Below are 72,089 nucleotides of genomic sequence, written 5' to 3' on the forward strand. Positions count from 1 at the left end.
TCTTTTCCAGGGTTCTGGAGTGCAGCAATAGCCTAATTATGCAAAAAAAGGGTGGCCACAAGGGCCCACATATGGCCCATCCAGCAGTTTTGGATGGCTCACTACGCGCGCTTGTGGCCACCCCTTTTTTTGCATTATATGGCCTTGTCTGCACCCCAGGATACCAATTTTTTTTTAGATTAAGTGAAAGCAAATCTTTATGCAACATGACAGTACAAATTCCACTTCTTTTCACTCAGATGTAATTAGAGCTCCCCCCCCTCCCCCCCCTTTCTTGGTGTTCAAAGGTCCGGAGCATTCACTATGTAAAATTTTCCTATATCACGTACGTTCACTAGAATGGATTAAAAGTACCCCTTATAGGCCTTATCTACACATGTTTCTGCAACTTTACAAGAATATAAAATCCCTTCTGTTGAACACATGTGCTATGTTACATATACTTTAGTGAACTCCCCATGTCAACGGCCTCACAAATCCTGTGCACTAAACACTAGAAATCGACCAAACAAGGAGCCAATTTTTACTTCCTTGTGTCCACCTAGTGTTCTTGTGAAACATTGCTAATGATATATATTCAACATCCCCAAATGAGGACATCTTGACAAAGTTTATGATCCACTTTAATAAGAATAACCATTAATGATTAAACTAAAATCAAAATATTGCTTGAATTTCTTCAAGGTGGAGTGATTAAGACTTGCGACTTGAATCATCGTACAGGCAAATCAAAATATCCATAAAAGTAAACAATATTTCTCAGATCTGTATGAAACTTCAGTAATCTAAATTAAATACTCTCACTCAATGCGACACCATTTAACAAAAAAACATATTTATATTGCATTTATAGAGGAATCCAGCCTCATGAAAAATAATTACAAATGGAGACAATGTTGTTGCTGTTAGGCTTATCTTACAAGTATTTGTCTTCCTTATCTAGAGATTCATATACACTTGAGTATTTGTGTGTCTATGACACTAGGGAAGATAGTAGTACTATATGGATGGCTTCTATGAGAGCTCCTAGAGAGTCCCTATTGGTTCAAGATTCTAAAAAACACCTACTATTCTTATCAAAATCTTTTAACATGGTAGTGAAAGGTTCCTCAAGGAACAAAAATAGAGTGATTTCCATCTCTGCACATGGTTGCTTGCTCATGTCCTCTTAAAACAAGTTGAATCTGTAAGTAAACAAAAGATTATGTGAGCACAAAGTTATAAAGTACAAAATGATATCATTCCACTTATCTAATGACAATTATACGAAGAATAAATTACAAGAAAAATCTTTGACGACTCTCCATAGATAACACAACTTACTTACATTGGGAGACTCAAATCACATGCTACACAACTATAGATGGCGCACCAAAGTCATCAACAAAATAGCACCACCCAGTGTTATGAGGTGTGAAGCCTAAACACTGAAATCCATAAAGAGGTTAATTCTCTCCAGTATGATAAACTTAAAGATGGAGATGATGTTAAGCTCTGAATGTAAGCTACAAGGGTAGTTTTCTTACCATTCTATCTTTATGTTGGAGATGAACCCTTGCAATGCCCACGCGATATTCACACCTCCTATTGTTGTGGTATGCAACTCATGTGAGCTCATACTTTTGCCACCTTCGGGAGTAGAGGTTTCCATGTAGTGTGAGTGAATGAAAGTAGAAGGAGTAGAATCTTGTTTCATGTTGTAATGGAGATGAGAGAAGGGAGAGGAGCTAACTTGGTGTGAAACTATGTGGTGGGTAAGGGGAAGAGATGGAGGAGGAGCTTGCTTGGTGCTACAATGGAGGTGGGAGAAAGCTAGCAGAGAGATAATGATGGACTATAGGGGGTGCATGTGGTTGTTGCAGCAATGGAGAGCTTGGAAAAAGGTTTGTAGAGAGAGAAACACTTTTTAGCTATAGAATAGGTTTGGAAAGACTTTGGAGGGTGAAAATGATGTTTTGATTTGTTTTTTTTTTTTAATCAATTTTTTGGATTTTTTAGTGCACGTTTTTAACTTTTGAAGGTCAAAAATACTTTTTTGACCATGAAATAGGTTTGGGGACCTTTTAAGGAGGGAAAACTTGAAATTTGAAATTTTTTGAAAATTTAAAATTTTTAGTGTATTTTTAAATCCGGGCCAAAAAGTGGGGGAAAAGAGGTCAAAGTGGTCCCCGCCCCCCCCCCCCCTCTTTCCCCTAGCCATCTCCCTTACCTTCTCACTAGGTAAGAGACAATTAAGAGGTGTAATGCTACCTTGTCCCCCTACTTTTTTTAGGGTATAGAGTGTGTCCACCACCCTCTTCCTATTGGCTGACCTCTAATTAACCTTAATCTCAAAGGGCCCCTAGAGGGTTCATATTTTTCCTAATGAATCTTAAGGAGGTTAAAAATTTTCTAGGTTCTTCCTCAAGCTTAAGGAGGTTAAGAATCTTCTAGGTTCTTCTTCAAGCTTAAGGAGGTGAAGAACCTTTTAAGTTTTTCCTCAAGCTTCTAGAACTTTGTAGGTACTTCTAGATTATTCTTCAAGCTTCTAGAACTTTCTGTTGGTGTATAGGCGCCCGTGCCTTGCCCGGCCGCCCAGAGTTTGGGCGCCCACTGACTTGTATACCTTATACATAGCATAAGTGTATAGGGGGCTGCTCACTCTTTGAGTCTCCCCACCCATATCTGTGTGTCGTGTGTCTCCTTCTCTCTCTCTCACTCTCCGTCTGTGGTGCTCTCTGATCCCCTTCAATTGGTATCAGAGCGACAGGTGTGAGAGCGTAGATGGACGGCTTCGCGATGAACTCGTCGGCTATGGCAGAGAGGTCACATATCTGAGCAAAGAAATAGAGGAGGCTTGTGGACAGCCATACAGAGGCTTGCAGGAGAGCTCTTAGGAGCTTCCTAGTGCTCATAGATCAATCCACATTTCCTCTACAGATCAGCCCAATGTGTACAACATTTTCCCTCTTCTCGGCAAGCTTTACAACAACTACATCGGCGATAGATTGGAGCTTGGATCTTCCATAGACATGGAAGCATTATGAGATTGATACATTCAGCTCACGCATCGAGGTGGGAAGTGAGTTTGAGCCTTTCTATGAGCTCAAAGAAGCACAAAAGAAAGTCGTTCAGTTTTTGACAGTTTGACAACAGTCTACTGTTTTGCTCATAACTTGAGCTACGAAGCTTCGATTTGGTTCAAAATGGAGCTGGCTTCAAGCTCTACGACTTTGCAGAAGGAATCATTTTCTGATTCGGAGTGCAAGTGGGTCTGAAATTAAAAACACAGAGACTGTTTTTCAGGACAATTTTGGGCTCTGTTAGTTTCTTTGCTGCAGACAGCTTACCCGTGCACATTGCAGGTAGCAGGCACATATGAGGTGTTACAAGATCGGGTTTGACTCCCAGGTACAGGTTGAGTCTAGTACTCCCACAGGTGTTGCCGGTTGCAATTGAGTGGTTCTTCTGCAGTGTTGTGGCTTACATACATGGTCTTTGAGCGGGTAATGCTCTATGTATGCTTATGTGGTGAGCAGTAGATCTTGTGAGCAAGTGCAGAGGTTGGTTGTGGATGACATGTATGGTCACCTGTGGTACTCTTTGTGAGCATTTTTTGGACACAGGTTTGCAGAAGCTATGCATGTATGTTGAGTGTAGTTTGATGCGCATTGATTGCTCATTGTATTGAGCTTGCAGGACAATGGTTATTTTGTGTTGATAGCCATTGTGCGTCGAAACTCTGGCGAAATTTTTCCAAGAGTTTTATGCACATCATTTATGCGATCTAGGTAGAGATTGCGGGTTGCACTCAGCATTTACGTGCGGTGTTCTCTGCAGGTGGGAGATTTGTGTGTGTGTATGCATCAATACCGCACAGTGTGGGCTTGGTGATTAGCTCACGGTTTGACACGCGTACAATTATCTTGGCACACTCACAGGAGTGAATATTGTGATGTATGCTTGTGTGGCTACGAGCTAGGTAGCCTGATTCGAGTCATATTGATTTGTGATTTTATGCAAGGTTTTGCACTGTTTTTATTGGTGCAATTTTGCATCAGGTTTTGAGCCATATTTGTAGACTTTTGTTGATGCGATTCGAGCCAGTTTAGGGCTGATTTGGTTGATATTTTCTACTTATTGTTGGTTGCTCTTTTGCGAGCATTATGACTGATTTTTCATTTGACTTCCAGCGTTATGGTCTGACACAGTTTGATGGTGCAATTTTTTTTGCTTGGAAGGAGCATATGCTTGTTGCATTGGCGGATTTGGGGCAGGATAAACCCTTGCGTGGTTTATCGGTGAAGCCCAAGTCTATGCGTGATGATGATTGACAGGATCTTGATGAGTTAGCCATGTCTACGATTCGTTTGCATCTGGTTGAGTCTGTTTACTGGCAGGTCTCGAGGGAGACTACAACTCATGCTTTATGGCAGAGTTTAAATGCTATGTACACGACATCCATGTCTACAGGGGAGTCTAGTCCCACTTCTATGTCCATGGGAGAGATTGGTCCCACACACAAGTCTCGACGGCATAGAGACTTGACATGTTGGCATTGTGGACATAGAGGGCACATTAGGCGTCGATGTTTCAGGCGTTTGAGACAATGGAGGCGACAAATGTGTGATGCAGATTTGGGCATGACAGATGCTAGTGAGATCAGTACGGTGGTTACTGAGTATGCTTGTGACGACGATGTCACATTTACATCTAGCTTGTCTTCAGACGATCTTATGTCTACGGATTGCATATCGGATTGCACATTGTCTTCACATTGGTTACTAGATTCAGATGCTACTTTCCATGTCACGTCGCATCGTGAGTGGTTTAGCACGTTTTCTAGTGGGAGACTTGGTTGTGTGCACATGGCTGATGGTGTTGTGTATGACATTGAGGGTGCAGGAGACGTATGTTTGTCCTTGCCCAGTGGTATGAGATTTACCCTGCGTCATGTGCGTTATGTGCTAGATCTGAGACGGGATTTGATCTCAATCAGACATTTACGGGATAGTGGATCGGGTATCGTTGTTTGAGAGATCTTTTGCGTTGCATTTGGGTTCGCTAGTGATTGTGAGAGGTGCTAGAGTTGGCACATGGTACCCATTGCACGTAGTAATGGTGCGAGATGGTCGAGTCTCAATCTTGTTACAGCCTTACAGAGAGCGAGAGACCCGGACAGTCTCTTTTGCTCATGGGTTACAGGGTGCTTTGCATGGAGTGCAGATTAGTGAGCTTGTTGTGCACACAATTGGGGCACGACTTGAGCAGTCACACAGAGAGGTGACAGAGTCAGACATGCATGCTTTGCTAGTGACTAAGCAAAGTAGAGAGTCAGTTGTGTGAGATACTTCTATGCAGGATATACAGGTAGAGTGGTCTTTCTCTAGTGAGTCATGACAGGAGGACGTTGTGCAAGAGTCTATGCATATGGAGTTAGAGCATGAGAGCTCTAGGGAGTTACAGCAGATTGAGTGGTCATGTTTGCAATGGATGATTGCAGAGGAGGCTAAGATGTTAGCGATTATACAGTCATTCCTTTCTATGCTCAACAGTGAGCATGGGGATATAGTTGTGCAGGATATGTCTTCTAGCAGACACCTAGAGCAGCTGGTTTGCTCTGAGGTTGCACGACAGGTTGATGCGTCTTTTGCGAACAGCCAGGAGATGCATGTGGCTGACACGCCTTGTCAGTCAGAGATGCCTATTTCCAGGGAGATATATGTTGATGCATGCTCCGTAGAGCTAGCAGGGCCCACTAGCATTGCATCGGCATTCGGTGGTCTCATGTATGAGATGCTGATCTTGAGACCGGATATCGCAGCTGCAGTGGGAGCATTTGCAGTTGGGGTTGTCAGTCGTTTGTTGACTGATGATGGCATAGTGCACGAGGGAGATATGCAAGTATTGCGTACATACTTGCAGTACGTGTGCGGTACGTCAAGTGGTGTATGGACTTACACGGGAGCAGGACAACGGATGCACACGATCACAGTCAGTCAGTGGGCATCGGTTGAGAGCGATTTTCTCTCGCCTTTTGTAGTCTTTAGACTGGGTTCCCTTGCTTAAAGGCACAATCACCTTTAAGTGGGAGGTTTTTGGGGTATAGGCGCCTGTGCCTTGCCCGGCCGCCCAGAGTTTGGGCACCCACTGACTTGTATACCTTATACATAGCATAAGTGTATAGGGGGCTGCTCATTCTTTGAGTCTCCCCACCCATATTTGTGTGTCGTGTGTCTCCTTCTCTCTCTCACTCTCCGTCTGTGGTGCTCTCCGATCCACTTCACTTTCTAGGACCTTCTAGATTCTTTTAGAACTCTTCTAAGAGCTCACATCCATGATAGTATCCCCTCCTCTAGCAACGAGCTCCACGAGGAGTAGTTTTCATTCTTGATGTAGGGGCACGCTTTGATGGATATTGTTGATGAATCTCACAAAATTTGGCCGGTGCACAATGGAGGTTAGATGCAGGCTCCCATGTTCGTTCGCTTGCATCATAGCCTTTCCAATGTACAAGGTACTGAAGTCTTACATGAGAGATTTTGGAGTCAAGGGTTTTAGTCCAAGGTACTAAAATCTTCCATAAGACTTCAGTACAAGGTATTGAAGTCTTCCACAAAAGATTCGGGTGTCAAGGATTTGCTTGACTTCATATTCTTCTGAACATCAATCTCTAAGGGCAGTGGTGGTTGTGAGCATCTGCCAAGAATCTAGCATTGAAACATTGAAACATGGAAAACTGGATGAATCTTCATAGAATGTGGTAACTAGAGACGGTATGTGACTAGATTTACTTGGTCAATTATCTTGAATGGGCCAAGTCTTTGATAGTCCAACTTTTGCAAAGGGCGAGATGAACGTAGGTTGTTGTAGAGAAGCCACACTCAATCCCCAATCTTGTATGGTGGATGTTACATTCGATGTTCATCTGTGATCGCTTTATACCTAGCTCTTTTGATATTCTAATATTCTTTATGAATACTTAGTAGATGTGTGGCTAAATCTGCGGCAACCGGATTCTTCACTCAATGATTCATGTGGACATCCATCCTTAGGTGCTGACCATAATTGTCAAAGAATGGGGTATATCAAGTGGAATCATGAATAATGTTGTTGTAGGCAAACGAAAGAAGGGCTAGCAATTCTACCCAATTGTCTTGATGGTAGTTGATTGTGCATTGGAGATGCTGCTCTAGAACTTGATTCGCCCTCTGTGTTTGTCCATCACTCTATGGTTGGTTGGCTGACAAGAGGTTAATCTTTACTCTTAGAAGCTTGAAAAATCCTCTTCAAAATCTTGATATGAATTGTGGCCCTTGATCCGAGACAACGTCATATGGAAGTCCATGATAGCGATATATATACTCAAGGAAGAAGCTTTGCCGTTCCTTCTCCGGTGATTGACTTGGTTGCTCGAATGAAGTGTGTCATATTTGTGAGCCTCTCAACAACCATTGGAACTGAATCATAGCCCATAGAAGGGGTAGATCTTCTGTGATGAAAGCCATGGATATAGAAGACCACGGTTTTCTAGGGATGGGCAAGGGCTGAATAAATCCATGTGGGTGATGCCATGGAGCCTTGGCTCTATTGCAATTGTCACATGCGTGCATATATTCTTTGACAAGATTCCACATTTGAGGCCACCAAAAATACCATGTGATAAGCTTAATCGTCTTGTTTACTCCAAAACGGCATGCTATTGGGGAATCATGTCTCTCTTGATGTATTTGCAATCTTAGATCTTGTGATGGAATATAAAAATTCCTCTATAGTACAACAATCCATCGGCTTCTTCAAAGTCCTCTAAAGTGCTTATTTTCCCTTGTTGAAGTTTATAATTGACGTTGTGAGCAAGCGGGTCATTGTGAATTTTTTACTTCACCTTTTCAAGGAAGTCATAGTCATTTGGGACCATGTTAGACATTGCAAAGAGCTTGATTTGAGGTGGCCTCAATAGTATTGACTCTTGTTGATTGTAGGCAGGGTCTCCCTTCTTTGGTGCAAGATAGGATCTTCGTGATAAAGCATCTAATTTTCCTTGTTTATTGTTGGGCCGATAGGTAGATGACAAAGTCAAATCTAGATAATAAGTTACTCCATCTAGCTTGATAGCGATTGAGGACTCAAGAGGTCATGAAGTACTCCACAAGTTCATATGATATGTATCTACCATGACTTTGTGGGGTGCTCCTTCAAGAAGATGTCGCCACATCCCAGAAGAGTCAACAATAGCCAAAAGCTCCTTGTCATAAATTTCATAATTAATTTCGTCTATTGATAATTTCTAGAGTGAAAAGCAACATGATTCTCTTGACCATCATTGCCAATTTGAGATAAATACAACTCCAAGTGAAAATATCTGAGGCACCTGTCTCCGAGAAAAATGGTTTTGTTGGATCTACATGTATCAAAATTGGTTGTTGAGAAGGTCTTCTTAAGTGCTTGGATTGTTTGTTTTGCTTCTAAATTCCAAACAAACTTATCTTTCCTAGTCAACTTGGTTAAAGGAGCAACAATCTTGGAGTAGACTTTGATAAAGGTCCTGTAAAATCCCAAATTTTTAGGTCTCTTTTAAAAATAAGAAAAATAGCTTTCAATATCTATTTTGTCAAATTTTGATTTAAGATGCTTGATTAATAGTATTGTAAGGTTCTAAAGTAAAAAGCAAGGCCGTTTTCATGTTCCAGTAGGTTAGACAAACATTTGGTTCAGTTTTGGAAAAATCCGCTATTCTTAGCTTTTTCATGCTTTTTATGCTTTTAAGTGCTTTTTTGCAAAAAGTAGGGTCGGATCCTTAATCTACGTATTCCGGGGAAGCTATGATTCAATTTTATAAAAATCTGCTTTTCGAGTGCTTTTCACGCTATTTTTAGTTTTTCATGATTTTTAGTGCTTTTTAGTGAAAAGCGAGTCCGCTTTCTTATTCCAATTGACAAGGGAAACCTGTGGTTCAATTTTTTTTAAAATGTTCTTTTTGATTTTTATGCTATTTTTAGCTTTTCGTGCTTTTTGGCATTTTTGAAAAGAAATGTGCTTTTTAGGATGACCTAAACATAAAAATATTAATTTTAGTCTCCGTCGTATTTAAAAATGATCACGCGGAGCAAAAACGGGATAAAATGGGATTTTTTACGAGAATTGCTTTTTAAAAAACAATACTGTAAATACGCTGGGGTAGTACGTGAAAGTCATAATTATGTGGGGACATCACAATGCGGCATAGTCTAGTCACGGTTTTATTAGTTGGTCGAATAATGTTTAATTGATCAATTTTACTGTAAAAATTGATGGTAAGTGGGAGAGTTGACCACCAAAAGCAAAGGCATGTTTTTAGCAAAGTTCACAAAAATCTGCAGCTATTCTTGGGCCAAAAACTAGGGCTAGTTTTCTGCTTGGGAGTCACTCCAACCTGACCCATTGCTTATAAATTCACGTGTAGTGCTTAGTTTTCAGTGTTGTCCGTTGCGTCTATTATCGCAAGGCTATACGTATCTATTATACAGAGTGGTGCAAGCTCTTCATCACCATCTCCATAAGCTCTTCTCTCTCATAAATGGGAAGAAGAAGAAGAAGAAGAAGAAGAAGGATGTTCTCTCTCTATTTGCTTACTATCTCCTCTCTCGTTTCACGATGTACGCGCTCTTCGGAAGCTCTCATGGTGAAAACCTCTATGTAGCTCTCATCACCGCTCTCTTATGGAAAAGAAAGAAGCATTTTGACAGCCCCTAATCAATTCTAAAGCACAGTGAGAAGCCCTAAACTCCATTGCCATCATCATCTTTCTCTCTGTCGTTCTTCTGAGTAGTCACCCTCTCGGTGGTTCTTTTTTCGTATACGAGTGCATGTATGGATTTACCGAGTACGTATGAAGTTGCCACATGATTATTTCATCATTTTGAATACATTGATTTATACACAAGATGTGTTTATGATCACGTGCGTGCATAAAAAGCACTTCTCGTTTCATGTCATAGAAGCGATAGGAACATTGTTTTAGTCATAACTCACAAACCGTTATGAATCAGCCTAAACCCTTTAATCCATAGATAAAACACGTCATTTAGAACATTTTCTCTCTTAGGTTTCATGTGAAATTCACGCATGAGCTAAGAGATATAGTCAAAAAACAGCTTGCTGTCCACTACACTTGTCAAATTTTTTGACCCCAGGCTCCTTGGAGAACCTCTTTATAGATTCACTGGATGGGCAAACCCACTTAACCAATTGAAAAAATTGATTAAACTTGACGGTAGATGTATTTAGGTCTCCGTTATCACCTTGGGTATGGGAGTTATTGATCATTCCATAACCGATGTTTACCTACGCGTATAAGGGTGCTACCTATGGGGAGTACCATATAATGTCGTGAGATAATTTAGCCGCTTATGTATGATTTATGGTTTGTTTTTGTGAGTTGATTTCAGTTATTAGATGCCCATAAACTTATGTGAGGGTATATGGTTAGTCAACCCGAGCCGCATAGGCAGATATGATTAAAGTGGCTTTCTTTTTGGTTACCGTTTGTTGTAAAAGTATCATATGGGTAAAGTGATGTGATAGAGTGCTACTCTATATTATGGAGCTGAACTTGATGCATTGTTTGAGGTCAAATACTTCCATTTGCATGTTATGCATGCTCTCGAAAATGGCAAAAAGTTATTTTTTGCATATGTGTGAAGTTATGGTTTATGGTTGACCTAAAGGTCAGAGCTGTTTTGCATCATGTTTATGGTGATGGAATGTTATCATGTTATGTACGGAACCTTATGGATTGATTTGGATGCCTCATGTGAATGGGTATGATTGCTTTCCACCTTTCTAGGTCAAAAATAGCTCTATGTGCTAGAGAGATGAAGTGTAGATGTGATGCATCAACTTTGCATGGTTGGATGTTGTCAAAATTGGATTTTTATATCATGTTTAGTTTTTGGTCGAACTTCTTTTATGCATGAAAAAATCATGTCTTAAGGGTCATGTGCGTGGACCCTAATTGACTGCAGGGGATATGTCAAACTCCAAGTGTGGGAGTTGGTTCAGTGTATGATTTGTGGCTAAGGGCTAAGATTACCTCATGGATTATGGTTGTGATTTTATGGTGGAAGTCGATGTGGCTCTTGGGGTTTTTTTCTGGATATGGTTGTGCTGCCAAAATAATGTTGAAATTTTTGCAGTCATGTTATGTTCTAAATTAGTTATGCAGGATTGGTTGTGCCTCAACCAAGTTGAGTGGAGTGCTCATCCATGTGATGTGATTGGATTATGGTTTATGATTTTTTTTGTAGATCATGAAGTGATTTGGATGGTTTATGGTAGATGTGTAAGGGTAGATACTTTGTACAGTCTAACTGCTTGGAAAAGATTATTTATGCATATGGAAAGTGTTATTGTGATTGGACTCACGTGTTATGATTCTCGTGGTAGCATAGTTAGAAGACTAGGATCACCTACATCGCTTAGCCTTAGACAAAAGGATCATTGACCTGCGGCTTTGCTGGATTGGGGGTGTTGCCTAGGTCTTCTTCTTTTTGTTAGGCTCATCTACACAGTTAGTGCGTCGGGGATTGAATGACTTACATGGCTAACGCGTCGGGGATTTTGCCTTGGCTTTGCCTAAACACATGGTGCTGGGTATCAAAGAAGAGTGGCACCTAAAATGGTATGGTTGGTGTTGATACCCTACCACCTACAAGTACTTGGGATCCTTTCAAAGCTCGCGTTCATGGAGGGAGGCGAAGCGGCCTCAGCTTATGTTTGGCTCAGGTAGATTGAAGGTGTTCTGGCTCGCTCCTGGCGAAGTGAAATTCTCTCTGTCCGTAGTAGAGTGGAAGTGGATGGGTGGACCGGTCGATCCCTACACAGGGTCCGGTGCTCTACTATTTGTGTTGTCATAAACTTTTTTATATGTTATGGTATACCCATATTTTGTCATTGCATTGATATATGGTTGCTTGTTTCATTTAGACGGGGCATTTAAAGACTCTCTGTTGTCATTCTCTCATGTCTCTGTGCACTCTATTTCATCCTCCACTATACTCTCTTACTCTCTCTCTCTCTCTCTCTCTCTCTCTCTCTCTCTCTCTCTCTCTCTCTCTCTCTCTTCCCGCAATGCGGTGTACACATATATTCACCCTCCACAATGTTATATTATTCTTGAGTACGCTTTCATTCATAACACCCATTCAAGGGTAGCACTAGTCACTAGGTACCTCTAGATGCATTCTGACTCATGGCCTAAACTCGATGCTTGGTCGGGCACTGAGAGCCCCTCTCCTATGCAAACGCTTCTGCAACTCTTATGTATATTGAAAATTGTATAAAGGTGTAAATTGTCATAATAACTAATATCTAATTCTCCTAAATGATTTTCTCATGTTAAACTGATCATGTAATATGGGAAAGTACCAGGGGAGAAAACGCTAGAATATTGGTTAAGCTGGCAGACTGGCCGCAGTAGGGATCCGAAGGACGGAAAATAGGGATCCAAAGGGCGGGCATCTGCAAAAGGGCAATGTGCAACAATGGACTTCAAAGACCCTAAGGTTCAGCCCATTAAGACTTCCAAAATTCTAAGGTTCCAAAATTCAAAGATTGTGTCCAATGGTCAAGCTTAGGGTAAGATGCTTGTGGGAAGACTCAAAAGTCTTCCCACATCCCTATCTTGATGGGGGCGAGCCCTTTTAGTAGGGGATGAACACACACACACACACACACTCTAGCAAACTCCCTTTACACAAAGGGAATAGGGGACACATGTCAGCTCCCTAGCCTAGTTGCCCCCCAAAGGTGCATTCAATTCCTATTGGATGGCCATAGAAGTGGACTAATGAGAATTAGGCTAGAGTACATTTAGTTTAATTCATTTAAAAACAATTGATAAAAGAACCAATAGGAATTAAGCTCTCTGGAAGACTATTGGATAGTCTCCCAAGGGGTCCAATGAGCATTTAGCAACCCAATGGCTTGCCTGATTCCTATTGGCCAAAAGACTAAGGGGTCCAATGAGAGTTTAATTGCATTATTTAATTACCTAAAGCTCTCACAGAAGGGTAAAGGGGGACACATGTCACAAGGCTATCACTTATTGTTCTTAATTATCATTGGCTAAGCTTTGTAGGGTCCAATGGGGTGGCAGCATGAGAGGGGTTGACCAAGAGAGAGGAGGGGCTGATTTTGGCAAGGCATTATCACACACACTCTCACACAATCTCATGTGTGAAGCAAAGAAGACTCTCTCTTCTTCTCAAGGTTTGATGGAAAGCTCATCATTGACTCCAAGCTTGTGATCCATGCTCCAATGCATGCTCATCTCCTCTACCATGCTAATTACTAAGCTATGCTGAGCTTTTATGAGTGAGTATGTGAGATATACTTCTTTCTTGTAAGACTACTTCTTCCTCTCAATCTACTCTCATACCCCGCTAGCTCTCACCATCTTCAAAGGTGTGTGAGGTCTTGGGTCTGAGACCGTGAGGGAATTGATGTTGTGTTTTATAAGTGTGTGCATGGTGCTTGAAGCTTCCATCTTCATTGCACCGGCAAGTTATTGAACGAACACAAAGTATGGTATTGTAAAAAGTCTCCCATGATTGGGGAGACCTATAATACAAAGCCTTTTGGACGGGAGACCGGCTCCATGAAAATCCGGTCCTCAATTGTTGTCAATAGATTAATTTCTCTCTCGTTTTGAAGTATTGTTCATGCCTATCTAATTAGGTGTTATGATTTTTGTTGCTCTCTCCATCCAAGCACTTTTGCTATGCTCATTAGGAATCTATTCTAATGAAATGCTCACTATGTTTATGCTATTTTCCGCTACACACAAGTTACTAGGCCTTTAAATGTTACATTGGTATCAGAGCACAAGGTTTCTCTTTTCTTGCTCAAGAAGGGAGGTCATCAAGCTAGTTATAAATGGTTGGTATTATTAATTGCAATTGAGTAAGAGAATAGGGATTTTTCAGCCTTGCAGTGCGCCTTCTTCGTGCAGATAACGGGGCATCACCATCGAGAGCTATGGTTTTAATAGTGGAGTCCTACGAGGCTTGCCCACGGCTTATTATTAACCACTATTGAGCTATTAGAATCTTGATAGGAGCCGGTATTGTTTTGGTGAAAGACCCTCTCTTCTATTCCTTGCAATTAATGATATTTGAGCCGAGGGTACAAGAGAGCTAAGTGTTAAAATTGAAAGTTATGACCAACTTACAAGAATTGGATAATCCTGTATTTTGGCCAAAACTAGCACTTTTATGATTTTTTTGGTGGCTTTCTTGATATCCAAATTCAATTTTGATTTTGTGAGTGTAATGTATAACATAAAGCTAATCTTCCTTGAGTTTTGGGGGACCTAATACGCTATATTGCATAGTATATGATGATGGTTGAGTTTTTTGATTGCTGAAGAATACGAGACATTTTAGAGTAGCAAGTATAACTTTCTCAATATTGCTAGTTTCTTAGGCCAATTGTGTGTATTTTGTAGGTAGTACCATATCTAATCATAAACTACAAACTTGTCTAGATATTGAGTAGTTTCTATGGGTTTCTAGAGGTCATAATGCTAAACCCAGTTTTTTCATGTTTGCTATATTTAGCACTTTATCATTGCCCCCAAGGTTCCACTTAGTAAGAGATCCATTATCCTTTTGACATGCTCCATGGTTCTTTTTGAATCTAAAGGTCCAAAGGGAACTAAGAAAACATGTATATAGTATCTGTATTGAGCGTGACTATAGAAACTTTGATGATAGGTCCGCAGAATGGCAAAAATGCAACTTTTTTGTACCTATGTTTTTTGCCCAAAACAAAATTAGTGAGGTAAAAGCAACCATATATTTTGATGACCAACCCATTGAAGTTAAGGGGCATTTTATCTCATGTCTTACAAAAATCCCCACTCTTATTTATATGCAATCAATCGTAAGAAATTGCTGTTTTGGGAAAAATGCACTGGTCCATCAACTTTGGAGGCTTTTAGTGACCAAGGGATGAGAGATCTTACAAGTTTCTCATTTTTTCCATATGTAGTAGTCCTTGAACTATAATCTCATGAAAGGATTTTTCAAAATGAGTGGATCTACTATGGTTTTGGAAATTTTTTCAAAACCCTGAAAGGACACTTTTATGTCCTGTTAGGTTACCAGTCTAGTGTTAATAGTGGAGTCCTATGGGGCTTGCCCATGGCTTAACCACTATTGAGCTATTAGAAGCTTGACAGGAGCCGGTACTGTTTTGGTGAAAGACCCTCTCTTCTATTCCTTGTAATTACTAATATTTGAGCCACGGGTATAGGAGCTTGAGTGCTTTTCTAAAGGGGTAAAGAGGAGTAGCAGCTAGGGCTTGAAGTGCCAAAGTACACCTAAAAATTGTTAGAATGGCTGACAATAGTAAATAGAGTGAAATTAATGTTGATAGCTATGATTTTGCTAACGAGCAGGCTACTAATGATGCCCCTATGCTTGTTAATTACCTTGTTTCTAGGCTTCAACAAGCCATGGGCAATCCATCCCTCCAAAGTGAAGTGCAACAGCAGCTACGTGCTCATGGGATTCTCCAAACTCCCCACCATGAAGAGAGAGTACCTAGGAAGCCTCCTTGTGAGACTTCCAAAAGAGGCCTCTCTCCGATTCGAGAAGAAGAAGAGGATCCGTATGAAGGGCTCAAAAATACACTACTTGACGACACATCTCCTTCCCAAAGGAGAACTCAAGAGCCCACACCGAAGAAATGAGGCAATGCTGGTCTACGGGCAAACGGTGAAGCTCCACGAACATGGAAATCTTTAAGAGCTTCCATCATGAAGCAGTTTTTGGCTACCGATGCCAAAGACAAAGTACTTACCGACGAATGGCGAAGCTTGAAGCTCTCTCCCTACGAATCTATTCATAAATATTTAGACAAGTTTTGGGACTTACATCTCAAAGCCACTGTCTTCAAAAATATGGATTTTGGAGAGCAAAAACAACAATTTTATGCCGGCTTAACTAAAAATATGGCGGAGTATGTCAACTCCCAAAGTCCACGCACCATATCTGCGGTCATACACCATACCATGGTAGCTTCACAAATCAGTTTCCAAACAGGGGTTAAGAAAAATCTTCAGCCCATGGAGAACAAGGACTGTAACAATGAGCCTAAGGGGAAGGACAATGTCCAAAAGTCTCCTAAAGGCAACGCCAACAACAACAAAGCTAAGGAGAAGGGAGTTTATAAAGGAAAGAATAAACTTTATCCTGAAGAGCTTGTGCGTTATCGTAAAGATAACCATTGTTTCAAGTGTGGGGAGCAAGGGCATGCTTATCGTGCTTGCCCCACAAGAACACACGAAATGAGCCTCCTAGAGCTACCTTGGTCGAAATCCAAGAAGAGGAAGCTCACCTCAAAGGATCTGATCCTCTATGCCACGCTTGTGGAAAGGTAAGAGAACATGATGCTTTTATTCTCTTTGACCTGGTTCTACTCACAATTTCATATCCACAGAGTTGGCCACCAAGCTACGCATCCAAGCCTATGAGATGGGAGATGTCCTATCTGCCGATGGTGCTTTCAAGGAGCAAGAAGCTTCAGTCACTCACTTAATTGGGAAATTGAGGCTCCATGTCCAAAGCTATGTGGACAAAGAGGACTTCTTTATCTCTCCTCTCAAGCACGAGGATATAATCCTAGGGGCACCATGGTTTGATCGCATGGCTGCCAATGTTAAATTCCTTATAAGGAAAATCTAATTTAGGTTCAGGGAAAAAGATATGTACATAGATACTAAGGATTTGGGTAACACCATACCCATTGTACAAAAGCAAGCTTTCAATAAGTCAATAAAGAGCTCTATTTCCGTGTACATGATTTTTGTTAAAGATCCTCAAAATGAACTTAATGCTTTAGCAAAAGAAAATATAAATAATCACAAGGAATTAGAGTTATCCAATTTTCTCAAGGAATTTCAAGATGTTTTTATTGACGATATCAGTTGTGAACTACCTCCTAAACGAGGCAATGATGACCATGCAATTGAACTTCTTCCAGGAAGTTCACCGCCTAATAAACCTCCTTATAGAGTTTCTCAAGCTCAACAAGAGGAAATTATGCGGCAAGTGCATGAGTTAGTTGAGAAGGGCATGGTTAGGGCTAGCTCATCTCAATTTTGTTCACCCGTGCTATTAGTGCAAAAGAAAGGCGGCACATATCATATGTGTGTCGACTATAGAGCACTAATTAGGATCACTATCAAAAATAGGTTTCCCCTTCCACACGTAGAAGACCTATTTGATAAGCTGCAAGGGTCGACCTACTTCAGTAGGATTGACCTAAAAAGTGGCTTCCATCAAATAAGGATAGTTGATCAAGACATTGTAAAGACCGCATTTTGCACTATGTTCACTCTTTACAAATACATTGTCATGCCTTTTGGCTTGACCAATGCACCAGCCACATTTAATCGCTTGATGGGGAAGCTATTCAGGCCTCATCGAACCTTTACTGGAGTGTTCTTTGATGATATTATCGTCTACTCTAATTCATTAGACGAACACAAGCGACACCTCCAAGTAATATTTCAAGTCTTACGAGAGAATAAACTTTATATTATAATCGAAAGAAAAGTGAGTTTTTCTTACAAGAGATTCAGTATTTAGGTCATATTATCTCTCAAGATAGCATCCAAATGGATTTATAAAACCTAGAGGTAATAAAAGGATGGCCTAATCCAAGGAATCTTCATGAACTAAGAAGCTTTATAGGTATGTGTGTATACCGTAGACGCTTCATAGAAAAGTTCTCACAAATCATGGGACCATTACATGACCTAAAAAAGAAAAACTTTAGGTATACATGGTCTTTCAAGGAGAACAATGCTTTTGAAATGCTTATTTCTCAACCTATGCTTACACTGCCGGACCTCTCAAAGGCGTTTGAGGTCCAATGTGACGCTTGTGGTGATTGTCTTGGAGTTTTTTTGCTCCAAGAAGGGCACACCATAGCCTATGAAAGTCGAAGGCTCGACCCTGTTGAGAAAGCTTTATGCATATATGAAAAGGAACTCCTCGTAGTTCTACATGCCTTAGACTCATTGAAGCACTATTTATCGAGGACTCCTTTCATTTTGTGGATGGACCACCAAAGCCTTAAGTACTTCATGACGTAGACCAAGTTATCCGACAAACAAATGAGGTGGGCAAATTTCCTTTTGCAATTTTATTTTCATATTGCTCACATTGCTGGCAAGCATAATCAAGTAGCCGATGCACTCTCAAGACGGCTGAGAGTGAATGCGGTTTCCATAGCAACTCACAATGATCTATCTTCTATGATAGATGAGTACGCTATTGATCCTGAATTTAGAGATGTGATTTCAGCCCTTGCACTAGGGAAGAAAGAGGAACCATTTACTTTACAAGATGGTTATCTTCTCTATAGCAATAGACTATGTGTTACTAACTCACTACGTGAGAAAGTAATGTATGAATCTCATGCTCCTCCTTATGCGGGACATAGAGGGATTCAATCTACCCTAAATGGGATTGAAACATATTTCTATTGGCCTGCCATGAAAGCAAACATACAAGAGTATGTTTCTAAATGTGTGGTATTCCAAAAGACGAAGTTTGATAGAGGGAATATGGGAATACATACGATAGTAGACAGGTTCAACAAACAGGCTTATTTTATACATGTCAAAAAGACTATCAAAGCCCATCAAATGGAAACCCTCTTCATATCACAAATCTTCAAGTACCATGGCTTGCCAATGCCCATAAAGTCAGATAGAGATCCTAGAATGACCAGTAATTTCTGGAAGGGTTTCTTTGAGAATTTAGGGACAAGGTTAAACTTCTCTTCGACCTATCACCCACAAACGTATGGCCAGAGTGAAATAGCTAACCTAACAATTTTTGATCTACTAAAAGTCTACGTAACAGAAGTAGATCAAAGGTCTCAATGGGAGAAGTACTTACCCTTAGTGGAGTATGCCTACAATAACACTGTACATACTTCCACGGGAAAAGAACCTTTCAAGGTAATTGAGGGAAGATCCAAAAGTCCCTTGCTACTTAAGGTACACGGGAAGATATTCACTGCGGATGAGTATACCCGAGACCTACAAGAATCTTTCCAAAAAATTAAAGATTCTATCTCTATTTCACAGCAAAGGTAAAAGGTTGCTGCTAATAAGAACAAAAGAGCCCAAGCCTTTAAAGAAAATGATTGGGTCTTGCTTAAATTTCCCAAGGCTTGATTAAGGCACACGACGGGCAAGAATCCTATGGGACACCAAAAGTACTATGCTAAGTTAGCAAAAAGGTTCTATAGTCCCTTCCAAATTCTTAGACCAATCCATGAGATGGCCTATCAACTTAAGTTTCCCAGTCATTGGCTCATACACAATGCTTTCCATGTGATCCTACTAAAGCCTTACAAAGGAGAGCCACCTCAAGAACCAACTATTGAAGACCCACCGGAGATCAAGGACCAAGAAGAGGTGCTGCAGTCTGAGTCCATTCTTCGACATGAAGACAAGGTATTCAGAGGCGGTAAGATTATCCGACGGTATCTTATTAAGTTTAAGAACTATCCTTTTGAAGAGCTAGATGGATGCAAGGCATACAATTAAAGGATAACCTAAACCTTGTCAATGCTTACAATGCTTCCCTAGAGTAAGCAAATGTACAAATGTTTAAAATGAACAAATTTTTTGTCTTATAAGACTCTCTTTTTCTTTATTGTGCACAAATGTTAAGTAGTATGGATGCATAGAATCAAGTTTGCAGAGACGACGTCTTCCAAACACCAAGTAGAGCTTGTCACTCTACTATGGAAGATTGATAGGACTAATGTGCAGACATGCTTGCGGAAGCTTAGGCTCTCAAGTGCCAAATGGATTAGTCATCCATTCTGGAATGATGTCGTAGGGTAACATAGGGATCCTCTACCCGCTAGAAAAAGGACTAATGTATAGGTTTTATCTTCTCTACCCCATAGTCGAGGACGACTATGATTTCAAGAGAGAGGTAATGTCTCCTAAATGATTTTCTCATGTTAAACTGATCATTTAACATGGGGAAGTACTAGGGGAGAAAAAGCTAGAATATTGGTTAAGCTGGTAGACCGGCCACAGTAGGGATCCAAAGGGGGGGGCATCTGCAAAAGACCAATGTGCAACAATGGGCTTCAAAGACCCTAAGGTTCAGCCCATTAAGACTTCCAAAATGCTAAGGTTCCAAAATCCAAAGGTTGTGTCCAATGGTCAAGCTTAGGGTAAATCAGATGCTTGTGGGAAGACTCAAAAGTCTTCCCACATCCCTATCTTGATGGGGGCGAGCCCTTTTAGTAGGGGATGAGAGAGAAACACACACACACACACACACACACACACACACACACACACACTCACTCTAGCAAGCTCCCTTTACACAAAGGGAATAGGGGACACATGTCAGCTCCCTAGCCCAGTTGCCCCCAAGGTGCGTTCAATTCCTATTGGATGGCCATAGAGGTGGACCAATTAGAATTAGGCTAGAGGACATTTAGTTTAATTCATTTAAACACACTTACTAAAAGAACCAATAGGAATTAAGCTCTCTGGAAGACTATTGGACAGTCTCCCAAGGGGTCCAATGATCATTTAGCAACCCAATGGCTTGCCTGATTCCTATTGGCCAGAAGACTAAGGGGTCCAATGAGAGTTTAATTGTATTATTTAATTACCTAAAGCTCTCATAGAAGGGGAAAGTGGGACACATGTCTCAAGACTATCACTTATGCTTCTTAATTATCATTAGCTAAGCTTTGCAAGGTCCAATGGGGTGCCAACATGAGTAAAATGCAAGAGGGGTCAACCAAGAGAGAGGGGGGGCTGATTTTGGCAAGGCAATATCACACACACACTCACACAATCTCATGTGTGAAGCAAAGAAGACTCTCTCCTTCTCAAGCTTTAATAAAAAGCTCATCATCTACTCCAAGCTTGTGAGAAGGGAGGCCTACACCAACAACTCTTGGCTTTGTGATGCAAATCCAACCAAGAGTCAAGCTCCAATGCATGCTCATCTCCTCTACCATGCTAATTACTAAGATATGCTAAGCTTTTATGAGTGATTATGTGAGGAGATATACTTCTTTGTCGTAAGACTACTCCTTCTTCCTCTCAATCTACTCTCATACCCCACTAGCTCTCACCATCTTCGAAGGTGTGTGAGGTCTTGGGTCTGAGACCGTGAGGGAATTGATGTTGTGTTTTATAAGTGTGTGCATGGTGCTTGAAGCTTCCATCTTCATTGCACCGACAAGTTATTGAAGGAACACAAAGTATTGTATTGTAAAATGTCACCCTTGATGGGGGAAACCTACAATACAAAGCCTTTTGGTGGTGGTGGGGGGGGGGGGGGGGGGGGGGGGGGGGCTCCATGAAAATCCGGTCCTCAACTGTTGTCAATAGCTTAATTTCTCTCTCTTTTTGAAGTATTGTTCATGCCTATCTAACTAGGTGTTATGGTTTTTGTTGTTGTCTCCATCCAAGCACTCTTGCTATGCTCATTAGGAATCTATTCAAATGAAATGCTCACTATGTTTATGCTATTTTCCGCTACACACAAGTTACTAGGCCATTAAATGTTACATAAATTGTATATTTTGTGTATAAACCCCGAGGAGGGATATCTCTCAGGTCTGTTAAAAAATTGCAAAACCCAAGAAGCACGCAACATCTCATATACATGTGGAAGTTTCCCATTGGAGAACGGTTTTAACCTTCTTTGGATCCATTGAAATTCCATTCTCAGAAATGAGATAGCCCAAAAACTCCACCTCCATTTGGCGGAAAAAACATTTTTCTAATTTTGCATACAAGCCTGCCTTTTGTAAAGATCAATACAAACATGATGCTTGTGTTCTTCTTGATTTCTTGAAAATATCAAAATATCATCTAGGTATATTACCACAAAATCATCTGGATACTATCATTCATCAAGTGTTGAAGACTTTTGGAGAATTTGTAAGTTTAAAATTGCATGACAACATACTCAAAGTGGCCATACCTGGTTCGAAAGATTGTTTTCCATTCATCTCTTTCCTTTATTCATACAAGGTTATAAGTGCCGCAAAGATGAATACCTTAGCTTTTTCAAGCCTCTCTAGGAGTTCACGAATTAATGGTAGACGATAGTGATTCTGAATTGTAATCTTCTTCAAGCCTCTACAGTCCACACACATGCATAGCGACCCATTCTTTTTCTTCAAAAATAGTATTGGTGCCTGTGTTGGTGACTTTGAATGCCGTATAAATCCCTTGGCTAGGTTTTCATCAACGTACTTCTAAAGGTCTATAAGCTCATCTTGGGATATCTTGTATATTGGTCAAAGGGTGGTTGAGTCCCTTCCTGTAGTTCAATGCCACAATCATAAGGTCGATGCTCGGAAAGCATGTCGGAATTCTTCTTTTCAAATATATCCTTGTAATGATGATACTGAGGTGGTAACACTTCCATGTTCCTTTCTGTGGAGGAGTCAACTGGTATTGCATAAATCAAGAATGACAAGTTTCTTTTGGCTACACGCATGAAGACCCTAGCTCCAACAGAGTGGTTTGACATGCTTGGTTTTGTCATGTTGTGGTCATCTTTTCTCAACCCTTTGACACCTCCAATTAACAAATACATTGTGTAACTCGATCTAGGATAGGCTAATAATGACTGGATTTGATGGGTAGTGTATGACATTGAAAGCTATCTTAGAGACCTACTCATTTATTGTCACCTCCAATGGTTGGGTTTCATACCTGATGTCTCTTGAAGGAAGTGGGTGGTCATCAATCACCTTCACATATATTGAGGTTGGTTTTTACACAAGCATTAAACCATGTTGTTTACAAATTCTTCATCAATGAAACAATCAGTAGTGCCACTATCCAATAGAGCTCTCACCTCCATTTTGTCTTTTGTTATGCAAATCCTTATTGGTATGGTGAAAGTGGATGTTGCATCAGCGGGTAGGAAGAGACCTTGTTGAGTCTTGGTGTGCACATGGTCCAATTGCACGATCTCTATTGAGGTTGGACATCCATGTTTCCCGAACTTGATAGAGTTGTAATGCTCTATATCTTAGGTTTCCTTTTGCTTGGACATATTTGAGCAATATGTCTAAGTACCCCACAATACATGCATAGCCCATTTATTCTTCTTTGTTGTTTCTCTTGTGGTGAAAGAAGTTTGAACCTTGTTGCATCAATCTACATGGGTTCAAGGTTGATTTCTCGGTTCTTTAAACCTTCTTCAGTAGATGATATTCTTGTGAAGGTAGTGGGAGGGTTACCTCTAGCCTCTTCTCTTGTCATCTTTCAAAGAGCCTATTATCGCACTCCATGTCTTGGGACATGAATTCACTTTGGGTTTGAACCTTTGGCATGGTAAGCAAGAGATATTTTACATCATCTCTTAGACCCCACCAAAATTGGCTAATGAAATAATCCTCATGCCAGGTTAAATCACATGTGAATTGCCTAAATTCAAATGCATAGACCGGTGCAAAGTGAGGGTGCTATCGTAACTTGCAAATCTTGGCTTTGGAAACTCTTGCCCTATCTACATCCCCCAAGGTTACTGAAAACTCTCTTACAAAGGCCTCAAAGTCACATAGTAGAGGTGAGTTCCTCTCAAGTAGGGGTGCAAACCAAGGGAGGGATGAGCCTAAGAGGAGCGTGCCAATGAGACCAACCTAAGAAGCACCAGCAGGGTAGCGCTCAGGTTGCATGCGTATGAACAACTTCACTTGTTGGAGGAAGCCTCTAAACTTTGATCGTGTCCCATCAATGTTTTTAGGTAGGTTGTGACCTTGAGCTCCCTTCTATTTTGGAATAGATTTATCGAAGGCATGGTTTGATTATGGCCATGGATAGCTTCACATAGCTCTTGGATCTAGCGGTGCAATTCTTGCACCATTGGCGGACTTAAGGAATGTGGTTGTTCTGCTGATAATTGTGTGTTGCTCTCATGTAGCTCTTGAATTAGTTGCTTCAATTTTTTCAAGTTGGATACTACACCTTCCAATATAGACTCCATGTCTTGGCAAGATTAAGGGATGAGAGTCTTACCAAACTGTTATGAGCATGTCTCAAGCTAGAGAGAGAGAGAGAGAGAGAGAGAGAGAGAGAGAGAGAGAGAGAGAGAGATAGAGAGAGAGAGAGAGAGAGAGAGAGAGGAGGCACTCACAACATACAAGAGCTTGAAACTTGATTGCAACACTTAATCTTGATTACAAGACTTAATACTTGATTAAGATAAATTTATCATAAAACTTGGATTACAAATCTTGACTTACAAGACAAGACTTGATTACAAGAATAAGACTTGATAACAAGGCAAGAGCTAGAAGAGGAGTTACCTCGCAGGAGCCTCACAATTGGTGTTGGCAAGACTGAGGGGCTTAAGGAAGTTAAGAATTGTTCTAGGTTCTTCCTCAAGCTTAAGGAGGTTAAGAATCTTCTAGGTTTTTCTTCAAGCTTAAGGAGGTTAAGAACCTTCTAAGTTCTTCTCAAGCTTCTAGAACTTTCTAGGAACTTTTAGATTCTTCTTCAAGCTTCTAGAACTTTCTAAAACCTTCTAGACTTTCTAGAACTATTCTAAGAGCTCGCATCTGTGACATCTTGGAATTTCTCATATGATGTTCAAAGTTCTCTTTTTCCTCTCTCTCTCTCTCTCTCTCTCTCTCTCTCTCATTCTCATTTGTGCATGTTTTCAAAAAGTGATGAATGGCATGCGACACTCAATTAACCTATTGTGAAACCATCTTGTATGCATTCTCAAATCCAAGAACCCCCCCTCTCTTGCAATTGTTCATATGCGGTTAAAAGTTTTGTTCTTCTTCCTCTTCTTCTTCTTCTCCCTCTCAGGAGATCTTAGGTCAGTCGCCTCATTAGAGAGGATATGATTGAGTTGGATGGAGTTATGTTGATCTAGAGATGGCCTAGACTTCGTGGACAACCATTTCACATGCATCATATGCACAGGAGGATACACGATAGGAAATACCTCCATAGTTTCTCACCATGATCGAGGTGGACACCATACAACTGAGACCTATGACGCAATTTATAGGATGAGCATCCCCCTCTGTGCACACGCACGCGCGTGCACACACACACACACTTTGTATTTCCCCTCCTTAAACAATCCTCTTTAGTCCTATTTTGGCATGCTAATGCATGCCTTTGAGGAGAAGGAGAAAGGCAAAAAAAAAATTGTGTTTGCCTTATTTTAAGAGTGGTATGGGTCCCTTCAATTGAGGAAACATGTGACCTTTTTTTGGCTTTCTAAAATAAGCCTTAACGAAGAAGGAAGATAGGCGTACTTCTATTAGGGCCATCCAAGTGCACAATCAAGATTATACTTTGACATTGTGCTCTACAAAAGCCTCAGGGTGGGTCACATTTGGTGTGTTGGATAGCGAATGCAGAGGGTGGTGGTGCACATCCAAAATTAATGCACTACATTCACATGGTGGCTGTCACATAGGAATGCACTATCATGGCATGTAATGGAGATCTAGGTGCCAACTCATGTGTGCTACAGACTACATGACTCGAATGCGTATCTCAGCTTGCAGTGGTGCGTATAGACTCAACAGCCTCATACCCCCTTCTATGTTTACAAATTGGACCTCTCTCCTTATTTTGTCACTATGTTAGAATGCCTTGACTCCCTTCCCACCCGAAGCTTCTGGCATCTACCTAGGCTACATTTTGTTTTGCAAGAAAACCATACCCAAGCATAAGAAACTATATCAAGCTTGCTTACCTCAACCTCTTCAGCATAAGAAGCATAAGAAACTGTATCAAGCTTGCTTTACCTCATCCTCTCCAACAATTTCCTCTAGGGCCAAGTTCCATCGGCGGCGGGAGGCTTACCCCCTCTTCAAGCCTTGGTATGGATTCAAACAATGTTGCAGGGGGCATTCCCAAGAGTTTTAACAATTGCACTAGCCTTTTCACTCTTCAAGTTTCATCTAACTAACTCTCGGGTCCCATACCCCAATTTCTCGACCAACTTCAAATTAACATCATGCTTCAAAGTTTGAGGTCCCCACCCCGCCGTCTCAAACGGCGGATCTGATGGTGAACATGGTGGCCACTAGATCTATAGCGGAAGCAAACAAAGTGGTTCAGGGTTCATATAGCGGACGATCTCTCATCACAAAGTGAGTCGAGTTCGAGCCTGCTAGCAACGAGATCTAGCTCCACCTCACAGGGGAAGCGTGATTAACCTATCTAGTGATCCTAAGACCCACCTTCCAAGAGGAGAGAAATCCCGAGTGCCTTTTTCCCCATGTTTCAGAGGCACGTACACTTGAGACTTCGCCGCTCTAGGGGCAATGAGTAATACTAGTGTCGATTTAAGCACTATGGGGACGGAGAGTTCCCAACCAATCGGGACTACCCTTCTCATAGGCTTTGGCAACCTGAGCCAAGCCCCCACTTTCCACCCCCACACTCACACTTCTTTGTGTGTCCTAATTACTACCACGAGGTTCTTGATTAAATTCCGATTCACAAGGTTCGTTAAAACAGCCCTTCAATCAGTATTGCAAAGCGGCACCAAGACAGTAACTCTAGTAAAAATTCTACTCAACTTATTCATTTAAATTCCAATGTTCTGGAGGTACAACATCCCCCCCTCCATCGAGAGTTTACTCCTCCCGTTGTCGCCTAGCTGCCCATACAACTAGGTATGTCCACCGCATAGAAAGCACGACATGGACATTCCCACTGCATAGAAAGCAAGACGTGGATTCCCACCGCTTAACCAGTAGACGTGGGTATCCACCGCTTAACCAGCAGACATGGGTTCGAGAGTCCTGAACCAGGAACTCTGCCCCCTGTGATCAGGAGGGGATTCGGACTAGTATCAACATTGGAAATAGAAATGAACAGGCCGAGCTAAATTTTCCTAGCAGACATTCTTTCCTATTTCAAACAGTATATCCATCAACCATTCTTTCCTACTTAAAATTTAATATACAATTGAATTCAAATGTCGAAGTTTCTGTTGGATTTCTCCAGCATGTTTAGGGATATGTTCTTTCCTAACTTATCGTATGCAATGTTAAATTAAACAACTTGAATAAAAATGTGACCTACCTCCTCCATTTCCTCGTCAATGGCCCGTGAGATGGCCGGTACTTGGTCGTCCGTGGGAGCTTTTCCTGTCCCATTCACGTTGCTTGTTCCCGCCTCGCGGTCGTGGGAACCACCGAAGCGAGTTCTCTTTACCGGGGGTGAATTAGTAGAGAGGTGAATTAGACATGCTCAGTCACCTTCCTAAAGTAAGTAGAGAAATGCAGAATCGTCATATGCATAGGTGAGAGGATATTTCTTAGTGGATTAATCACAGATTAATTTTTCTTAATTACATCCTAATCTATGAATAAATTGATCCAACTTAGTTACTCCAATATTGTGTGGTAATAGAATGAAATTGACCAAATCCACATCATTATCCGCTTGACAATTAATTACTATGCTGACTAGCGGGAGATTTCTTCTTACTAATCATGCATTAATCTATGACTAGGAGAGATTAATGGCTTTCATATTAACTATTGGATGATGATTATGTAATAGAATAATGATATGGAGAATTAAAGAGCAACTATTAAGAAATATAGCTATGATTAAGCATAATAGTTGAGGAATTAAGAGAATGATGGAGAGATTTGCAGCAAAACATATATTAAATCGATATTACCGTGATTAGGGGCTCAAATCTACTCGAAATTCTGATCCAATGGAGTTCTCAAGATGAGAATCGGGCAGCACTTCCCTCCTTTGCTTCTTCTCCAAAAACTATGTGTGCCGGCAGCACCTCCCCAAGTTGTGCGTGCCAGTGTGTGTGTGTGTGTGTGTGTACTGAGTGGGTGTGTGAGCATGTGTGTGTGTGTGTGTGTGTGTGTGTGTGAGAGAGAGAGAGAGAGAGAGAGAGAGCACACTCTTAAATAGGCCTCTCCATGCTGAAAATTGACCCATGCTGCTATAAGCATCTGAATGAGCACTCACTTCATGCATGGCAAGTCTAGTTACATACCTACCAAGTGTCCAGTTAGCTAGTCTAACTGACTCTCACACTCTCTCTCAAGCATGGAAAGTCTCCCACAACTCCCAAAAGAAGAGAGGGCGCTGCCTAGCTGCTAAAGCAGGCTCTGAGTGGCTTGGGACCTGTTCCCACACAGCCTCGAGCTCCGGTGCCTCCCCGCACAATCTTAGGAAATTTTGATTTTAGGCTAAAACAGGCCATACGAATCGGAATGTTATGCCGTAAATTGCTATACTAAGATCTAAGTAAGGTGTATCTGTCCGAGTACCTGCCATATTTAGCAACCCCCGGGGTCTGAAATTGCATTTTTTCAAATTTGGGGTACGGGTGCAGTTTTTCGAGACGGTCAAAACTAAACGGGTCGGGTGACCAAAAACTTGCTATTTTTGGAAAATTTTCACGAAAATTATTTTAATTCACTTTTGAAAGCTTTATAACATTCTAAACATCATGGCACCGACAGATTTTGGAAAACTACTAAAAATAGCAAATTTTTTCATTATGTTCATTCCATGGTACAAGGGTGCTCTTTTAGTTCGGGGTCAGAGACCTTACAACCTCCCCAACTGAAGAATTTGAGATGTCCTCATCTCAATAATGCATCTGGATAAACTCTATGCTAACTACTTAGGTACATATATCCTTTGTCTAAAGTAAAGACATCCTTTGATAATGGAATAGTCTTTAGCTTTATGCGTCTTATTCTGCTGAACTTTGATGAGATCCTGGTGCTTGAATTATTGCTCACTAGGATTAGCAGTTGCAGCATACAGAGCTGCTCTCTCATCAGCTTCGTCACCCACAGTTGGTTGTCTCACTGCGGCATTAGTGAAAGCTCCGCTTCCTTGTCCTATGTTTCCTCTTCCTCGGCCTCCTCTTCCGTTTGGTTGACCTCGCCCGTTGACTTTCAGAGGTACATTATTAGCACCGGTTGTTTGGGAAATCCTTTTTGGACATCGGCTTTTGTAATGTCCATACTCCTGGCACTCAAAACATCTTATATTGGGAAACTTGGTAGCTGCTGTAGTAGCTACTACAGGACGATGGTCGTATGCAAGGTTGATTGGTCTGTTACTCCAGTTGTCTGTCTTGGCCCTCTTTGACAAATAGCATTGACTATCTTGGGTAGTCCTCTGAATCTCTTTAGCTAACGGTTCGGCCCTTAGCAAGGCATCTTGCAGAGTTACTGGCCTGAGAGCTTCTAGTCGGTTGTTCAAGGGGTCGATGAGTCCTTGGCAGAACCGTGCTACTTGTTGTTCCAATGTCATCCTAGGAGCATATCTCCGAAGTGTGACAAACTTCAAGTAGTATTCTTTGACGGAAGAAGTCAGCTGTCGAAGTGAGAAAAACTCGTTCATCTTCAAGGCTTTGTGAACGGGTGGTAAGTATCGCTCCATCACAGCAGCCTTGATGTCTTTCCATGACTGGGAAGATCCCTTGATATCCAAGTCCCTGCAATGTTGTTTCCACCAGATCTTGGCATCGCCAGATAAACGGAACATCGCAAGCATGGTTTGGTTCTCGGGTTGAGTTCCCGCAGCTTCGAAATAGTCGTCCATTGCTTCCATCCATAATTCTGCATCTCTCTCCACATTAACCCCTTCGCCTTTAAAGGTTGGAGGCTGAGCTTGCTTAAGGAGAAGCTTCTTCTCCTGAACGGCGGTATATAGCGCAGTAGACGGTACCTATCCAATGGTATAAAACTCATTACTATAGCACTCTTCTCAAATGAACCTAGGCTTTTCCATACTCAAGAAGAAATTTAACTTTTTGGGCTTAACATTTAACCAGCCTACTTAATCTGTACAGCTATCACAAAGGATTTAACCCTTCAACCATTAGTTTAAATTCCATTGAATACATCCAAAATGGTCCGATAAATAATGGTAAAAACTTTACTCGAGAGCCTTGATCCATACTTATAACTTTATGTACATCAACAGGCTACCTGCCCGCAGCACAAGTCGCACCAACGACTTCTGAAAAAAACATCATGTGGAACCCACTGAATCCCAACAAGCTCAACGAGTAAAACTCTTTAACATCACTGACGAGACAATCCACTAGACAAATCCAATGTCATTATTCTGGGAAACATCATGCTCAAGCTTTGAGTACGAGCTATCCTACTATCCCTTATTTTTCAAAAATTTCAAACATCATTTTCCAGTTTGTAAACCTATCGCTCTGATACCAGGTGTGAGGTCCCCACCCTGCCGTTTCAAACGGCGGATCTGATCGTAAACCTGGTGGCCACTAGATCTATAGCAGAAGCAAACAAAGTGGTTCAGGGTTCATCTAGCGGACAATCTCTCATCACAAAGTGAGTCGAGTTCGAGCCTGTTAGCAACGAGAGCAGACGTGGATTCAAGAGCCCTTAACCAGGAACTCTGCCCCCTGTGATCATGAGGGGGTTCGGACTAGTATCAACATTGGAAATAGAAATGAACAGGCCGAGCTAAATTTTCCCTACCAGACATTCTTTCCTATTTCAAACAGTATATCCATCAACCATTCTTTCCTACTTAGAATTTAATATACAATTGAATTCAAATGCCGAGGTTTCGGTCGGATTTCTCCAACATGTTCAGGGATATGTTCTTTCCTAACTTATCGTATGCAATGTCAAATTAAACAACTTGAATGAAAATGTGACCTACCTCCTTCATTTCCTCGTCAATGGCCCGTGAGATGGCCGGTACTTGGTCGTCCATGGGAGCTTTTCCTTTCCCATTCACGTTGCTTGTTCCCGCCTCGCGGTCGTGGGTACCACCGAAGCGAGTTCTCTTTACCGGGGGCATTTTATACTCACTAATTAATTGACAAACTTGGAGAAAAAGAACTAATGTCTGATAGTACCATAACAATCAAGATGACATATTAGAATCACTAAACAATTCATTCTATACGAGATGGTTAGGTTTCCTTCAAGACATAGTATTTTATGGATAGTACCTTACATGTTCTATGGGAACTGACTCTAAAATTTAAATACTTGGCCTAGGTAATTAAGAATATCATATTTTTACTAATTAAATTACTAGAGAGGTGAATTAAACATGCTCAATCACCTTCCTAAAGTAAGTAGAGAAATGCAGAATCATCATATGCATAGGTGAGAGGATATTTCCTTCCTAGTGGATTAATGACGGATTAATTTTCTTTAATTACATCCTAATATATGAATAAATTGAATCCAACTTAGTTACTCCAATATTGTGTGGTAATAGAATGAAATTGACCAAATCCACATCATTACCGGCTTGACAATTAATTACTATGCTGACTAGCGGGAGATTTCTTCTTACTAATCATGCATTAATCTATGATTAGGAGAGATTAATGGCTTACATAATTAACTATTGGATGATGATTATGTAATAGAATAATGATATGGAGAATTAGAGAGTAGCTATTAAGAAATATAGCTATGATTAAGCATAATAGTTGAGGAATTAAGAGAATGATCGAGAGATTTGCAGCAAAACATATATTAAATTGATATTACCGTGATTAGGGGCTGAAATCTACTGGAAATTTTGATCCAATGGAGTTCTCAAGACGAGAATCGGGCAGCACTTCCCTCCTTTGCTTCTTCTCCAAAAACTATGTGTGCCGGTAGCACCTCCCCAAGGTGTGCGTGCAAGTGTGTGTGTGTGTGTGTACTGAGTGGGTGTGTGAGCATGTGTGTGTGTGTGTGTGTGTGTGTGTGTGTGTGTGTGAGAGCACACTCTTAAATAGGCCTCTCCATGCTGAAAATCGACCCATGCTGCTATAAGCATCTGAATGAGCACTCACTTTATGCATGGCAAGTCTAGTTACATGCCTACCAAGTGTCCAGTTAGCTAGTTTAACTGGCTCTCACACTCTCTCTCAAGCATGGAAAGTATTCCACAACTCCCAAAAGAAGAGAGGGCGCCCCCTAGCTGCTAAAGCAGGCTCTGAGTGGCCTGGGACCGGTTCCCACACAACCTCGAGCCCCGATGCCTCCCCGCACAATCTTAGGAAATTTTGGGTTTAGGCTAAAACGGGCCATACGAGTTGGAATTTTATGTCGTAAATTGTTATACTAAGCTCTAACTAAGGTGTATCTGTCCCAGTACCTGCCATATTTAACAGCCCTCGGGGTCCGAAATTGCATTTTTTTCAAATTCGGGGTACGGGTGCAGTTTTTCGAGACGGTCAAAACTAAACGGATCGAGTGACCAAAAACTTGCTATTTTTGGAAATTTTTCACGAAAATTATTTTAATTCACTTTTGGAAGATTTATAACATTCTAAACATCATGGCACCGACAGATTTTGAAAAACTGCTAAAAATAGTAACTTTTTCCATTATGTTCATTCCATGGTACAAGGGTGCTCTTTTAGCTCGGGGTCAGAGACCTTACACAAAGAAATAGGATCATAGATGTGATCATAGTGGCGCTATACCCAGCGTACTAGGATTTCTCTTCCTCCACTCAAACGAGCTATCTGATCTTGTACCCATCAAGCTAGGTTCTCTAGTCCAACTTTGAATATTATCATTATGAGAAAATAGGCTTCCAAGCCCTATCCCATCTTCCTTGACCAGGTACAAGAAACTTCAGGTTCTCAAATTGGAGAAAATTTAGTTCACTAGAGATGAAATCTCGTCAAAGGTAGGAAGCTTAACGTGTCTAATAGGCCTATGGCTGAATGAAAACAACCTCATTGGTGGTATCCCTCATAGATTAGCTAATTGCACTAGCCCTGTTGACATTGTGACGGCCTTGTGATGGTTTTAATGCAACTTTCTACACCCATCCTGATAGAATTCAATAATTTAACTCCCTCAACAATTGCATGGAGCTCATTCATCTCTTGAGCTATCTATCGAGCCCCTTTATTCTCTTAGAGATGATGAAGCTAGAGCATATTTAGATAATTAGCTTGTCCCTCAATTATCTCTTGGGGTTCAAGATATCTCTCTCAACTTTGGAATCACTTCAAGTATACTTTCAATTAAGCTTAGCAACCAATCAGATAGATGCCTAATTCCACCAGAGCTTGGACAATTTCAAGGTTTGCAACTCTTGCATCTTACTGGCAATCAATTCTCAGGTACAATTCCATGGGACTTTATAACCAATTACAATGCTCTGTAGTTTTTGAGCCTATCATACAATGAACTCGAGTAAGTTGGGAAGGCTCTTTGTATTGTAGCATTTATATCTTCATTTCAACTTTCTCGACAACACAATTCTAGATTTGGGAGGTTTAAGTTTTCAATTAGACATAATGTGTCTTTCAATCAACTAAATGCCTCCATGCCAAACAACCTTGCTAATGTATTGAAAAATGTATACTCTCTTAAGGCAATTTTCTACATTGGTTAGGAGACTTAGAGATGGGTTAGGAAATGGATTTGTCTCAAAATCACTTTATGGCAAGAATACCACTGACCCCTGGTAATTGTGAGGCCCTTATATCAATCTGTCTTCTGGCAACGATCTTGTTGGAGTTTTACGATGATAGCTAGACAATGCTTCATTTTTTTGCTCATTGGACCTTTTGAACAATAGTCTTACAGGGTTCTACGTTCAACTTTAAAGTACTTACAATCTCAAGGGAGCAATCCATCTTTTTAAGGGGTATAGCTTAGATGCAAGTAGATTCCAAGGAAACGCGGGATTGTGCCGCCTAATCAGACATAAGCCATGCATGTCACAACACCATCAAGGTTAGAAGAGAACCATTATGATCAATTTTGTCTCATTATGAGTATTAACAACCATGTCACTTGAAATTTTATGGTACAAGTAAGGATGTACAAGGTCCCAAGTAGCTAAGGGAGATAAAGAATGAGTAAAGAACTCCAAAGCATTGCAGTGATAGGGCAATTCTCTATTGTAGCACTCTCTAAATCAACACAAAACTACTCAGGTAGGAACTTGCTAGGGGAGGGTGCTCTTGGTGTAGGCTATTAAGGAGTCCTCCCAAATGGAAAGGTGGTTGCTATGAAATTTTTTAGGGGTTTTACATGCCCTTGGGAAGCATTACAACAAGAAATCTATATCCCAAGCAAGCTCAGGAATAGGAATCTAGAGAGAGTCTTAGGATATGTAATCAGTGTAAAAGTTCATGCATTGGTTTTAGAATTAATCTCAAATGGTCTAACTGTTAATAATGAGGAACACACAGTGAACTTGGAAACGGTAATCAAAGTAGCTCAATGTGTCAACAATGCCTTGACATACTTGCTCGGGGGGTGTACTATTTAGTACCTATATAACATGCATTCATGGGGTAATTTAAAAACCCCTTTTTCAACATGTTTGAATGAATAAAATCACCTCTTATTTTAGGAAATTTTGTCAAGATTGAATATAAAACCCCCTTATTTTAATGTATCTCTATTAAATTGCCTAAATTTTTGCATTTTAAAACCCCTCCCGTTGAACTCACGTGGTACATTAACATGATTACATAGTGCACCCCCGAGCATACTTGCATCATGAGTACAATGCCTTGACATACTTGCATCATACGTACAATGCCATGCTCATCATCCATGGGGATTTGAAACCTGGAAACATTCCCCTTAAAACCAAGGTCAAGGCACACCTTGCAAACTTTGGGCTTGCGAAGGGCGATGTGTGTACTATTTTGGTGTCTTCCAAATTCAAAGAATCCATTTGTTACATGGAATTAGGTGCGCTATTGATTTGATTATTAGCAATTGTGGTTGCTTATCATGATTAACAAGCAGGATGATTATGAGCCCATGATCAAAATGTTCTTATACTAGTCTTTCTATTAGAGTTTCTTATCACAATTTGCAAGTAAAATGATTTTGAGCCCATGATCAAAGTGTTCTAAAAAATATATTTCTATCAAAGTTTGCATATGCTGCAAAAATTACAGCCAAGGCAAATGTCTACAACCTTGGAGTGGTGGTGCTAGAGATGCTAACTAGGATGATGGGACCAACTCATAAGCTTTTCCATGGAGTGAGCATGCATGACTGCGTGAAACATAACCTTATACTCACATGATGGAGATATTGATCTAGGAGACATTGTGTATGCATAATAATTGTCAAAAGCTCTTAGCCTCTACCTAGTGAATTGAAGGAGTCAACATTGTTGTCTTTGTTGTGCATGTTGTTGCCATGTACTGCATAGAAGGCCTACCCAACAAGCACTCAATTATGTAGCATATCAAGTCACTTCTTGTATCACAACATTCTACCTACTATTGGTAGAGAGTATAAGATTTGGGAATTGTCCTTGTTTTAGAATGCAACAAGTGATGTCTTCACCTTGTTTTATAATGCCAAATTTTTGTATGCCCTTTTTAAAAAAAGTTTGTAAACGAATCCCTTCCTTTTTTTGGGACTTTCTTTGCTTTGGAATGCCGATGTGAACCTTCATGTTGTTCTTTGAGAGTCATTTTTGTTTCACCCCCTCCCTTGAGCTAGTTTGTCATGCAATAGGGTTGATCATTTACCATTATCCTTTATCATTGTTTATGTTCTTTTGAGACACATGTAACACAACCTATATGTTTGTAATTGATGGTTTCACATACCACTTTGGACTTTAATAGTACATTTCATATCATATTGTGTGTGTGCGCGCGCGCATTGCTGTGAGCACATGAGGGAAAATTGGCTGACTAGCCATGTTTACATAGGGGTGTCACTCTACATGTCATGAACCTTTTGTGGCTAGAGTTTTGCCGATTGACCGTTAGAATCCAAGCCTTCCTAGACAGTGAGAAATGGCTCTCTCTCTCTCTCTCTCTTGCGTCTCTTGCATATGCCATAATTCCATCAATTGAGGTCATTAATGTTCATGCAATAGGCAAGCGCAAAGGTTTGATCTCTCAAAATAGATCGCACATGTGGGCATGGCATGATTAGCTAGATTACCATGTAAGCAACGATGAGCAGAGTTGCTTACGCATGCCAATCTCTTCTTATGGATTAAGAAGCGGTCATTGGTTTATTATGGCCAATGTTTGCGAAGAATAATCTCCGCAACCATAGAAAATTCCCTCTTGTAAATTTTCTAGAAGCAAAATTTGAAATTTTGAGGTGATTGTTACTAATTTTATGCTATTCTTCTCACAATCTAGGTGAGGTTTTCTCTTCCTCTCAAGCGGCACTTTTGAATTTCAAAGTAGCACGATTGTAAGCTAAGACACAATTTTCCTATGTCTGTAACTAATTCTTTTGCTTTTTATTTATGAATTTTGCTTAGAGAGAAAAGAAGAGAAGTTGTAACATTGTAGGAACAATCCCAGATTCCCAAGAGACCTCAAAGATCTATGCAAGGAGTCTTGAATAGCAGGACACTATGATAATATGAGGCCTGGGGACTATGAACCATGAGCTCTATCCAACCATCTCCCTCTATATATATTAGAGCCCCCCCCCGCATTGGTTCCCATTGGACCACGCTCGGGTCCTTGGCCTGACATTACCCCCCCTTGGAGAAGCGTTTTTGTCCTCGAAAGCAAAAGTGGGATATTTATTCTTAAGAACAATAATGTTTTCCCAAGTGGAACCTTCTTTAGGTCCATCTTTCCACAACCAATGCTTGGCATAAATCATGATAGTCAAGAATACGCTCGAGTTAATGCCGTTGGGTTGGAGGTTTAATGAAATCAACCAAAACCTATTGATCAACTACATATATTATCGTCCCTATGCAAGCAATTATGTAAATAAGTTACATGAAAAATTGGATGAATACCATAGTGCACATGTAAAGAAAGTTTGTAGTCCATATCTCCAACTTGCTTGAGTATTTTGAATGGGACACATTATCTAGGAGATAACTTAGGTGTAGGACCAGATTCAAAATTTTTGAATGCTTTGGATCACGTAAAAATCAAAGTATCTTGCCAACGTTTCTCATTAGCAACTTCTTGTATCTGTCATGTGCTCATTTTGACAAGCAATGTTCAACGTATCCATATGATCTTGGATAAAGTCCTTGACTTGCTGAATTTTCTTAGTAGCCAACCCCAATGCAACTGGTGACCTAGGTTGAACCATAAGCATGAAGGGACTAAAACATGCTTTGCACTATTATAAGTAAATTCCAAAATAGGTAGATAATCTTCCCAACCGGGTTGCTTTTTGCTAACTTATTCTTGTAACATATCCTCTAGCACCTGGTTAACTCATTTAGTTTGACCATCTATCTTTGGATGATTTGTAATATTGAGATAATTATGTTCTCAATTGTTTAAAGATGGACCTCCAGAAGTGAGTATTAAACTTGGGATCGCAATCACTAACAATATCACTAGGCAACCCATATAGTCTATAGAGATTGTCAACAAATAACTTTGCTAACTAGAGTTTTAATGGTGGATTTGGTTGGGATAGACTTACAGAGTTTAATCAACCCATTTACAATCACCCATACTAAATCAGTATCTTGTACGGTTGTTGGTAGATCCAAAATAAAATCCATAGAGATACTTTTCCATTTGCCATTGGGAATCTCCAAAGGATGTAAGAGACCCCATGCCTTTAGACGCTCTGCTTTATTAACTTGATGTTTTTGGCAGTGCAAGACATAGTGTTGTACATACCCATGTAAACCTAGCCAGTAAAACTATATAAGTACATAAGTCTTCTTTATGCCTGGGTGCCCTGCACTTGGACTATCATGACATTCATAAAGAATTTGTCATTGAATGTCTGCATCCGTCGATACACAAACTCTCCCCTTGGGGAAAAGTTATCCATATTCAGTAGAAAAATTCTTCCATGAATTAGTTCAACACTCGAAAGGGGAGAATCGATTGTGGAGGAAATAGAGAGACGACCAACATCGGAGTGAGAAGGATCCCTCCTTTGAACATGACTCCTCACCTTAAAGTATGCATCATCATGCTCACAGTTGCCCATTAGAGAATCCAAAAACTCACTTTTAGGTTTGGTGAATAGTAGAGAGTTGATCTTAGGCATATGGCTGAGAGCATTAACCTATCACCTTGTATCATCCTTTACGATACTGGAGCTTTACATCATAATTTGAAGAGAATCTTAGAGCATCTGGCCTCTTGATCCTTCAAATCAAGCTATTCTGAAAACCATTTGATATTTTCATGGTCAAGCAATATTCCAAATCGAGCACCATACAAATAGTGTCGCCACTTTTTTAAATTTTACACTATTACATATAGCTCCCTTTCATAACCAAAATAATTGTGATGTGCAAAATCAAGTTTCTTGCTTTCAGAAGCAATTGGCCTTTCCTATTGAAGAAGAATTGGTTCGATCACTCGATTGCTGGCACCTATTTGAAGCACAAAAGTTTTCATTAGATCTCTAGTTTCTAACATGGGTCCAATAGCTAGAGCGACCTTAAGTGCTTTAAAACTTTGTTGTTGAACCTCTCCCCTATGAAATGCTTTGCCCTTGTCTTTCAATTGGTTCGCCATAGGAACATCAATTCTCGCAGATGTTTTGACTAATCTCCAATAAAAACCTCAAAATCCTAAGAAAATTTCAAGCTCTTCTAAATTTTTAGGAGGAGGCCATTTACGAATGGTTTCCACTTTGGATTGATCCATATGAGGCCTGCAACATATATTATATGCCCCAAATAGTGAATTTCTAACTTTAAAAAATCACACTTAGACTCTTTATTTGTGTTGCTTAAGAAGATCAAACACCTCCTCAGATGGACTATAGACAAGAATGTCATTGAGGAAAACAATGACAAACTTGTCCATATACAAATTCAATACACTATCCATGAGTGTCACAAAAATGCATGGACTGTTGATTAAACCAAATGGCACAACCAAAAATTCATAATGTCCAAAACATTGTTTGGAGAGCAGTTTTAGGTATATAAGTAGGTCTAATTTATACTCGATTATACCCTGACCACATATATATTTTCATAAAAAGATGTGCATGTGTCACTCTTTTTTCTACCCAAGGGGACTAGCTTAGTTGGAAGATGGGTTGGACTTGCATCACCAAGGTGGTTGGTTCTACCTCCACTAAGCGTCCTTAGCGGTATCTCAAGGCAAAGGATCGTCCCATGTGCCCTACTTGATGCATGTTGTTGGTGGAATAAAAAACTTGACTTGTCAACACTTTTTTTTAAAACGTGCATGTGTGCTGACTTGTCAACAATTATAAAAAAACGTGCATGTGTGAGTTTATCAAACAATCCTTCTACCCTTGGTAATGGATACTTATTCACAATAGTAACCACGTTAAGATCATGACAGTCTATGAATACGTGCATACTACCTTCCTTTTTCTTCACCAATAGTATGGGAGAAGCCCATGGTGAAGAGCTAAGTTGAATAAACCCTCAAGTGAGGTGGTCAACAAGTTCACATTCCACCTCAATAACTATAGAATGACTCGATCTATAAGACAATTTACTAACACTTACTACGTGCAAGCACATCTATGTCGTGTTGCATAGAATGTGCCAGTGGTTATAGTCCAAGTCGTAAATTTTGTGAAAAAATGATAAATCTTGTGGAAAAACATCATTGTATTCCGTAGAGAGTCCTTCAATTGATTAGAAACATTTGTTAGTTGTGATGATGGAGAAGTAGTAAAGACACTCTAAGAGAAGGAGGAGAGGAAAGAGAAACATGCGACGTCGAGAAATTCTCAAACATAAGAGAATCGCTATTAGCATTTGATAATAAATGACACAAAGAGTAATACAAAAGGAGTTAGGCTATGGTCATGTGAGGCTTAGTTTCGACGACGAGCTCTGACACGCTGCAGCTTTTCACTTGCTTAGTAGCCTAACTATGCCTAAAAAGGCATAGTTGCAAAACCATGCCCGGTCTCCACAACCTCGCTCTGAGTTTCTCTCTCTTGACTACGCCTGACTCTCCCTCTCTCTACTTGCTCCTCCCGGTCTTCGCTCTACACCCCTGTCAGACGCTCGCCAGGCTTACGGGTAAGTAAGCCTCGCGTGACCACGCCTTTATGAGGCAAGGCCATAGGTGAACCGTGTACCTAGTTGAATGGATGTAGCTAGCTATATACACTTGTACGTTGTCTTGTCGAGAGTTCTAGCGCCTGCATTCATGACTCTCTTCTCTGGACGACAGAGATGGAGTTTGCCGACCGGCCTCAGGACTATATGACACGGGCATGGGATCTATGGTGAGAGTGTAGATCTTGTTGGCACCGTAAAAAGTAATCTTGGGTACAAAGTAATTTCGGGTACCCGAGATTACTTTTGGTCACATTTGGTATAAGAGTAATCTCGGGCCCATACCATCACAATAAACATACATCAGCCCTTTCCATGTTCATAACTTGAAAATCCAAACAAGTAGAGTACCTTTGTACTTCCAATGGAACAGCTCTGCATTCCGAGATTACTTTGTCACGCCGGAGATTACTTTGCCACGATCTACGGCTCTCCTTCATGCCACCGTAGAACCCACCCCCTCAATGGGCCGGCCGCCGTGCTGTATAAAGCAATGCTCAATGAATTCTGTGGTCATTTTGCTCGAGGACTGCTGGTCCTGTTTTGAGAAGCTGCAGTAATGCAGTCACTCTTATTGATTTGCTTGCCATTGGTCGCGTTGATGGTCAAGCAGGTGGCTGTCGCAGAGGTTTTTCTGTGGCCCCAGCCCCGCTCCATAGCCTGGGGCTCAGGTTTGCCCATCTTTTTGTCCGATTCTTTCCATTTCCGCCTTCCTGCTGAGAGCCCACAAGAGCTGCTACTTGCGGCTTCACGCTACCGCGACCTCATCTTCAGAGAAAAATGGGTTCCTGTCGCGGTCTCGACAAATACTCAAACTACGCTCATCTCTGATGGCATGCCATTAGAGCTTTCCTACTTGACAGTCAGCGTTGCCGACTTGCATACGGATCTGCAGCAAGGTGTCAAAGAGGGATACACCTTAATGATACCTGATGGTGGAGGGTCTAATGCCTACTTGAAGGCGGATACGGTATGGGGAGCACTTCATGGGTTTGAAACATTTTCTCAGCTTGTACAATGGGACAAAGTGGCTGAAAAGATAGTGTTAGAAAGAGGTGTGACCTTGTCGGATGCACCCCTTTATGGCTATCGCGGCATTATGCTGGATGTCGCTCGGAACTTCTATCCGATTCCAGATTTGATGAGAACTGTTCGTGCTATGGCTCACAACAAGCTCAATGTACTACATTTGCATCTCACGGACTCACAATCCTTCCCCTTGGAAATAGCGTCAGAGCCTGAGCTTGCAAGCAAAGGAACTTTTGGGCCCCAATTCATCTACTATGCATCTGACATCCAGCGGCTTGTCTCTTATGCCCGCTACTATGGCGTCCGCATTGTGCCTGAAATTGACAATCCAGGTCAGCATTCATTTGATTGGTTTTTAGCTGGCTTTTTTGTGTTTTGATTGTCAAGTTAGATTTTTCAGTGCATACATATTGGTTCATTATATCTGGTCAGTGGATGTGGGTTCTAGCTATTTCTAGCAGAGAGCTTGCCGTGAGCAAGTGGAGTTGATTTTCTTGGAATGTGTTCATCTCTGTACTTAGTTTCGATCAATGCTTGTTTAGGTGATGATGCCCTCCGCTCCACATTCTGAGAGTAGTAGTTGAATTGTGGATGGACCTCCTTGCATTCCCAAAGCGTATACTGAATTGTCTCCCTTTTCACCACAGAGGAGATACCATGAGTTGGCGTCCTGCCACTTAGTTGTGATGCTTCTCATGAGCGGAAGAATTCTCCATAGAAGCAATTTTCAACTTGAACCGTGTGGATTTTCAAAGTAGAGCTTGATCACTACTTTGCAGAACTTGGGGGTTTATCCACATCCATCTTTAGCTCTTTTTTTAACTAGTGTGTTAATTCATTTGTTAATGTGAGGGGCTCTCTTGACTTGATTATCCAATGTGGGCTTGTTAATAGTCACTCTTGGAGTTTCAAATGCAGCGGAATCGAGAGATTAGGCAGAATTGAGCAGTCAGACCATCCAAATCCTTTGGGTTAACCTTATGTCTGTGGATGTGACTTGTTAATTTTTATGGCTTTTTTCTCGAAATGAATAGAGAACTTGATAGAGAGATAGACCGTTCAATGTAAATAGGTAGATCTATGTGAGAGATAGGAGATCTGCTGTACAGAATTAGATGTATTTATAGAGATGTGGATATGCGTAAGAGAGAGAGAGAGAGAGAGAGAGAGAGAGAGAGAGAGAGAGCGCCATTAGTTCATTGGGATAAAGTTATCTTGCCTAGAGAGAGGGAGGCTTGGGGATTATTGATCGAGAGATGCAGAGGGAGGCATTGCTTGCCAAGCTCGTAGGATGCGGTTTGTTTCTTGGGGTTGAACCTTGGGAAGCAATTTCTATACAATGCTTTGTCATGGGCTTCTGGTTGTTTTGGGTCTATGGATAGTGATGGTGCCTGGCGCTTGACCATCAGATTCATATTTATAGATGCTTCTTTGGATATGTCTCATTTGTCTCCCTTTATGTGATTCTTGTTGAGGATTTAGATGGTTGGCGGCTTGCTTTGATTCAGCACCCACCCTCTTGTGTGGAGGAGGTAGAGAGGCAACCACTTATTTGGAATGCATATGTGACAGATTTAGAGGGCCGTCAGCTAGGTGAGAGGACGTACATTGATTGGGCTAGATGAGACGAACATCTTTATGTTGTTGGTTGGATGTTTCCTTGGTTGGTGCAGAGGTCATCGGTGCTATCTATGGGATCGGCAGAGGGGTTGCCTCACGTATGAGAGGGAAATTCCTCCTCACTGGCATGGATACATTGGGGGATAGACTGTTTTACCTTCTCCCCGATTGTTGTGCCCCATGGGACAGATGTTTGGCTTTGCAGAGATTGCCATCATGGCTAGCATATCAGAGTAGCTTCTTAGGGTAAGACGCTCTTGAGCAGCGGTTGGATGCTCATGGGCAGCCTTTGAGTTGTGGGCTTTTTGGGGAGGTGCTCTTATTTGACCTTGTTTCCTGCACTGCTAGGAGGCATCGCTTTGGAGGTTGTGAATGTGGTAGGGACGACCACTGGCTGAGTTGGACTGGGATCCTGGTGAGTGGGAGTTGCCTCCTTTAGTGGCTGATGGGACCCCTCTCATTTTTTGAGTCCACTGTACCCCTTGGGAGGAGGATTATCTAGAGGACATGACTCCGGGCTCATTGTCCACGTTCGAATGTTGGTATGGCGAGATCATTACATCTCTCCATCTTTTCAATGATAGTTTTGGTCATGCATTTAGACTCTCAAGATCAGCAGGATATGCTATTTCATGTGGATGATTGCGCATGCGGGATCACTTGGGCTTAGATTACTGGTCATGATCCGACTTGCTAGAGATGTACTTTGCAACTTGAGTCCTTGAGGCACTATTTCCGGGTATGCCCGTATGCTTAGCAAGTGTGGAGGGCAGTTTGTTGTTTGCTCATCCGAGTGGCTTTCATGATGAGTTTGGGACACGGGGGCAGTTGCATGGCATTTGCAATTTCCGGGGTCACACACCTATTTTCAGGGCTCTCCGATAGATCCGGTCTTCATCCTTGCTTCATTGGGATATGGATTGGGCACTCTACGGATGACTCCATGTACAAGTCCAGGTGGACCTCTCCCAGAGAGAGTTTTTATCGCGATCTGTAGCATCACTCTAGTCTCTCTAGACCATGTGGAAGGCTGGTTGTGCTCAGTCTTTCCCTATGTCCATCACTTTGACAGCCATTTGGACTGCGCTTCTGCTTACTCTTTGTAGCCAGTGGGATTCTTGAGTGGGCTCCTCCAAGGAAGCGGAGTGGCATTGATACTCTTTTCTCCGGAGATGGGCATGATCTTTAGTCCTTTTCAGTTTGGACTACGGATACATTATATGTAGGAAAAGATGCTCTATATGGTAGAATAGGCAGCGGAAGATGCAATGAAGACATGGACTGGCCTCCTATCCAATGGGCACCTCAATTTTAATTTGACAGCACTCGGACAGGATCCTCAGACACCAGAAAACATCTGCAATGCCATATGCACATACAAGGCAACTATGGAGAAAAAGATCACGGAGTTAGAAAGAGACAGAACATCTGGTGCTCTGCCTCTGCTACTGTCGCCCATGTGTGGAGAAGAAAGATCACTGAGGTAGAAAGAGACAGGACGTCTGGTGCTCTGCCTCTGCTATTGGTGACCCATGTTTGGGCTGCCATGAGGAAGGGATAACTACGGGAATGCCACCTCAATGACATCGTCTATCTGGTGCTGCTCAATAGCCACTGTGAGAGGGAGGATGCCAGGCTGCCCAAAAACGCTGGGGGCTGCCCTCCCTACAGGCTGCCCACTACCTCATGCTAGGGCTGCCTGAAGAGGAGGACCGTGCAAGCTAAACAACAGACCCGAAAGCCAGCTGCCACCTCCTTCTCGCCCTTAAGTAGGTCCTCAGCAATGCTGCCCAACCCACACCTCTAGCCCCATCATATGAAAATAGGGGTGAAAAATATGAGAGGGGGCACAACAAGCCCCTAGGGCCCTGTGAAAAAATTTGCAAGTGAAAAATATTTCAATTTTGCAGGAGCCTACATGGCCATGAAATGAAACAAAACCCAGGGCTAAACATGGCTGGAAATATCCTGAGACGAAAACTACCTCACTCTGGCTGGGCACAGCTGCAAAACAGCCCTCACTCCCTATCATGTGTCCCTGGGAGATACCAAAGGTTCGGCCCTTCCTAGGTAGTTTTTCTATACGCAAACCACACGACAAGAGCACCTGGGTACGGAAGTACGTTTGGAGTAAGGTCGGCCCTAATTACCGAACCATATGCAACCATAATTTTATAGAAAAATATGCACAAACTAGTAAACTACTAAACATTGAAAACATCTTACTTGATAGAGACTTTAGACTTGAGAACTAAACTCAAACACTTCAAAGTTGGAACTTGAAAACTTTTTCATTATCAAGTATCACTCATGAGTAGATATAAAATTCCATGGACCATAGATAATAGAAAATTGATGAAAGCAAGAAGGGCATGGTATAACAAACCTAAAGTAGCATGAAAGAAAGGAAGGTGAAACTAGGGAGTCAAGACTACATGCATGGGAGTCCAGAATAAGTGCTACCATCAATGACCAGAGCTAGCTACAGCTGCAAGCTTTTATAGAGGTGGACTAAAAAACTTAAAATGTCAAGCCTCTTATAAAACTTCAAAAAGTCAAGTCCGGTTTACTTTTTCACATGGGTATGGAATACTCTTTTTCACACGTGGTAAATCAAACCATATGGGGGCCAAACCCACTAAATGTAATTACACAATTGGAAACTTGTCTCCACTCGGAGGAGTGGCCAAAGACTTTACTAACTTTGAGAGAAACCTACTTGATAGGAAGGGCATTACATGCACACAAGGATGTTTTGATTGACTTCAATCTGATGAGAACTTATGTGATGAGGTTCTAAGCATGCCAATTTCAATCCATGATACTTCATTAGTTGCTTGCTACTAGCATAAGAAATGTCATTAGTTGTTGTTCCACTGTGGAGATACTGTGAACGTCTTATTGTATTAGCTTGACAACATTAGATTGTTCGAAGATGTGCTCAACATTGGAGGTAGTATCAAAAATGCTCACATGAGAGGCCTCAGACAGTACACAAAATTGCAGTTAGATGTCAAGAGACTTGGTCGGTATGTATTATTATACATATATTTAGATATTTCGTATGCTTACATTGTCAGTATGATGCCAGTGATTGCCTCTAGCTTCTGTTGCCTTGAAACATAGAGTAGATTCTTGGTATATCGCCAGGGGCAATGTTTTTTGACTAATGGAAGAGGAATTGGTTTTATCTATGCAGGACACAGCGGATCCTGGGCAGGTGCATACCCAGATTTAGTGACATGTTACAACAAATTTTGGCTGCCCGATATGGCGGTGGAGCCCGCACCTGGCCAACTGAACCCCCTCAAGAATGAAACATATAGGGTATTCAAAAATGTAATCAACGATGTAGCATCAGCCTTCCCTGACCAGCTCTTTCATGGTGGCAAAGATGAACCGATTGCAGGCTGCTGGGAATCCAGTCCAGACATTGCAGAGTACCTAAAACAGGGCAATAATACACTCAGCACCCTCTTGGAAAAGTTTGTTCGCCTAACCCACCCATACATTACCTCCAACAACAAAACTGCCATATATTGGGAGGACATTTTGCTTAGTGATGACATCCATGTCAGCTCTTCATTGCTTCCACCTGAAACCACAATCCTCGAGACATGGAATGAGGGACCCCTCAATACCAAGCGGCTCACCGCTGCAGGGTACCGCACAATTGTTGCTTCGGCGAATTTCTACTATCTTGATTGTGGCAGAGGAAGCTTTGTAGGAAATGATACTCACGTTGATCAGCAGGTGAATCCCACCCCTGGGACCTGCTCCTACAATTATGGTGGTAGCGGGGGGTCATGGTGCGCACCATACAAGACATGGCAACGGATCTACGACTATGATATCACGTACAACCTGACAATGGAAGAGGCAGGGCTTGTGATGGGAGGGGAGGTGTGCCTTTGGTCAGAGCAGGCAGATGAGACTGTTCTAGACGGGCTTTTGTGGCCTCGTGCATCTGCCTTGGCGGAGTCCCTGTGGTCCGGCAACCGGGATGGTGAAGGAGAGAGGCGCTCTGTGGATGCTCTTTATCGCCTCAACGATTGGCGCTACCACATGGTTTCTCGGGGCATCAAGGCAATGCCAATCCAACCCTTATGGTGCTTGAAACATCCTGGCGAATGTAATCTTGCCTTGGGGTATTGAGGTTGGATTTTATGAACTTCTCAACTACCTCACAATAAAAACAGAAAACCTTGGTCTTCGCATCTCAGAGTCGTTCATCACAACACCTCTTACATTCTCACAGTCTTGTTTATTCCTAATGGCTTAAAAAAAAATAAAAAATGTTTCTAATTCAAAGATTCCACTCAAAAACAAGAAAAATGATGCGTTAATCTATAGCACGTAACGACACGCAATGACGAAGCACATAGATTTGTAACAATATTACCTAAGAAAGACGAATACACACAAACACACACACAGAGAGAGAGAGAGAGAGAGAGAGAGAGAGAGAGAGAGAGAGGGAGGAAAAGGTTAAAGATAACTTAAAAGAAAACACTAAAGAAAAAATGTAAGAGCAAAGAAACACTTATTTATATGGATAGAAAAGATCTTTTAACTTTCCATCTTCATTTGTCTTTTGACTTTCCACATGCATCTGTCTTTTCATTTCCTAAACTCACCCTTCACTTATACACTTAATATGTTTTGAAAGAACTTTTATTTGTCTAAGATTGGGGAGACCTAATCACAATCTTGTTTATTCTAGTGCCAACCTTTATGATTGTTTTGTAATGAAAGGATAAGAAACAAGGTGAAATTTCACTATGGCCTATATAAGGCTATTGAGAAGAATTTCTTGATAAGAGGCCTAATTTATGATAACAATGAACTATTTAGAATGCAATATATTCCAAAAACATAAAAAATTATGATTGAAAAACTCTTGGAAGCATTGTAAGAAATTGAAAAAAAACAAAACAAAGTGAAAGAGGATGAAAAGGATTGTGTTTTGACACAATACTTCAAGTCCCTCTTTAAAGAGAGAGGCACACAAATGTCAACACTCTCTCACAAGGGCCTAAAAGAAATAATTTGAAAAAAGTTTATCATCATTAGCTTGCCATGTGGCAATCCACAAGCTTTATCCGATGGTCCAGAGATACACCCAAAATCCAACCCTTTACTAGAGACTACTTACGAAGTCCAAATATCAATTGCTACAAGTGATCAAACAGCATTCAGAATATACGCACATATAAGCTCCACATCTTGCGGTTGATTACAGATGATATCACTAATGCATATACAGCATCAGTGAAAAGCAGACGTTTTTTGGAGCCAGAAGAGACAAATAAGAAGAGACAAAGAAGTAAAGTCCTCAGAAATGTTGGCAAAAGCCCAGCATGGACAATTGGGGAGACAAGAAGATATCATTTTCTACTACATCAGTTTACAATTGCTCATATGTACAAAACACCATTGCCATCGAGACAATGCATCCGACTTCAATGTCTGCCTTACCATGCATGCAAGCTGGAAGCACTTCACAGAGAAGCCCACCTGAATGCATTTGGTGGAGCAGCTGTGAGTAGTTCTGATGCCTGCTTGAGAAATCCAACACGTGCGTATGCATCGACCAAGCAATTTTAGGGCTTGACAGTAAATGCTTTGCCTTGGCTTCCCATCATGGAACCAAAACAAACCTGGTCGTCACTCAGAAGAGTTTCTGGGATCCATGAGAGACTTTTGTAAATGGTATGCATCAGCAAGTATTGCAAAATGTGCAAGGACTACTCCAACACTTATAATTTCTGCCATTTTTGCGTTAGAGTGAGCCAAAGTTGTGTTAAACGCAAAATTTAATCAAATGTTAAGTACCACAATTATTTTTATAACAAAAAACATTTATTTGTGGTGGCATTTCTTACCTAGTGGAGAGGAGGCAAGTAGTTTGAGTGGCCGAACCGAAACTAGGTGATTGCCCTCGCTTTGTCCAGTAGCAATGGATATAATTGGCTCGGGACCCCGGAATCTCAAAGTCTGACAGGGACTAGATCTTCGTGACTCCAAGTGATGTTCGAAATCACCTTGCTCATAATCTGACCCGCCACCTTTATGCTTGCTTCTTTCACTCTGAAACTTCTCCGAGAACTCTAAAAAATCGATGATGACTGGTCGTCCTCTCTTCTTACCTTGTTTAAGTCTGTCCATTGTAGTTTTTGGGCTTTGATATCCCTTGGTCGTGCTAGGGGAAATGGCATCGGTGGGAGATTGATTTATGGTGACACTTTTGCTTTTGCTCTTATCCTTAACCTTCTTGTGCAATGCTGCAAGTCCAAGAAAAAGTGAAGACAATATAACAAACCAAACACATTAGTCGAACAAGAAAAACATTACTTATTGTTGTATGCTTCAGCTTCGTCTTTGAGAAATTTATCATTCGCATAGTCCAAAAACCATGGACAGTCTCTCCACATGCTCACAAGCTGCAATGGCATTCACATATATCGCCTCATTTGGTTTCAATCCCTAGATTTGCATTTCCTGAACGCATTCCATGTCTGCAATCGTACTTCGCGTACATGTCTATCAAGGCTCTCTAAACAACCTGATATGATCCAAGTCATGGCTTGATGATGTGGTCATGTATGAGCATTCCTTGATACGTGGCCCCTATCAAGCCACATGCCTTCAATACAGAAGACATGACAAAAAGCATTTTGTTCGACCTGTTTCCTTCTCATTTCACTGTACAAACAAAGAGCTACGATGTAGTTGCCTTGCAACCGGCAATCATTGCACCGCATGGCACTGCATCTTTCTGTTCCAGGTCATCAAACACTCTGCAAGCCTCCTCGAGCTTCCCAACATTTCCCGTACATATCAGCAAGGGTGCACCCAAGGATGACGTCCAATTCCGGTCCACTGCTAATCAACTGATCATGAACCCATTTGCCATCACTGAAAAAGCACATGCTTTCAAAGCACAAGAATATATGTACTCATCCGGCTCAATGTTATCGACTAGCATTTTCTCGAACATCTCCTCCATACAACAATGGCTACCACTAAGTCCATGCTGAGCATACCAAACCATTATTGCACTCCATGACACAACAGTCCACCGACCTGCAATTTGTCAAAGATAACGCTTGCATCCTTCAGGCACGCGCAGTGGGCATACAGACACACAAGACTATTACAGACACTTGTGTTTGAATTAAAATATGCACATACTATTTGGTGATGTATCAACCTGCCTTCTCTACGGGCATCTGTTTGGCCACATGCTTAACAACTTGCCCCAATATGGGAATACTATGAAAGATCTACAATACCGAGCCTCATCACTATTTGACACGGGAATTTAAATGAAGTGCAGGTGATGGGATCGATGGTTAAAGTGAAGCATATTTTTCATAAATCTCGAACATTGTCTTATTTGTCCTTGTTTACTTTTTTTGGTCCGTGTTTACTTTTCCCCCTATCCGAGTTCACTTTATGAGGGAGTGGCTTGGCCTTGGCAGTCTTAAGTTCGAGTCACCAGCGTGGGCGAAGCAAGTCAACACGTCGACTTCTTTTCCAACTGTTTGTCCTCCTCAAGATTCCTGCAAAAACAATGCAACCGTCAATCCCAACACCTTGGGGTCATTATGACCTCGTGCTAGATAGTGTTGTGGAGAGATACCGAGGTGTTTGCAAGGAAACTTTATAGGGGTATGGGGGAAGGGAAGCACAGGAGTCCAAATGAAAGAAGAAAGCAAAGTACAACTAAATAAATGACTCTACCGTTGCATTAAGCAAGTAGCATTTGAATAAGTCTCTTCCTTGTTTCATAATACATGAAATGGAGGTGATGCTGAGCACTAAAAGGGAGTGTGCAACTTATTGACTAAAAAAGTTGTAACATTTAATGGCCTAGTAACTTGTGTATAGCGGAAAATAACATGAACATAGTGAGCATTTCATTAGAATCGGTTCTTAATGAGCATAAGAAGAGTGCTTGGGTGGACAGAGCAACAAAAAACATAACACCTAGTTAGATAGGCATGAACAATACTTAAAAAAGGAGAGAGAAATTAAGCTATTGATAACAGTTGAGGGCCGGATTTACATGGAGCCGGGTCCCCCCTCCAAAAGGCTTTGTATTATAGGTTTCCCCCATCAAGGGAGATATTTTACAATCCAATTCTTTGTGTTCCTTCAATAAATAGCTAGTGCAATGACGATGGAAGCTTCAAGCACTAAGAAAGCACTTATAAAACACACCATCAATTCCCTCACGGTCTCAGACCCAAGACCTCACACACCTTCGAAGATGGTGAGAGCTAGCGGGGTATGAGAGTAGATTGAGAGGAAGGAGTAGTCTTACGAGAAAGATGTACATCTCCTCACATAATCACTCATATTAGCATAGCATAGCTTAGTAATTAGCATGGTAGAGGAGATGAGCATGCATTGAAGATTGGCTTTTGGTTGGATTTGCATCACAAAGCCAAGAGTTGTTGGTGTAGGCCTCCCTTCTCACAAGCTTGGAGTAGGTGATAAGCTTTCCATTAAAGCTTGAGAAGGAGAGAGAGAGTCTTCTTGCTTCACACATGAACTTGTGTGAGTGTGTGTGGAATAATGCCTTGAGAAATTCAGCCCCCTCTCTCTCTTGGTCGACCCCTCATGCAAATTACTCATGCTGACACCCCATTGGACCTCTCCAAGCTTAGCCAATGAGAATTAAGTAGCATAAGTGATAGCCTTCTGATATGTCCCCCTTTCCCTTTTTGTGAGAGCTTTAGGTAATTAATTAATGCAACTAAACTCTCATTGGACCCCTTTGTCTCCTAGCCAATATGAATCAGGCAAGCCATTGGGTTGTTGAATGCTCATTGGACCCCTTGGGAGATTGTCCAATAGTCTTCTAGAGAGCTTAATTCTTATTAATTCTTTTATTAAGTATTTTTTAAATGAATTAAACTAGATTTACTCTAGCCTAATTCTCATTGGTCCACCTTCATGGCCATCCAATAGGATTTGAGTGCACCTTGTGGGCATCTGGGCTAGGGAGCTGACATGTGTCCCTCATTCCCTATGTGTAAAGGAAGCTTGTGAAGGTGTATGTGTGTTTTTCTCTCTCATCCTCTTATACTTACAAGGCTTGCCCCCTCCTATGTAGGAATCATGAAGACTTTTTTGTACACACACAAAGCATCCAATTTTTATAAGCTTGACCATTGGACACAACCTTTGATTTTTGGCACCTTAGCATTTTGGAAGTCTTAATGGGCTGAACCTTAGGGTATTTAAAGCCCATTGTTGCACATTGCCCTTTTGCAGATTGGCCCCCCCCCTTGGATCCCTACTGTGGCCGGTCTACTAGCTTAACCAATATTCAAGCTTTTTCTCCTCTGGTACTTCCCCATATTAAATGATCAGTTTAACATGAGAAACCATTTAGGAGAATTAGATATTAGTTATTATGACATTACCTCTCTCTTGAAATCATAGTCGTCCTCGACTATGGGGTAGAGAAGATAAAGCCTATTAGTCCTTTTTCTAGAGGGTAGAGGATCCCTATCTTACCCTACGACATTGTTCCAGAATGGATGACTAGTCCATTTGGCACTTGAGAGCTTAAGCTGCCGCAAGCATGTCTGCACATTTGTCCTATCAATCTTCCATAGAGTGACAAGCTCTACTTGATGTTTGGGAGACGTCGTCTCCGCAAACCTGATTCTAAGTATGCATACCACTTCACATTTGTGCACAATAAAGAAAAAGAGTCTTATAAGACAAAAACTTTGTTCATTTTAAACATTTGTACATTTGCTTACTCTAGGGAAGCATTGTAAGCATTGACAAGGTTTAGGTTATCCTATATTGTATGCCTTGCATCCATCTAGCTCTTCAAAAGGATAGTTCTTAAACTTAATAAGATACCGTCGGATAATCTTACCGCCTCTGAATACCTTGTCTTCATGTCAAAGAATGGACTCAGACTGCAGCACCTCTTCTTGGTCCTTGATCTCCGGTGGGTCTGCAATAGTTGGTTCTTGAGGTGGCTCTCCTTTTTAAGGCTTTAGTAGGATCACATGGAAAGCATTGTGTATGAGCCAATGACTGGGAAACTTAAGTTGATAGGCCATCTCATGGATTGGTCTAAGAATTTGGAAGGGACTATAGAACCTTTTTGCATCCATCTAGCATCTTCAAAATGACAATTCTTAAACTTAATAAGATATCGTTGGATAGTCTTATCACCTCTTAATACCTTGTCTTCATATCGGAGAATGGACTCGGGCTGCAACACCTCTTCTTGGTCCTCATCTCCGGTGGGTCTTCAATAGTTGGTTCTTGAGGTAGCTCTCCTTTGTAAGGCTTTAGTAGGCTCACATGAAAAGAATTGTGTATGAGCCAATGGCTAGGCAACTTGAGTTGGTAGGCCATCTCATTGATCGGTCTTAAAAAATCTGGAAGGGACCATAGTACCTTTTTGCTAACTTAGCATAGTACTTTTGGTGTCCCGCGGGATTCTTGGCCGTCGTGTGCCTTAATCGAGCCTTGGGAAATTTAAGTAAGACCCAATTGTTGGAATTAGGGTTGCAGAGAAACGCACACAGCTTGGAGAAGATGAAGGAAGCTCAAGGCACACAATGGAGAGTGTATTACTTAATGTGCAATGGAAAGATAGATAGCCCTAGAGTGATGGACGTATATACAATGCTCGGGGAAAAAAACCTCCTAAAGAGGAAAAAAATGCCCCAGCGGTCCTAGTGTATTCACACACATCACTACCACCTTTATATGGTAACAAATCCCCCTTGGAGTGATGCGGTGAATGAGAGCTGGCACATGAGTAAAGGGAAGTGCCATGCCCTGAGGACATGATCAGTCCACAAAGGGGAGTAAGCCCAAAGCGTTGCGGAAAGCTTCAAGCTTCTCACGAGACAATGCCTTTGTAAAAAGGTTTGCAAGGTTGTCCTGTGTTGGCACATAAGCCAAGCTGATCTCTCCCTGACATAGTGGTAATGCACCTCAATGTGCTTTGTGCGAGCATGAAAAACTGGGTTCCTCGCAATTGCCAATGCGCTCTGACTGTCACTGTAGATAGTGTTGGCAGTGTCCTGTCCAACACCCAAATCAGCCATAAGGCGTCTGAGCCATACACACTCAACCGTAGCTGTGAAGACTACCCTGTACTCAGCCTCACAACTCGAAGTGGCCATAGTAGGTTGCTTCTTGGTCAACCATGATATACATGAACTGCCAAGCATGAAACAAACACCACTTGTGGACACTCGCGTGACAAAACAACTAGCCCAATCTGAGTCCGAAAAAGCATGTAAGTCTGGCGGCAATGATCCCCCCTTGGGATAAAACAAGCCAATATGTAAAGTGCCACTAACGTAGCGCAAAATCCTCTTGACAGCTTGCCAATGCTTAGACCCTGGGCTATGCATAAATCTGCTGACTTGTGAGACTGTAAACTGAATATCCGGCCTCGTGTTGCATACATAAATGAGGCAGCCAACAACAGTTTGGTAAAGAGTGACATTAGCAGGATCGCCAGCATCATGTAGACTCAACTTCAAACCTGTTTCCATGGGAGTGGCAATAGGTTTGCAATCCTCAAGTCCAAACTTACATAGCAATGTCTCTATGTAACTTTTCTGACACAAGGCAATACCACCATCACACTGCTTAAACTATATACCCAAGTAATGATGCAACAGCCCCAAATCTTTCATTATGAAAGTAGCATTCAAATCAGCCTTAAATTCTGCAATATGTCTCTCATTTGGTCCAGTGATCAACACATCATCGACATAAAGAACCACGATGAGAAGTACATCACCCTCACGCTTTACATACAATGTGCAATCTGTTGGACTGTTACGAAAGCCTTGTTTGACCAAATGAGTGTCAGCTTTCTCATACCAAGTACGAGGAGATTTCTTCAACCCATAGAAAGCCTTCTTACATCTGCACACTTAGTCCTCTTGTCCTTTTATGACAAAACCACAAGGTTGTGTTAGATAAACTTCCTCAAATATGTCACCATTCAAGAAAGCAGTAACAATGTCTGATTGATGTACATCCCAACCAAAATGAGCTGCCAATGCACATAGAAAACGCACAGTAGTCATACGACAAGTGGGAGAAAAAGTCTCTTCATAATCTATGCCTTTTTGCTGTGCATAACCCTTTGCAACAAGTCGAGCCTTATGGCGATCGATCTCATCATCCGGCTTGCGCTTCAACTTGTAAACCCACTTCGTACCAATGGCCTTTTTGCCAGGAGGCAAATCACATAAAGTCCATCCAATTTTCTGAATTTTGTGCTTCATCAAAAGATAGAGGCTCCTCAACATCATGTAAGCTAGACACAACCACAGGATAACAATCTGATGCATAAGATGCATGGCGAGAGCTTGAACGAGTACGACTAGACAAAGGTGCATCCAATTTACTGTCACACAAAGTGTGCACCAGCCATTTTGGCATACCTCTAGCCTGCTCATTTTCAGCCCTTTCCTCATCAAGTACATCATGTACATCTGCATTAGTAATAGGCTGATCTATAACATTTTTAGAAACCCCCATAGGCTGTACATTTGCCTCGTTGGAACTTACATTCGTATTTCCACCACTGAAAAGAGGCAACAAAGTGTCATAAATGTCCTCTGAGCTTACATTACTGTCTCTAGTACATGACAGCAAGGGCTGAACAAAATCTTCCACAAACACTACATCCCGTGAAACCAGAATACGTTTTGTTTGCAGATGATACAACCTGTAACCTTTTCTTTCAGCACTATAACCAACAAAAATGCATTTGACAGCCTTATCATCCAATTTTCTGCGTTGTGTTTGTGGCACCAAAGCATATGCCAAACAGCCAAAAACACGCATGTGCTCAATAGAAGGCTTTCTATCATGCCATGCTTCATATGGAGTAATTGATTGCAAAGCTTTTGAGGACACCTGTTTAGTACATAAGTGGCATACATGATGGCCTCAAGCCAACAAGAATGTGGCAAAGCTTGACTTTTGACCATACATCGTGCCATTTCCATTAGTGACCTGTTTTTCCTCTCAGCAACACTATTTTGCTAAGGTGTATAAGGCACTGTACATTGGTGTTTTATCCCATGACTAGCCATAAATGCATTAAATTCATGAGACATATACTTCCCCCCTCGATCAGAACGGAGGGTGCCCATAGTACATTTCGAGACATTTTCAGCCATAGCCAGAAATTGTTTGAAGCCCATAAAAACTTCGGACTTCGCTTTAAGCGGAAATACCCATGCATGCCTGGAGTAATCATTAATGAAAGTCACGAAGTAAAGGTAATTGCCCAAGGACGGAGTTTGCATGGGCCCACAAACATCACTATGCACAAGCTGCAACCTGCATGTGGCCTGAACCGAACCATCCTTTGGAAACTTAGAACGCTGCATCTTACGCAAAATACAGCCTTCACAAACATGTTTGACAGGTGCTTCAAGAGGCGGCAAAGAAGCAACCATATCAGATTTCTGCAAACGTAGCAAACTGGCAAAATTCAGATGACCATAACGTGCATGCCAAAGTTTTGCATCTGAAATAGCCCTTGAATCTACAACAGCATTTGCAAAATTTTGTCCACACTTGTCATACAAAGTGGGCTTATACAGCCCACGGCACAAAAGGCCAGATGCAACAATTTCATCACTAAAACTGAGATCATGAACTGTACATCTGTCATCCACAAATTTGACTACAAGTCCAAGTCTAGCAAGTGCGGATAGAGACAAGAGATTCTTCTTGATCCCAGGTACATAAAGTGCATCAACAAGTGTGAAGGAACTGCCATTTGCAGTAGTAAGCACAATCTTTCCAACTCCCTGAACTGGATAAGAGGCATTGTTGGCACAAGTGACTGAATTACTATGAGGGACAGACTCGAGAGAGGTGAACAATTCACGATGTGAGGTAATGTGCTTTGTAGCACCATGTCGAAATACCACACATGTGAATCTGCAGCAACTGACAAGCATGCATCATGGACAGCAGGATGGTAAGTGCATTCTGCACTAAAAGCCCATCCTGCATCAACATCAGCAGCACTGTCTCCTTTCATAGAAGACTGAACAATGGCTGCATTTGTAGTGGAACCAGCATTTGCAGTGGAACCACCCTCTTTTTTCTTAGCCTCTTTGGCCTTCAACTTAGGACTTGACTTGATCAAGTGATCATTAGCTTTACAATAATGGCAACGCATCTTCTTTTTGCCCTTGTCACCAGAATTGCCCGACGAATTGTTGTTAGCAGAAGCATTAGGAACAGAAGTTTTGCCACGCGCAGCAGAACCATAAGAAGTGGCTGCATTGTTGTTACCACCCTTTATTTGAGAAGCAATAAAAGCCTGTTTAACTGCACGCTGTCTAGTCCTGTTTTTTCTGGAAAGTGACTCTTGCAATAGCAATGTGCATAATGCATCAAACTTGACAACTTCTGGATTTCCTTGGGTCATTAGTCTCCAAGTACTAGCAAAAGTCTGGTAGAAATATGGTAAGGCATCAAGAACAGTCTGCACAAGGGAACTGTCTGAAATGACTTCACCTGCAGAAATAAGTTCCTCATTGATATCCTTGACACTAGCAAGGAAAGTGTCCATATCATCTTCCTCATGCATAATCTTCTACTCCAACTCTTTACGCAACAAAGCAATTTTAACCTTATTGCGAATTGCATAAAGATCAGCCAATATATCCCAAGCCTGTTTTGCAGATTTTGCTGAACGGATGTGAGGAACAATGGTGTGCTTCACAGACAACGCAATCAATGCATGAGCCTTCGCATCCTTAACATCCCAGCGAGCTTGTTCCGCCATAGGCAAAAAAACTCTAACAGCAACAATCCTTGCAGCAAGACCTGCAACATCCTCAACAGCGCCTACATCCTCAGAACGAGGACGTACATCAATGCCCCGTACAATGTTCCAGACGCCCTTTGACACAAGAACATGTTGCATCATATAAGCCCACATAGGGTAATTGTCCCCATCCAACCTGTCCTCAACAGCAAACATCTTGAACACATCTGTGTTGTTGTTGTCAGCCATGGTAAATGCTACACCTGATGTGAAAACTGCTCGAAAATAGGAGAAATGGAGCGAGAACAACACGTGCTGTATAACAAAAACCCGTAGAAGACTGTAAGACACCTATTATGCAGAAAATGGCACTGACAAAAATTTTGCACTAAATGACGAATAGCCTGTGCAGTAGTGCCTGTAGTGGAAACGGAGGTCGAAATGAGCCCGAATCGAAAATCTGAGCAGACTAAGCTCTACAAGCCCTCCCGAAGTATTTTTCGCCTGCGAACGCTCGCCAAAGCTCGCTGAAATCAAAGAAAGTGAGCAGGCGTGTGCTGGAGCAACTGGCGACTAAGCCCGGGAGGACGCAACCTGCTCTGATACCAATTGTTGGAATTAGGGTTGCAGAGAAACGCACACAGCTTGGAGAAGACGAAGGAAGCTCAAAACACACAATGGAGAGTGTATTACTTAGTGTGCAATGGAAAGATAGATAGCCCTAGAGTGATGGGCGTATATACAATGCTCGGGGGAAAAAACCTCCTAAAGAGGGAAAAAATGCCCCGGCGGTCCTGGTGTGTTCACACACATCACTACCACATGTATATGGTAACACCAATCATTTTATTAAAAGTCTCGGGCTCTTCTGGGCTTATCAACAGCAACCTTTTGCCTTTTCTGTGAGATAGAGATAGCATCCTTAATCTTTTGGAAAGATTCTTGTAGATCTCTCCTATACTCATCTGCAACAAAGATCTTCCTGTGTATCTTCAATAGCAGGGGACTTTTTTGTCTTCCCTCAATTACCTCGAAAGGTGATTTTCTAGTGGAAGTATGTACAGTGTTATTGTAGCCATACTCCACTAAGGGTAAGTACTTCTCCCATTGGGACCTTTGATCTAATTCCGTTACATAGGATTTTAATAGATCAAGAATTGTTAGGTTAGATATTTCACTTTGGCCCTCCGTTTGCAGGTGGTAGGCTGAAGAGAAGTTTAGCCTTGTCCCTAAATTCTCAAAGAGACCCTCACAAAAATTACTGGTCATTCTAGGATCTCTATCCGACACTATGGACATTGGCAAGCCATGATACTTGAAGATTTGTGAAATGAAGAGGGTTGCGATTTGATGGGCTTTGATAGTCTTTTTGACAGGTATAAAATGAGCTTGTTTACTAAACCTATCTACTATCGTCCATATTCCCATATTCCCATCGATAGACTTAGGCAATCCAAAGAGAAAATCCATGGATATACTCTCCCATGGTGAATTAGGGAGTGGCAAAGGTTGAAGCAATTCAGGTTGCTTCCCTCTATCAAACTTCGTCTTTTGGCATACCACACGTTTAGAAACATACTCTTGTATGTTTTCTTTCATGGTAGGCCAATAGAAATATGTTTCAATCCCTTTTAGGGTAGACTGAATCCCTCTATGCTCCGTATAAGGAGGAGCATGAGATTCATACATTACTTTCTCACGTACTCACGTAGTGAGTTGGTAACGCATAGTCTATTACCACAGAGAAGATAACCATCTTGTAAAGTAAATGGTTCCTCTTTCTTCCCTAGTGCAAGGGCTGAAATCACATCTCTAAAATCGGGATCAATAGCGTACTCATCTATCATAGAAGATATATAATTGTGAGTTGCTATGGAAACCGCATTCACTTTCGGCCATCTTGAGAGTGCATCGGCTACTTGATTATGCTTTCCAGAAATGTGAGCAATATGAAAATGAAATTGCAAAAGAAATTTGCCCACCTTATTTATTTGTCGGAGAGCTTGGTCTACGTCGTGAAGTACTTAAGACTTTGGTGATCCGTTCGTAGAATGAAAGGAGTCCCCAATAAATAGTGCTTCCATGAGTCTAAGGCATGTAAAATTGCGAGGAGTTCCTTCTCATATATGCCTAGAGCTTGCTCAACAGGGTTGAGCCTTCGACTTTCATAGGCTATGGTGTGTCCTTCTTGGAGCAAAACATCTCCAAGGCAATCACCACAAGCGTTACATTGGACCTCAAATGGCTTTGAGAGTTTCGGCAATGTAAGCACAAGTTGAGAGATAAGCTTTTATTTAAGCTCTTTGGAACCATTTTTCTCCTTGGCAGACCATGTATACCTAACGTTTTTCTTGTTAGGTCATGTAATGGTCCTGCTATTAGTGAGAACTTTTCTATGAAGCGTCTATAGTATGTTCATGAAGATTCCTAGGTTTAGGCCATCCTTTTATTATCTCTAACTTTGATGGATCCATTTGGATACCATCTTGAGAGATAATGTGACCTAGATACTGAATCTCTTGGAAGAAAAACTCGCTTTTCTTTCGATTAACAAAAAGTTTTTTCTCTCTTAAGACTTGAAATATTACCTGGAGGTGTTGCTTGTGTTCATCTAGTGGATTAGACTAGATCATAATATCATCAAAGAACACTCCAGTAAAGGTTTTATGAGGCTTGAATAACTTCTCCATCAAGCGGGTTTGAATGTGGCTGGTGCATTGGTCAAGCCAAATGGCATGACAATGTATTCGTAAAGACCAAACGTAGTGCGAAATGCAGTCTTTGCAATATCTTGATCAACTATCCTTATTTGATGGTAGCCACGTTTTAGGTCAATCCTACTGAAGTAGGTGGACCCTTGTAGCTTATCAAATAGGTCTTCTACCTGTGGAACGGGAAACCTATTTTTGATAGTGATCCTATTTAGTGCTCTATAGTCAACAAATATACGATATGTGCCGTCTTTCTTTTGCACTAGTAACACAGGTGAGCAAAATGTAGATGAGCTAGGCCTAACCATTCCTTTCTCAACTAATTCATGCACGTGCCGCATAATCTCCCCTTGTTGAGCTTGAGAAACTCTATAAGGAGGTTTATTAGGTGGTAAACTTCTTGGAAGGAGTTCAATTGCATGGTCATTATTGCCTCGTTTTGGAGGTAGTTCACAAGAAGCGATGTCGTCAATAAAGACATCTTGAAACCCCTTGGGAAAATTTGATAACTCTAATTCCTTATGGTTGTTTATTTCTTTTGCTAAAGCATTAGGTTCATTTTGAGAATCTTTAACAAAAATCATGTACATGAAAATAGAGCTCTTTATTGACTTATTGAAAGCTTGCGTATGTACAATGGGTTTTGTGTTACCCATTTCCTTAACATCTATATACATATCTTTTCCCTTGAACCTAAAGTAGATTCTCCTTTCGGGGAATTTAACATTGGCAACCATGCGATCAAACCATGGTGCCCCTAGGATTACATCCTCGTGCTTGAGAGGAAATATAAAGAAGTCCTCTTTGTCCACATACCTTTGGACATGGAGCCTCAATTTCCCGATTAAGGGAGTGACTGAAGCTTCCCCTTGAAAGACCATCTGCGAGTAGGACATCTCCCATCTCATAGGCTTGGATGTCTAGCTTGGTGGCCAACTCTGTGGATATGAAATTGTGAGTAGAACCAGGGTCAAAGAGAATAAAAGCATCATGTTCTCTTACCTTTCCCCAAGCATGGCATAGAGGAGATCCTTTGTGGTGAGCTTCCTCTTCTTGGATTTCAACCAAGGTAGCTCTAGGAGGCTCATGGCGGGTGTTCTTTTGGGGACAAGCGTGGTACGCATGACCTTACTCGCCGCACTTGAAACAACGGTTATCCTTGCGATAACACTCAAGTCTTCAGGAGAGAGTCTGTTTTTGCCTTTGTAAACTCCCTTTTCCTTAGCTTTGTTGTTATTGGAATTGCCCTTAGGAGACTTTTGGACATTGTCATTCCCCTTAGGCTCATTGGAACCCTTGTTTTCCATGGGCTTAGAGTTTCTCTTAGCCCCTGTTTGGAAATTGATTCGAGAAGGCACCATAGTATGGTGTATAACTGCAGATATGGTGCATGGACTTTGGGAATTGACATACTCCGCCATTTCTTCAATTAAGCCCGCACTAAATTGTTGTTTTTGCTCTCCAAAATCCAACTTTTTGAAGACAGTGGCTTTGGGATGTAAATCCCAAAACTTGTCTACATATTTGTGAATGGATTCGTAGGGAGAGAGCTTCAAACTTTTCCATTCGGTGAGTACTTTGTCTTTGGTATTGGTGGCCAAAAACTGTTTCATAATGGAAGCTCTTAAAGCTTTCCATGTTCATGGAGCTTCACCATTGGCCCATAGGCTAGACCACCATTGCCTGGCAGAATTTCGAAAGTGCATAGCTACATGGTGTAGCTTAGAGGACTTCGTGAAGCCCTCATCTCCAAACGCCACATCAAATTGTTGGATAAAGGCCAAGACTTTGTCCGTAGCACCAAAGGTGCCATCGTAGGTAAAGAAAGAGATGCTTTTTCCTCTCTCTTTGACCTTCTTGAGCTTGGACGACCTCTTCCACGTGGCATAGAATTTCCTATGGCCTCTTCTTTTTTATGGTTCAAAAGTTGAACCATCGCTTTCTTCAAAAGATGAAGAATTTGAGGAAGATGGAGAAGAGGGTGACCTCTTTCTTGCCTTTTTCCTCCTTGTCTGCACCATCACTTTCTTTATAAGAGGAAGAGGATGAAGAAGATGGAGAAGAGGGTGACCTCTTTCTCGCCTTTTTCTTCTCTTGCTTTTTGTCATCCCTCTTTGAATTATGGTGTGGAGAAGTGTGTGATGGTCTTCTCCATTTAGGAGGTGATGGAGAGCGTTTTGCCCACCGTCTTCGTGGAGCCGTCTCCGCCGAGGTGGCAGGAGACTCACTTCTTTCTCATTATTTTGGTGGGGGCTCTTGAGTTCTAATTTGGGAAAGAGATACGTCACCAAGAAGAAAATTTTTGAGCCTTTTGTATGGATCCTCTTCTTCTTCCCGAATCAGAGAGAGGCCTCTTCTTCTTCCCGAATCAGAGAGAGGCCTCTTTTGGAAGTCTCGCAAGGAGGCTTGCTAGGTACTCTCTTGTCATGGTGGGGAGCTTGGAGAATCCCATGAGCACGAAGCTACCGTTGCACTTCACTTTGGAGGGATGGATTGCCCATGGCATGTTGAAGCCTAGAAACAAGGTAATTAACAACCATAGGGACATCATTAGTAGCCTGCTCATTAGCAAAATCAAAGCTATCAACATTAATTTCACTCTCTTTATTATTTTCATCCATTCTAACAACATTTAGGTGTAAACTGTTTTAGGTGTACTTTGGCACTTCAAGCCCTAGTTGCTACTCCTATTTGCCCCTTTAGAAAAGCACCCAAGCTACTGTACCTGTGACTCGAATACCATTAATTGCAAGGAATAGAAGAGAGGGTCTTTCAGCACCAAAACAACACCGGCTCTTGTCAAGCTTCTAATAGCTCAATAGTGGTTAAGCCGTAAGCAAGCCCTGTAGGACTCCACTATTAAGACCATAGCTCTCGACGGTGATGCCCCGTTATCAGCAAGAAGGCAAGCGAACTGCAAGGCTGAAAAATTCCTATTCTACTTACTCAGTTTCAATTAATAATAACAACCATTTATAGTTAGCTTGAGGACCTCCCTTCTTGAGAAAGAAAAGATAAACCTTGTGCTCTGATACCAATAGAACATTTAATGTCCTAGTAACTTGTGTGTAGCAAAAAATAACATGAACATAGCGAGCATTTCATTAGAATCGGTTCCTAATGAGCATAACAAGAGTGCTTGGGCGGAGAGAGAAAAAAAAAAAGCATAACACTTAGTTAGATAGGCATGAACAATACTTCAAAAGAGAGAGAAATTAAGCTATTGACAACATTTGAGGACCGGATTTACATGGAGCTGGTCCCCCCTCCAAAAGGCTTTGTATTATAGGTTTCCCCCATCAAGGGAGATATTTTACAATACAATTCTTTGTGTTCCTTCAGTAACTAGCTAGTGCAATGAAGATGGAAGATTCAAGCACTAAGCAAACACCTATAAAACACAACATCAATTCCCTCACGGTCTCAGACCCAAGACCTCGCACACCTTCAAAGATGGTGAGAGCTAGCGGGGTATGAGAGTAGATTGAGAGGAAAGAGTAGATTGAGAGGAAGGAGTAGTCTTACAAGAAAGATGTACATATCCTCACGTAATCACTCATATTAACATAGCATAGCTTATTAAATAGCATGGTAGAGGAGATGAGCATGCATTGAAGCTTGGCTCTTGGTTGGATTTGCATCACAAAGCCAAGAGTTGTTGGTGTAGGCCTCCCTTCTCACAAGCTTGGAGTAGGTGATAAGCTTTCCATTAAAGCTTGAGAAGGAGAGAGAGAGTCTTCTTTCTTCACACATGAACTAGTGTGAGTGTGTGTGGAATAATGCCTTGAGAAATTCAGCCCCCTCTCTCTCTTGGTCGACCCCTCATGCAAATTACTCATGCTGACACCCCATTGGATCTCTACAAGCTTAGCCAATGATAATTAAGTAGCATAAGTGAGAGACTTCTCACATGTGTCCCCCTTTCCCCTTTTGTGAGAGCTTTAGGTCATTAAATAATGCAACTAAACTCTCATTGGACCCCTTTGTCTCCTGGAAAATAGGAATCAGACAAGCCATTGGGCTGCTGAATGCTCATTGGACCCCTTGGGAGACTGTCCAATAGTCTTCTAGAGAGCTTAATTCTTATTGGTTCTTTTATTACGTATTTTTTTAATGAATTAAACTAGATTTATCCTAGCCTAATTCTCATTGGTCCACCTCCATGGCCATCCAATAGGAATTAAGTGCACCTTGTGGGCATCTGGGCTAGGGAGCTGACATGTGTCCCTCATACCCTATGTGTAAAGGAAGCTTGTGAAGGTGTATGTGTGTTTTTCTCTCTCATCCCCTACTTACAAGGCTTGCCCCCGCCTATGTAGGAATCATGAAGACTTTTTTGTACACACACAAAGCATCCAATTTTTATAAGCTTGACTATTGGACACAACCTTTGATTTTTGGAACCTTAGCATTTTGGAAGTCTTAATGGGCTGAACCTTAGGGTCTTTAAAGCCCATTGTTGCACATTGCTCTTTTGTAGATGGAACCCCCTTTTGCAGATGGAACCCCCTTTGGATCCCTATTTTGCTTCCTTTGGATCCCTACTGTGGCCGGTCTTCCGGCTTAACCAATATTCTAGCCTTTTCTCCCATGGTACTTCCCTATATTAAATGATCAGTTTAACATGAGAAAGTCATTTAGGAGTTATTATGACAAAAGTGATGCAAAAACACTAGGAGATCCAAAGTCTTGATAGATTCTTGTTACAAGACTGAGCACCCTCTTGTTGTATGTGGTTAACTACAATTGGGATAGCTAGAGCATAATGGGTAATTACTGTGTTGTCTTTCAATCTGTTACTAACAGTGAGTTCAATTTCTTCGAACCAAAAGCTCTAATACCATTGTTGGGAGCCAGGGTGAGCTTCCACCCTTGGCCATAAAATTTAACCATTGACCTTGCCTTGATGGAGAAGAGAAAAGAGAGAGAGATAGTAGGGGAAGATGTTGACACAGAAAGAAGGGATGGAGATGTTGACATATCTACACATAATAGTACACAGAAAAAGAAGGAAAGACAAACTCTTAGACACTCTTACACAAAAAAGTGACATAGAGAAACTCCATAGCCCAAGACGTAGGTTACGAGAGGGGAATTGGAAAATTGAGAGCATCTACACAAGAATGGCGTAAAGATTGTAGCTCAAACTCCATTGTACCTCTTGTGGAGTTTGGTATTTAATATTTAATATTGCTAGTGCCAAAAATTGGAGGCCTCTATTTTACACTTAGTTCCACTTTAGTTATGAGTGTAGCATATCACTTATTGCATGACCCTCTTAGGGTGAGTTCTCACTATCCTATTTACAAAGCAGCCATAATGGCTTATTGATAAAAGCTCTAAAACACTATGAAAATATAAAATGACCGATGAATTTATTTATTGCCGACACCTTCTCCTCAACTCCCAAAACTCCAATCTACAAATCATCAACTCACCGTTAGTAACAGATAGAAAGACAACACAATAATTCCCATTACGCTCCAGCTATCCCAATTGTAGTTAACCACATATAACATGAGGGGACATGAGTAATATTAACATTTTGTCCCTTCTTTGTGCCCTTAGCTCATGTTTGGATAGTCAATATCTTTTGGGTCATGATGTAATGCCCAAGCATATTTAAACAAGATATCTAGCCTTGTAATGTATTGTAGTAGTTAATTACGTTCACATTGACACATTCACAATGCATTTCACATTAGTTTATTACGGACCTTTCAAGGACCCCTTCCTACACATCATATACATGAAGAACCATCCACACTAAAAATCGAGAAGAGCACCTCATCCCTGAACAAATAGTTGATCATGAAATCACCACTACATGCATTGGCATGATTTATCATCGTTATCTTTTGACTTTTAAAGGCCAACCTAGAGAAGATGCTAAATGGATACCTGATTTTTTTCCCAAAATTTTCTAGATCTTCTCCACACGTTGTTAGGAGTTTTTTGGAGCAAGGGATTGCGCATATGTACATATACATGCATGGTGCATCGAATAAAGGATTGCCCATTTTCTAGAGCCAGGTGGTTATGTGGGGCCCACATGTGTACAGGTAGGACAACATGTACATAGTGCATCGATTTTCACTATTACCAGTACCACTGTGTTTTTCTACAATAATGAGGAGTTTATAGCATGTAAAACTTCTCGAGGAAGCTATCCGCGGGCCGACGACATGAGGTAAGCAGGTGCGTCAGATGGCATCGAGTGGCGTCAGGAGGCCGAACGGGGTCAATATTTGCACGTGGATGAATACGGACACAAAGTGGTGTTTTCTTGTGAGAGTTATGCAGAAAGGTCATCATTAGGACCACTTTTTGGGGCCACTTCACGTGGTGGCGAGATGCATTATTGGAAAAAAGCTGAGTGCCAGGTGTGCGAATGATGCAAAAAGGTGACAAGTATGCACTGCGAGGTCAGTTTTTGGCTTGTTCGGGGTCCGTTTGAGGTCATCTAAAAGGCCAAGGGTGCCCAAGTAATAAAGCTAAGTGTGGGAACTGAAAAAACAGAGAGAAGACCATAAAAAACGTGGAGAAGAGAGGAGGAACAGCCGCAGGTGTGTTTTTGGTGTTTTTGGAGCCTGTTTTGGCCATAAACTGCTCATCCGAGGTCGGATTTGAGCACTTTGACATTGTAGAGTGGGGTTTTGAGCCGTTCCGGATGCGATGGCAGTGTCCATTTTGCCAAATTCCTCACTCTTTTCCTGCTGTTTTTCTGTGTAAGTTTCTCCTATGAGCGAAGTTTCTGCTCTAGTTTGTGATTGTATCTGGCTTATTTTACCTATATTGTGTGAGCTATTTGCCCCATTGGTGTTGGCCCAAGCTCAATTGTATCTAAACATCAGAAATTCTCCTCTTTTGAGCTGAGTTTTTTTGGGTGTGTGTGTGTGTGTGTGTGTCTCTGTGTGGAGTGGGCAAGTGGATAGTCTCTCTCCTCTCACTCCAGAGGTGTGTTCCCTGTCTCGGCCAGGTGTGTTGTCTAAGCCGAGTGGTGCCCCAAAGTGTGTGTGTGTATCTTTCCAAGAGTGTGTGTCGGGTCGTTATAGAGGCGCTGTGTGTGTTTTCATCCCGCTCACAACGTTTCATCATAGTTGATTCTCAATTGAGAAACTAAGAACACTTGTTATCCGTGGAGAGAGGGATGTTACGAGACTGGACACCCTCCTATTGTACGTAGTTAACTACAATTGGGATAGCTATAGCGTAATGGGTAATTACTGTGTTGTCTTTCTATTTGTTACTATAACGTTGAGTTGATGAGTTGTAGATTAGAGTTTTGGGAGTTGAGGAGAAGGCATCAGCAATAAATAAATTCATTGATCTTTATATTTCCACAGTGTTTTATATATTTTATCGATAAGCCACTATGGCTGCTTTGTAAATATGATAGTGAGAACTCACCGTAAGAGGGTTATGCAATAAGTGATTTGCTCCACTTACAACTAAAGTGGAACTAAGTGTAAAAGAGAGGCTTCCAATTTTTGGCACCAACAAGTAATATCAAACATTGAATACCAAACTCCACAAGAGGTACAGTGGAGTTTGGGACTACAATCTTTATGCCATTCTTGTGTAGAGGCTCTCAATTTTTCCACTCCCCTCTCTTAAACTATGTCTTGGGCTATGGAGTTTCTCTGTGTCATCTTACTGTGTAAGAGTTTCTCTTCTTTCTTCTTTTCTCTGTGTACTATTATGTGTAGATATGTCAACATCTCCATCCCTTCTTTCAGTGTCAACATCTTCCCCTACTATCTCTCTTTTCTCTTCTCCATCAAGGCAAGGTCAATGGTTGAGTTTCATGGCCAAGGGTGGAAGCCCACCTTGGCTCCCAACATTCTTTGATTAAGTTTGATATTCATATCACGAAGGTAATGACAATATGAGCATTGGTATTACATTTGATGTAATGGAAATGGCCTATGAACTTTGAGAGTAGCGGAATTAGGAAATTAGATGAAGCACTTTTGTGAGATTACTTTGTAGCAAGGGGGGTGAACTTAATTGATGGTAGCAACATAAACATATACTTGGTTAACTTGGCATGAACAATACTTTTGCAAGAAAGAGAGTTTACATAACATGACAATAGTTAAGGACCGGATTCATACGGAGCCGGTCCCCTCTCCAATAGGCATTTGTATTATAGTTTCTCCCATCAAGAGAGACTTGGTACAATACAATCTTTGTGTTCCTTGTGACCTAGGTGATGCAATGAAGATGGAAAGCTTCATGCATCACAAACATAACATAAACTTTGTAGAAATCATTAACTATCCCAAGCTTCAGTCACAAGGCCTCAAACACCTTCGAAGGTGGAGAGAGCTAGCGGGGAATGAGGGTAGGGAAGAGGAAGAAGAAACATTCCATAAGAGAAAGAAATAGTTCCTTACTTATCATCACTCTTCTTGCTAGCATACATAATAGTATAGTAATGAAGATGGAGAAGATGGCAAGCTTAAGCATTGAAGCTCTTGGTTGGATTTGCATTCCACAGCCAAGAGTGTTGGTGTAGGCTCTCACTTCTCACAAGATTGGAGAAGGAGTTGGAGTTCCTCAACTTTCACCAAGTGAGAATGATCAATGAGTGTGTGTTCGGTGTATACCCCCCCAACACCCCCTTGCTTTCTTGGGGCGAGTTGTAGCTTTTACACATGTTTCAAGCTCATTGGATCCCTCTCCCCCCAGCCAATCACATGCTACATGCATTTAAGTACATGAGTAGTCTTTGGACAAGTGTCCTCCTTACCCCTTAGAGAGAGAAAGCTTGAAAATACCTAGATATTTGTTGGATGGAGCTAGAAGCTCATTGGACCCCTCTTTAGACCAACCAATAGCATTCAAGCACACCATGTGGTTAAGCATAGGGAAAGTCTGACATGTGTCCCATGTGCCCTTTGAGAATAGGGGTGCCGTTTGGGTGAGTGCAAGGTTAAGTCAAAACTTTGGGACTTTCATGCATAGGAAGCTTCTCAAGCACCTTCCTCATTAAGTTTGTAGGGTCTCTTTTTGACTCAAGCACCTTACCCTTCCATGCATGGGAAGTTTCTCAAGCACCTTCCTCATTAAGTTTGTAGGGTCTCTTTTTGACTCAAGCACCTTACCCCCCATGCATGGGAAGCTTCTCAAGCACCTTCCTCATTAATTTTGTAGGGTCTCTTCTTGATTCAAGCACCTTACCTCCCATGCATGGGAAGCTTCTCAAGCACCTTCCTCATTAAGTATGACAAGCACCTCAAGTACCTTAGTCATCAAGCACAATAAGCACCGTAGTCATCAAGCACGACAAGCACCTCAAGCTTAGGTCAGGTTCCCACCTCAAGCTTAGCCCTAGGTCAAAGTACTTTTAACACTAACCATTGGAGGTCTTTAATGAAGCTAACCCTAAGGTCTTTTAAGCTCCATTAGATGCACATTGCTCTTTGATAGACTACCTCCTTTTGGACCCCTATTGAGATGTAACCATCTCTCCTCTTGGTCCTTGTTGAGGTAAGTTTAGAAGCACTTATTGCACATTGCTCTTTCATAGAACATCTCATTTTGGACCCCTATTGAGATGCAACCATCTCTCCTTTTGGTTCCGTTTTGAGATAGGTCTAGAAGCACATGTCTCTATTCTAGCTCTTGTTCTCGTTTATTCTCCCACATTAATTGATCAGTTTAATATGAGAAAATCATTTGGTAAAGTTAGATATATATTTTATGACATTTGATGTACGAGTATGCGTACACACACACACACACATCTATGTATTCACCTTGTTCATCAAATGATTCCATATATTTTCTCTCCCTTGAAACAAAAAAGGCCATGCATGCTCACAAATGTGAGTGTAGTTTATATTATCATACCCATCAACTTACAAGATCGCCACAAAACCAGTGTGAGAGCATAAAAAATAATTACAGTAGTCTCCAAACCCATCAAACAATGTGTTCTTCACAAGGGCATGCAAAAGGCAAAAAAGTGACTATTGAGGGATCATAAGAGCTAAAAATCTATTTAAAACATGTAAAGACTCATAATGATTTGTGTGTGCGTATGTTTGTGTGTGTGTGTGTGTGTGTGTGTGTGTGTGTGTGAGAGAGAGAGAGAGAGAGAGAGAGAGGGTAGTGTTTAAAAAAAACCTTTTACTTAGCTCTTAATGTAAAGGGTAGATTTACACAATTTAGACAATTAATTTTTTTATTTTTATTTTGCAAAACTCACAATTGTGAGTGATTGTATTGAAGAGTCACCAATAGATTACAAATCAGCCTGTAGCTCAGGCCGAGCCTTGAGGCACAGAGGGTTACAACCGAGCTTAGTCACGATTGGATGGCACGGGATGCCCTAAGACAATCCTTTGAGATGTACCTTTTACTTACCATCTATATTATCTCCTTGCTTTCTTGTACAATCTCTGAGAAGCTAGCCACCGATAGGTCATTATTAAATACACGACTATTCCTCGACTTCCTGATGTTACTGAAGAAGCAGCATCTGACAAATTGAGTGCAAATAAGTTGTGCAGAACTTTGAAATTATCTGCGACTAATGCACAAATCCTTCTTGAAAAACCCAATCTTCCACATCCTTTGTATCCATTTGCACATCTGTCTCGCAAGGCCTCTAATAGCCGGACATTCCATGAAAAGGTGGTAGATGTCTTTGCTAGCTAATCTACACTCGGAACATTTGTTGGGTCCGATACCACGCACTCGGATCTTGATGCCTGTCAGCAAGGCCCCCCAAAGTCCTTTCCACAAAAATATCTTCATAAACTGAGGCCATTGCGGATTCTAGATGTTCTTCATGAGCTCTACCCATTGAGCCGCTGACCATTGCTTCTTCCACTGATTGTTTAAAGGGATGAACCAATCACCCTCATGGATTAACATTTGGTAAATGCTCTTGGTATGGGGCTTAGAGAACTGGATACTCATTGGCCATTTCCAAGCTTTCCACTCAAAAGTAGATTCACATATCGGCATGAGAACACGGTCCAGGCCTTCTACAACCCTCTTAACCATTAGCTACTCAGTGCCATTGAGTTGAAACTGGGCAACCACCTGGGCTGAGGATTTCCAACACTTGCTATTACTATCCCTGAAGTGGCTCAACTGTTGCAGTCCTTTATTGTTAATCCTTCTTGCAATTTCACTCAATAAGGGTTCAAGAAAACCCAACATCTTTAGATAGCCAAGGAGACCAGTGCAAGATGGAGTTCTGGAAGTATCTAGTAACTTCACCCCATTCAGTTGCCCCTGTTGCTCTATTTCATTTTTGCACCAGCTCTCCCATGATACCACTCAATCTTAAGCTAGCCCACACCCATAAGTTTGTCATGCATCTCAATCCCTTTCGCACACCCACTCAGTCTTAAGCTAGCCCACACCCAGAAGTTTGTCATGCATCTCAATCCCTTTCCACTGCCCACCTTCAGAGCAAAGTTTGGCCTTGTCAAACATATCCTTGGTCATGTTAGTCCAAGCCTATTCTTGATTTGTGATTGAGACCACAAACTTGGCACACATGGTTTCAACATGAACAAGAGGGTTGAGAATTTCAAGGCCACCTTGGATCACCGGTCGAGAAATACCTTCCCACTTTGCCCATTGCCACAATGCCGAGGTTTTGGTGTTGTTCCTCCATAAAAATATTTTAATTGGTTTTAGAAACTCCTTCCAGTTTCATTTGGCATCTTTGCTTGCGCTGGGCTCCAAGGTGGTCTTGTTATTGCATCGTGGAGCTTGAGAGTCCCTTTGGTTACTAGCTTGGGTTGCGAACAGTGTTGCGTGTAGTGGTGCATTACTCAGCTCAAGTGTGGTGGTGCACACAGGCTTGGCCTGTCTGACTGCCCCTTATGGTCATGACTTACAAAGCTGTCCAAACCAGTGCGTCCATTTTGCC

The 72,089-nt window shown here is 41.5% G+C and overlaps 2 protein-coding genes across 4 annotated transcripts; one reads left to right on the forward strand and one right to left on the reverse strand.

Moving 5' to 3' along the window:
* The first annotated feature begins 40,533 nt into the window (after positions 1 to 40,533).
* On the forward strand, positions 40,534 to 46,885 carry LOC147455920 (beta-hexosaminidase 2-like). The gene is made up of 2 exons (XM_086514548.1): positions 40,534 to 41,382; positions 45,870 to 46,885. The coding sequence occupies exons 1-2, from the start codon at positions 40,581 to 40,583 to the stop codon at positions 46,823 to 46,825; spliced, it is 1,758 nt and encodes a 585-aa protein (XP_086370674.1). The 5' UTR covers positions 40,534 to 40,580; the 3' UTR covers positions 46,826 to 46,885.
* Positions 46,886 to 47,536: 651 nt separating this feature from the next.
* LOC147455921 (uncharacterized) lies at positions 47,537 to 49,992 on the reverse strand. 3 transcript variants are annotated; one of them, XM_086514550.1, is made up of 4 exons: positions 49,865 to 49,976; positions 49,025 to 49,756; positions 48,556 to 48,954; positions 47,537 to 48,438 (listed from the first exon to the last, which is right to left on the reverse strand). In XM_086514550.1, the coding sequence occupies exons 2-4, from the start codon at positions 49,071 to 49,073 to the stop codon at positions 48,338 to 48,340; spliced, it is 549 nt and encodes a 182-aa protein (XP_086370676.1). In that variant the 5' UTR covers positions 49,074 to 49,756; positions 49,865 to 49,976; the 3' UTR covers positions 47,537 to 48,337. The 3 variants fall into 3 exon arrangements, with proteins under 3 accessions (XP_086370676.1, XP_086370677.1, XP_086370675.1); XM_086514551.1 differs by having other exon boundaries at positions 47,537 to 48,353; positions 49,025 to 49,992; XM_086514549.1 differs by having other exon boundaries at positions 49,025 to 49,992.
* Between the last annotated feature and the right edge of the window lie 22,097 nt (positions 49,993 to 72,089).

This window comes from Adiantum capillus-veneris, chromosome 6, assembly GCF_014529385.1.
Source record: "Adiantum capillus-veneris isolate H3 chromosome 6, ASM1452938v2, whole genome shotgun sequence".
Taxonomy (NCBI): Eukaryota; Viridiplantae; Streptophyta; class Polypodiopsida; order Polypodiales; family Pteridaceae; genus Adiantum; species Adiantum capillus-veneris.

Bases quoted from the DNA above. Each gene is read 5' to 3' on its own strand.
- LOC147455921 (XM_086514549.1), bottom strand. From the start codon at position 49,073: ATGCGAATGATAAATTTCTCAAAGACGAAGCTGAAGCATACAACAATA. The intron at 48,955-49,024 runs GTAATGTTTTTC...TTGGACTTGCAG, and splicing joins GCTGAAGCATACAACAATAA to CATTGCACAAGAAGGTTAAG. The intron at 48,439-48,555 runs GTAAGAAATGCC...CAAAAATGGCAG, and splicing joins ACTTGCCTCCTCTCCACTAG to AAATTATAAGTGTTGGAGTA.
- LOC147455920 (XM_086514548.1), top strand. From the start codon at position 40,581: ATGCAGTCACTCTTATTGATTTGCTTGCCATTGGTCGCGTTGATGGTC. The intron at 41,383-45,869 runs GTCAGCATTCAT...TTATCTATGCAG, and splicing joins GCCTGAAATTGACAATCCAG to GACACAGCGGATCCTGGGCA.